This window comes from Camellia sinensis, chromosome 10, assembly GCF_055761805.1.
Source record: "Camellia sinensis isolate YWXY chromosome 10, ASM5576180v1, whole genome shotgun sequence".
In the NCBI taxonomy this organism is placed as follows: domain Eukaryota; kingdom Viridiplantae; phylum Streptophyta; class Magnoliopsida; order Ericales; family Theaceae; genus Camellia; species Camellia sinensis.
Window position 1 is genome coordinate 3,287,392 of NC_138970.1, and position 66,839 is coordinate 3,354,230.

General features: G+C 32.2%; 5 protein-coding genes across 8 annotated transcripts; 4 read left to right on the top strand and 1 right to left on the bottom strand.

Annotated features, from left to right (window-relative positions):
- Nucleotides 1–2,899: 2,899 nt before the first annotated feature.
- LOC114306402 (Mediator complex, subunit Med7) lies at nt 2,900–20,730 on the top strand. Of its 4 annotated transcripts, none has more exons than XM_082893147.1 (7): nt 2,937–3,017; nt 9,051–9,160; nt 10,292–10,460; nt 10,734–10,803; nt 12,337–12,503; nt 12,627–12,700; nt 20,404–20,730. In XM_082893147.1, exons 3-7 carry the CDS (start codon nt 10,323–10,325, stop codon nt 20,462–20,464), a joined length of 510 nt encoding a protein of 169 aa, XP_082749273.1. In that variant the 5' UTR covers nt 2,937–3,017; nt 9,051–9,160; nt 10,292–10,322; the 3' UTR covers nt 20,465–20,730. The 4 variants fall into 4 exon arrangements, with proteins under 4 accessions (XP_028107437.2, XP_028107439.2, XP_082749273.1 ...); XM_028251637.2 differs by having other exon boundaries at nt 2,938–3,017; nt 10,287–10,460; XM_028251636.2 differs by lacking the exon at nt 9,051–9,160 and having other exon boundaries at nt 2,900–3,017; nt 10,287–10,460.
- Nucleotides 14,706–16,885, top strand: LOC145801477 (uncharacterized). The gene is made up of 3 exons (XM_082893146.1): nt 14,706–15,929; nt 16,015–16,133; nt 16,234–16,885. The coding sequence occupies exons 1-3, from the start codon at nt 14,801–14,803 to the stop codon at nt 16,669–16,671; spliced, it is 1,686 nt and encodes a 561-aa protein (XP_082749272.1). The 5' UTR covers nt 14,706–14,800; the 3' UTR covers nt 16,672–16,885.
- Nucleotides 20,731–30,427: 9,697 nt separating the features above from the next.
- Nucleotides 30,428–32,861, bottom strand: LOC114306401 (F-box/kelch-repeat protein At1g15670). Its single transcript, XM_028251635.2, has one exon. It carries the CDS (start codon nt 31,725–31,727, stop codon nt 30,630–30,632), a length of 1,098 nt encoding a protein of 365 aa, XP_028107436.1. The 5' UTR covers nt 31,728–32,861; the 3' UTR covers nt 30,428–30,629.
- A 12,272-nt stretch (nt 32,862–45,133) lies between these two features.
- LOC114306400 (lipase (DUF620)) lies at nt 45,134–52,088 on the top strand. The gene is made up of 3 exons (XM_028251634.2): nt 45,134–45,894; nt 49,932–50,273; nt 51,316–52,088. The coding sequence occupies exons 1-3, from the start codon at nt 45,652–45,654 to the stop codon at nt 51,844–51,846; spliced, it is 1,116 nt and encodes a 371-aa protein (XP_028107435.1). The 5' UTR covers nt 45,134–45,651; the 3' UTR covers nt 51,847–52,088.
- An 845-nt stretch (nt 52,089–52,933) lies between these two features.
- MS2 (Jojoba acyl CoA reductase-related male sterility protein) lies at nt 52,934–57,513 on the top strand. Its single transcript, XM_028251570.2, has 9 exons — nt 52,934–53,641; nt 54,213–54,316; nt 54,411–54,610; nt 54,703–54,803; nt 55,056–55,254; nt 55,381–55,542; nt 55,651–55,732; nt 56,275–56,678; nt 57,060–57,513. Exons 1-9 carry the CDS (start codon nt 53,221–53,223, stop codon nt 57,223–57,225), a joined length of 1,839 nt encoding a protein of 612 aa, XP_028107371.2. The 5' UTR covers nt 52,934–53,220; the 3' UTR covers nt 57,226–57,513.
- The last annotated feature ends 9,326 nt before the right edge of the window (nt 57,514–66,839 follow it).

The window sequence follows — 66,839 nt, forward strand, 5'->3', positions numbered from 1 at the left end:
AAAACTTGGAAATGAGAGTGGGCCTCAAGTGGGCCCAAAGGGACCTTGGAGTAGGCCAGTGGGCTAGGTTCATGGGTTGGGTCACAAAATAGATAGCCTAGGCCCAGGCATAGGGTCTTGGGATGGATTAGGGTCGGGAGACGGTGGGCCAATTTTACACCCCTATTTGTCACGACCTGCTCTCCATATCCAAGGGTTAAGCATCGTGATGGCCAATAACTGAAGTTACTTCCGGTCAATTCTTGAACAAATTAATAAACGTGAGTGGAAATAATATTTAAGTGAAGGTACCAAAATAATCATCAGAGCTTTTATTTTTATTACAAAATTTATTGACCAAAAAGGCCGATATTTACATATAAAAATATCATAAAAGTGTTGTGTGTCTATTCCACAGTCTCGCGTTTAAGATTCTAAAAGCTATTTTTGAATTGCATTGTTTCCTGAAAATTGGTAAACAATTATAATCACATGGCAGAGTGAAAAATATTATGCCAAGAGTATAAGGGACACAAAATAACCATGGATAGTTATATTTAAGATAACTTAGTCTGAACAAATAATCATTTAAGTAGCAAAACTGAGATTATGTAAATAAATAACCATAACCATGGTACCGAACAGAGGCCACATGAGTGACAATCATAACAGAGTTCAATGGATTCATGACAATACAAAGGAACGGATTCAAGAGGTGGCTCGTAGGGATTATAGAGATGACCCCCACAATAGTGTAGGACTTATCTTCGCATAACACTTATCTTCGCACAGAATAGAGGTCAATAGATCCATGACAACAGAGGGCCACAAAGTGACCAAATAGAGGCCAATGGTTATTAAAGTCTTCCAAGACAAAAGACTCCCGTTTTGGTACTTACAAAATATAATTGTTTACAAAATCATTGTCAAATAATCATTAAAAGTTAAACAAACATATTCATGGGTCTCAGTTTAAGCAAATAGAGTTCAGAAAATAATTAACGTAATTAAAATATAAATATAAGTTATAAAACATAACTTATATAAAATAAATTATGATAACTCAAAACATACGTAAAATATATTATGGTGACTCAAGATATAATATAACCCACCTGCATATTAATTCCTACTATTTCCCTCCTTTTCACGCTGGGTTCTCAAGACTATTTTCTTCCTCCTTCATGTCTCTATTTTTTTTTTCTTTTCTTTTCCCCTCGTTCCTTTTACTCAATTCACAACCCCCCACCCTCTTATGTATATATATATATAAGCCCCTAGGTGATGAATGATGCCTCAAAGTGGTGACTCACTCCCCTAAGCGCTAGATGACACAGGTGGCATGACATCCTTTCCTTTTGGAGAGATATACAATCTACTTAATTAATTGTTACTTAATTGTTGTTGGCCTTATCCTATTTAGTATGCTTATTCTTAGTATTGCTATTTCCTATTATTATTATTATTTCATATATTTATTTTATTATTCTTGTTATTATTTATTTATTTATTTTAATAATATATTATCACATATCACCATAATTATACATAACTATAAATATTTATGTGGTATTTAATTAAAAATTCGAAATTTTTCTCATTTATAATTAAATAATATTAATATAAAATTTAAAGGACAACTTAAATTTTCGAGTTGTTACACTATTGATGAGAAAAAAAAATTAGGTGCTAAATGTCATGTGAGACTTTTTACTATTATGATTAAATTTGAGACTTTTTAATCTATATATATTTGAAAAAAAATAAAATAAAGAATATATACAATTGTGATTAGTGGTACCCATTAGCATATAAAAAAAATTTTGGTTGACAAAGGAGGGTAAAACAGATAGCACAAATGTGATTTTGCTATGGTACGATACAGTACATTTTAATCTAGGGCAAATCGTCATTTCACGAGCAACTTTGCGCTTTATAAGAGAACACATTAGGGTTTTATTGTCCTTCCCTAGTTGAAACGCAAGCCTAGCGATAAATCTCTACAGCTGCCTCTCTTCTGATCTCTCTATCCGACATAGGTCTGTTGTGCTCCTCACCTCAATCATTTGAAGATCGTTAGAAAACCTATCTTGCGCTTTTTAAGTTACCCATCTTGTCTTCAATTATTTTTCCTTGATTTTTTTTTTTTGGTTCATCTGATTATTTTATTATGCATTTTTATGATACAGCTATAGATCTATCGTTCTGTTTGGTTTATGTGGAATTTTGAGAGGAAAGGTGGTAGAACTGAACTCATTTGTTTCTTGTTTTTTTAAAGTAGCCTAGTTCTACCAAGTTTACGTAAGAAACATATTATAAGATTTGTTAGTTTGTATAGGATTACTCGTTTATAATTTGTCTTTTAATAAAAAAAAATTGCACATAATACAAATTTCTATACAAGCTAAATGACAAGATTTAGAATTTAATTATAAAGAAGGGGGGTGCAAATTGAACTTTGGTGCCTTGAAATCAAGATTAGATGGGTCGTTCATACACATACAGAAAATAGTGTTCAGTGTGTTCAGTTTCAATTTTTAAAATTTAATTTTTTGTTTTCGTAATGTTTTATTTTTAATGAATATTTTTAAAATATAAAGTAATTTTTTTACTTTTTTTAAATACATCTTACTTAGATATATTTAAATAGTAAAATATTTGTGAAATTTAAAAAAAAAATAATAAATACACAAAAATATAAAAAATATATTGAATTTTCATATTTTTAGTATTCAGTAAATTTTTTAAAGATTTATTTTTATTTTTTAAGTGTATTTATATTAGGTGTGTCTAAAATTTTTTTAAAATAACTTAAAATTTTAAAAAAATTATTAAAAATAAAACAATACGAAAAATATATATAAAAAAAAAGTAGAATTTTATGGTGTGGTGACGTTAAGATGGGCAAAAATGTTATTTCACCACTAACTTGGCCCTTTAAAAACGCATTAGGGTTTCTCGCCTCCCTATTCGAGCGCCAACTAGACTACAAGCCTGCGCCCAGTCTCTCCAGCCGCACCTCTCTCTCCCCGGCACAGGTTTCTCCTCAACTGTAATTCATGAATGTCATTTGAAGATTGTTAGAAGCTATTTTAGGGTTTTTGTAATCCATTATGTGATCAATTCTGTTTTTTTTTTTTTTGTTTTTTTTATAATGTTATCGACTTTCTAGATCTGTTGTTTGTGTTTGGTTTCTGGGATTTTTGAGAGAGAAAGGAAAGAAAATAGTTGAAGGTGGAAGAACTGAACACATTTGTGACCATGTATTCATCTTCAGGATTTAGATTGTTTTTATTGTCTTTTAAAGAAGCCTAGGTCTACTAAGTCTATGTAAATTCAAATCCCACCTTGTATGTTTATCTTAAAAATGTTTTATTTTGTGAAGTATTTTCCCACCCCCATTCTTGATTGATGCATCTATATTCTTAGAAAACCCATCTTACGGTTTTTAAGGTATCCGTCATGTCTTCAATTCTTTCCCCTCGATTTTTTTTTTTTGGTTCATCTGATTATTTCATTATCCGTTTTTATGATACAGCTATAGATCTGTTGTTTGTGTTTGGTTTCTGTGGAGAAAAAAAATTAAAGAAAATAGTTGAAGGTGGTAGAACTGAACCCATTTCTTTCTTGTCTTTTAAATTAGCTTAGTTCTACCAAGTTTATGTAAGAAACATACAAATTTTTACACATGCTAAATGACAAGATTTGGAAAATGAAGGGAGTGCAAAATCATTTGAGTGTATATATATATATGTATAGTTGTTTGGGGATGTAAATGTATATGGGAAATGATATTGTAGTCTCGATTGAATGTTAGTCCTGTTTGAAGATGATCTTACTTGTTTAGATGGGTTTGTTGAGTTCTGCTTATTATATGTTTTCTTTTGGTCATTCTTCTTGCTGAAGATCTATAACTACTTAACTTGTGTTTTTGAGGTCGGAGTTGTTTCAACTTTCAAACGTTCACATTTTTCTGTGTAGTATGCTATCTTTTGCCATGTATGATACTGAAGTTATTATTTCCTGCTCTTTGAGTGGGCCCATCCATCCTAAAACATTCACAATTATTGGATCATGTGAGAATCTCCAGACATAGTAATCTTGAGGCATAACGGTTGTGAGTGTTTTGGGACAATGTGACAAAGGAATTTGGCAATGGAGAATCCCATGCTCTTTGATTGGATTTTGCTTCTTGACATGAATCGCTGAACAACACACTTGGAAGCCTCTTGAACAATTATTCACTGTTTTTTTTAATCAAAACTAGTAGCATCCAAATGTTAACTATTTTTTAACTACAGACCCCAATGTAGTTTCAAATACTATGTTTTTCTTAATGGAAAATTATACTTTCATGATCTCCAAAAAGAGACCAGTTAAAACTTAAAATCATTTTGACAAAATCAAATAAAGTAATTAGTTTAAAAAATGCATTCACTAGTGCCAGTTCACAATAATAGAGGGTGCTAGGAGTAATGGCCCTAGTATTGACCCAACCTCTCACATTATTTGCACAAAATGGTAACCCTCTACCTTGAACTTGCTTTCTCACGCTTGCCAGTCCAAGCACTCAGTATTGCATCAAGCAACAAGCAAAACCCTAGATGGAGTCAGTACTTTTAAGCCTCCAAAATGCCGTAAGGATCAGCTTTTCTCTAAGATTAATGATCTAGAAGAACGTAATGTTTCCAAAAAAAAAAAAAGAAAAGAAAATTTAAATGTATTTAAAGAAGATTATAATTAAACATAGAATTACCAATGCTTGCATGGTACCATGTATAAAAGTACAAATCTACTACAGAATTAAGAAACATAAGCAAAAACAAAGAAACCAACTAGAAAGAAGTTAAGCAAAATGTTAAAAATTAACTTTTGACAGCATGAGACATGACAATGCAGGCAAGGTGAACAAATATTTTCATGAGGTAGCATTTATCAGAGGTGAAGAGATGGTTAATGTACCAATATTAGGTCTTTTAGGATACAACTAACGGACTCCCCGTTCTTCCAACCTCGGAAGCACATCATCTGTCTACATCCATAAAGCAAATATATTTTAGTCAACTGTAGGTGCTCAAATACAAAAGTATGTTAATCAAAAATTCCAAATTGACTGGTGTGGAGGCCATTTTAGAACTAAGTATAGCTTGACAACCAATTCAGCTCCAATAAAAGTTTCACAACATTTTACATTTCAAATAAATAAATAAATAAAAATATAGTAAAATTTTGTGAAGTTTCACAACATTTTACATTTCAAATAAATAAATAAATAAAACATATAGTAAAATTTTGCTTCAATATGAAACTTTTCATAACACTAGAGACAAATAAGGATAATTTCTTGAATAGAGGTAGAATCTCACAATGTAACTACCACCAAAGAGGACATAAGTGCCTTCAATAGGAGGAGGGTCCGGAGCCGACTTAGGGTTTTGAATGTAATCCTTGTACAGCCTGTAATATGGTGGTGGAGGTGGATACGTAGTTGTTGCCGCCATTTACAGCCTTCTTGCTAGCAATACCAACCTAACCTAAAAACAATCATATAAATCAAAACAAAGCAATTTATTCAAATGTCATCCATCTATGAATACATATATATATATATATATATATAATACAAATGCCAAATGTGTATGTATCCAATTACTTGAATAATTTGAAATTTTGGTTTTCGAATCACGGTTAAAGAGATCACCACCAAGCTCCAACCACACTCTTTGTGTTAGTTTGACCCCACCCAAACTAACTTGATACAAGTGCTAGACAAAAGGAAAGGGGAAAGAAAACCAACTTTGTTCACTCATTCATCACTCTTTGCAAACCAGCCACCATGTGTCAAAGCAGTATAGCTTTCTTCGGCCCAAAGCAAGGAAACAACAAATAGAGTAAATAAACTTGAAAGTAAATATCCTCTTCTATGTAATGAATAAAACTCCAATGAAAGCCAGAAGGCCAGAATGGAATGCATTACCCTTTCCAAACAGAAATGGCTTGAGGCTAAAAAAAATATCAAAATCATTAGCATCCCACATATTTTGGGTGTTTAAGAACCACATAAGCCAACTTCTCAAACCACAAAAATTCGGTTTGACAGTTTCCTTCCAAATGAAGAAAGATGCATCGTAATAATAGCCTTCTAGAAAAAATATATTTTGTAGTCTGTCCATTCAAATATTGACTACCGCCGTCTCCAGTGAATGAGGCAGGCAACAACCAATATGCATAAACATGTACATAAATGTGTTTGTTTTTGTGTGGCTGCACGAGAGAGGGTTTGGGGCACATGATCTTATGAAGATATCAATGTATGTACAGAATGATTCAATTTTCAGTTAAGCAAAATCAACTGACATGCTGCAACTTGTAACCAAGTCAACACCACAACTATAATAAATCATTGTAAAACTTGAAATTAAAATCACTGTCCAAAAACCTACAAATTCTTAATTTAGCTGCAGAAGCAAATAGGCATTTCCAAGACAACACCGTTTTAAAATGTTACAAAACCAAGTTAAAATTTTCATTTCCAATCATCTAAAAAACATCATCAAGACTAGCAGAAGGGTCCCTCTTAATATCCTCCATAGCTTCTTTACGGCGTTGTATCCGAAGTTCTAGCATGTGAATTAGAGTTGCTCTGGCCTGAGAAGAACAGGTGAGAAAAGGAGTTAAATGCGAGGGACAGAAAATGAATTAAAACTACATATTTAGCTGAATTCTCTAAAAAAGACCAAGAACTAGAGATAGTAATTAGGAAAATTCTACTTGGTGGGGACGCAATGAATTGAGAAGGTGGTGTAAGTTCTTGAATATATTGTGATGGCCGCTCTATAAGAACATCAGCAAGCTCCAAAATATGTAGCTGGAGTTCTCTGTTAAGCGTTCTCAGTTCGTTCTTGAAATCTGTGAAAGATTAGAACATTATTAGACATCAGATTAAAAGATATTATAGATAGTTTATTCTATGAGCACTTCATGCCATTGAATATCTAATGATCCACATCACAACTGAGGAATCTGCCTTAAACTTGAGCAAGGGGAATGGGGAGGACTTGAGGTTATACTAAGACTGTAATATTAAATTCTGTAGGCAAGGTTTGCAAATTGGTGGGTTAATGGTATTTTAAGAACAACGAGACGACAACCTCACACACTTCAAAAGATTTAGAGTGAAGTGTCTGCCAGATATCATCATACATTAAACAAATAAAATCCCAATTAACTTCTTTTTTTCCCTCAATGCTTTTCATCTTGACTTACATAAACTTCAAAATTCAGGCAGATTCATAATATCATAGTCATCACCCCATCCTAGAACATTTTATAGTGCCTTAGTGGCAGAATTAAGCCACTTTCTCTAGGGAACCCTAATTCCCACAAAGATGCATTGAATCGTTGAACAACACACTTGGAAGCCTCTTGAACAATTATTCACTGTTTTTTTAATCAAAACTAGTAGCATCCAAATGTTAACTATTTTTTAACTACAGACCCAAATGTAGTTTCAAATACTATGGCTCTGTTTGGTAGAGCTTTTAAAGTTTAATTTTGTCCCTTTGTTTGAGTGTGTTGTTTGATTACAGCTTTGGAAAATTAATTCCACACTCACTTTTCAAAACACCAACTTTTCAATATTATATGTCACATCACTCAATTCAAACTCTTTTTTAAACTCCTAACCAAACAAATTTTTTACACTCAAATCATAATTCCAAAACTCACAAACTCAAAATCCAACTCTATTCTCAAATCATAATTATAAATCTCTACCAAATGCAACCTATGTTTTTCTTAATGGAAAATTATACTTTCATGATCTCCAAAAAGAGACCTGTTAAAACTTAAAATTATTTTGACAAAATCAAAGAAAGTAATTAGTTTAAAAAACGCATTCACTAGTGCCGGTCCACAATAATAGAGGGTGCTAGGAGTAATGGCCCTAGTATAGACCTAACCTCTCACATTATTTGCACAAAATGGTAACCCTCTACCTTGAACTTGCTTTTTCACGCTTGCCAGTCCAAGCACTCAGTATTGCATCAAGCAACAAGCAACCCCTACATGGAGTTAGTACTTTTAAGCCTCCAAAATGCCGTAAGGATTAGCTTTTCCCTAAGATCAATGATCTAGAAGAACATAATGTTGCAAAATATATATATATATATATATTTAAATGTATTTAAAGAAGATTATAATTAAACATAGAATTACCAATGCTCGCATGATACCCGTGTATAAAAGTACAAATCTACTATAGAATTAAGAAACATAAACAAAAACAAAGAAACCAACTAGAAAGAAGTTAAACAAAATGTTTAAAAATAACTTTTGATAACATGAGACATGACAATGCAGGCAAGGTGAACAAATATTTTCATGAGGTAGCATTTATAACAGGTGAAGAGATGGTAAATGTACCAATATTAGGTCTTTTAGGATACAACTGACGGACTCCCTGTTCTTCCAAGCTCGGAAGCACATCATCTATCCACATTCATAAAGCAAATATATTTTAGTCAACTGTAGGTGCTCAAATACAAAAGTATATTAATCAAAAATTTCAAATTGACTGGTGTGAAAGCCATTTTAGAACTAAGTATAGCTCGACAACTAATTCAGCTCCAATAAAAGTTTCACAACCTTTTACATTTCAAATAAATAAATAAATAAAACATATAGTAAAATTTTGCTTCAATATGAAACTTTTCATAACACTCAGAGACAAACAAAGACAATTTCCTGAATAGAGGTAGAATCTCACAGTGTAACTGCCACCGAAGAGGACATAAGTGCCTTCAATAGGAGGAGGCTCTGGAGCCGACTTAGGGTTTTGAATTTAATCCTTGTACAGCCTGTAGTATGGTGGTGGAGGTGGATACGTAGCTGTTGCTGCCATTGACAACCCTTTTGCCAACAATAGCACCGGCCTAACCTAAAAACAATCATATAAATGAAAACAAAGCATATCATCCATCTATGAATACATATATATGCAAATGTCAAATGTCAAATGTGTATGTATCCAATTACCTGAATAAATTGAAATTTTGGTTTTCGAATCACAGTTAGAGAGATCACCACCAAGCTTCAGCGGAGAGTTCAACTGTCCAAGAGTTTGTTCAAGATTATAGATTGGAGAGACGACTCCTATCTCCGAGACAAAACCAAACTAAGAGTGACGAGTCCTTCTCTCTAGGGCTAATGAATTCAATTGATTTTGTGTTTTTTCAGTTTGGCCCAACATATATATAGGAAGGACAAAAAATTGGGCCTCATTATTAGAATAGGCCTTTTATTTTATACCTATATCTCTAAATTTCATATGGAATGAATGTTTTTAGGCTGATTTTTTGATTATTTTAATTTAGTTTAAAAAAGTTTTGTTTAGAATAAATTTTTAATTTTTTCTATAGTTTTATGAGAAAAAAAGTAAAATAATTATGGTTTAGATATGACATTTTATCTTATTAATTTTTTAATATATTTTGTCTTTTAATGGACTAAACTAACCTTAATTACCTTGCCAAACGGATCCTAGGCATTATTTTGATTGTAAATTATAAACTGATTTTTTTACTTATTATGAAAAGACGTACAAAAAATTAAATAAATAATATAATTTAAATAAGTTAATAAATTAATAAACTAACTTTCATTAATTCATTTCAAAATGACCTAAGCAATTTGGCACCCCTCTATTTTAAACCAAAATTGGGAGCCCTAAGAGCATCTCCAAGGGGATAGTTTAAAAAGGCTTGTTAGGCATTTTAGTCAATGTAACTCTAATTTTGAGTTTCAATGGGCTGGCTACTTTACCATCCTATTTTTTTGGTGGCTACAGTTGAAGAGCCCCAGAGGTTCTCCAAACAAATATGTATGCATATATCTTGGATTTTTGTATATTTATGTCTTGGATTTGAGATTTTATATATGTTATATATGTATATGTTTATGTAGCAATTTTATATGTTTTTTCAATTCTGTTTGATGAATTACGGAATAACTTATTTTGTATTTTGTATTTTTTTTTCCTCCTCATTCTACAGGTTTTGTATGTTTGTATGGGCAAATTTATTATTATTGCAAATTTATATTGGTAAAATATCAACAATTAGCATTTTTTGTTTTAAAAATTAATTAAGTTAGTTTGAATGATTAGCTAAAATAGAGTGTGGTTGGAGAATACAATAGCTAAAGTAATTAGGTAAAATAAAGAGTGTACTTTTTTCGTACTTTGGCTAATGAAAAGTAGAGAGTGGATGGATGATATGTTTTGTTTTGATTTACGTGATTGTTTTTAGGTTAGGCTGGTGTTATTGTTGGCAAAAAGGCTGTAAATGGCGGCAACAGCTACATATCCACCTCCACCACCATACTACAGGTTGTACAAGGATTACATTCAAAACCCTAAGTCGGCTCCGGAGCCGCCTCCTCTTATTGAAGGCACTTATGTCCTCTTCGGTGGCAGTTACACTGTGAGATTCTACCTCTATTCAGGAAATTGTCCTTGTTTGCCTCTGAATGTTATGAAAAGTTTCATATTGAAGCAAAATTTTTCTATATGTTTTATTTATTTATTTATTTGAAATGTAAAATGTTGTGAAATTTTTATTGGAGCTGAATTAGTTGTCGAGCTCTACTTAGTTCTAAAATGGCCTTCACACCAATCAATTTGGAATTTTTGATTAATATACTTTTGTATTTGAGCACCTACAGTTGACTAAAATATATTTGCTTTATGGATGTAGACAGATGATGTCCTTCCGAGCTTGGAAGAACAGGGAGTTCGTCAGTTGTATCCTAAAAGACCTAATATTGGTACATTTACCATCTCTTCACCTCTTATAAGTGCTACCTCATGAAAATATTTGTTCACCTTGCGTGCATTGTCATGTCTCATGTTGTTGAAAGTTATTTTTAAACATATTGTTTAACTTCTTTCTAGTTGGTTTCTTTGTTTTTGTTTATGTTTCTTAATTCTGTAGTAGATTTGTACTTTTATACATGGTATGTACTTTTATACATGGTACCATGCGAGCATTGGTAACTCTATGTTTAATTATAATCTTCTTTAAATACATTTAAATATATATATATATATATATATATTTTGCAACATTATTTTCTTCTAGATCATTAATCTTAGGGAAAAGCTAATCCTTACGGCATTTTGGAGGCTTAAAAGTACTAACTCCATGTAGGGGTTGCTTGTTGCTTGATGCAATACTGAGTGCTTGGACTGGCAAGCGTGAGAAAGCAAGTTCAAGGTAGAGGGTTACCATTTTGTGCAAATAATGTGAGAGGTTAGGTCTATACTAGGGCCATTACTCCTAGCACCCTCTATTATTGTGGACTAGCACTAGTGAATGCGTTTTTTAAAATAATTACTTTCTTTGATTTTGTCAGAATGATTTTAAGTTTTAACCGGTCTCTTTTTGGAGATCATGAAAGTATAATTTTCCATTAAGAAAAATATAGGTTGCATTTGGTAGAGATTTATAATTATGATTTGAGAATAGAGTTGGATTTTGAGTTTGTGAGTTTTGGAATTATGATTTGAGTGTGGAAAATTTGTTTGGTTATGAGTTTGAAAAAAAGTTTGAATTGAGTGATGTGACATAATATTGAAAAGTTGGTGTTTTGAAAAGTGAGTGGAATTAATTTTCCAAAGCTGTAATCAAACAACACACTCAAACTAAGGGACAAAATTAAACTTTAAAAGCTCTACCAAACAGAGCCATAGTATTTGAAACTACATTTGGGTCTGTAGTTAAAAAATAGTTAACATTTGGATGTTACTAGTTTTGATTAAAAAAACAGTGAATAATTGTTCAAGAGGCTTCCAAGTTTGTTGTTCAACGATTCAATGCATCTTTGTGGGAAATAGGGTTCCCTAGAGAAAGTAGCCTAATTCTGCCACTAAGGCACTATAAAATGTTCTAGGATGGGGTGATGACTATGATATTATGAATCTGCCTGAATTTTGAAGTTCATGTAAGTCAAGATGAAAAGCATTGAGGGAAAAAAAGAAGCTAATTGGGATTTTATTTGTTTAATGTATGATGATATCTGGCAGACACTTCACTCTAAATCTTTTGAAGTGTGTGAGGTTGTCGTCTCGTTGTTCTTAAAATACCATCAACCCACCAATTTGCATACCTTGCCTACAGAGTTTAATATTACAGTCTTAGTATAACCTCAAGTCCTCCCCATTCCCCTTGCTCAAGTTTAAGGTAGATTCCTTAGTTGTGATGTGGATCATTAGATATTCAATGGCATGAAGTGCTCATAAAATAAACCATCTATAATATCTTTTAATCTGATGTCTAATAATGTTCTAACCTTTCACAGATTTCAAGAACGAACTGAGAACGCTTAACAGAGAACTCCAGCTGCATATTTTGGAGCTTGCTGATGTTCTTATAGAGCGGCCATCACAATATGCAAGGAGGGTAGAAGACATATCTCTTATATTCAAGAACTTACACCACCTTCTCAATTCATTGCGTCCCCACCAGGTAGAATTTTCCTAATTACTATCCCTAGTTCCTGGTCTTTTTTAGAGAATTCAGCTAAATATGTAGTTTTAGTTCATTTTATGTCCCTCGCATTTAACTCCTTTTCTCACTTGTTCTTCTCAGGCCAGAGCAACTCTAATTCACATGCTAGAACTTCAGATACAACGCCGTAAAGAAGCTGTGGAGGATATTAAGAGGTACCCTTCTGCTAGTCTTGATGTTTTTAGATGATTGGAAATGAAAATTTTTACTTGGTTTTCGTAACATTTTAAAACGGTGTTGTCTTGGAAATGCCTATTTGCTTCTGCAGCTAAATTAAGAATTTGTAGGTTTTTGGACAGTGATTTTAATTTCAAGTCTTACAATGATTTATTTTTTGGACAGTGATTTTAATTTCAAGTCTTACAATGATTTATTATAGTTGTGGTGCTGACTTGGTTACAAGTTGCAGCATGTCAGTTGATTTTGCTTAACTGAAAATTGAATCATTCTGTACATACATTGATATCTTCATAAGATCATGTGCCCCAAACCCTCTCTCGTGCAGCCACACATAAACAGACACATTTATGTACATGTTTATGCATATTGGTTGTTGCCTGCCTCATTCACTGGAGACGGCGGTATTCAATATTTGAATGGACAGACTAGGAGATAAATTTTTTCTAGAAGGCTATTATTACGATGCACCTTTCTTCATTTGGAGGGAAACTGTCAAACAGAATTTTTGTGGTTTGAGAACTTGGCTTATGTGGTTCTTAAACACCCAGAATATGTGGGATCAGTGTTATCAAAGGCGAGCCTAAGCGCTCGCCTAAGCGCTAGGCGAGGCGAGGCGAGGCTTCGGCGCTTCATGTGTCATGAGGCGAGGCGAAATGGAGAGGCGATGTAGAAGCGCCTGAAGCGCGGCTTAGGCGATGAAGCGTGAGGCGGAAAGAAGCCACGCTTCATCGTATTTTGCCTAATTTAAGTTGGAGTCATCTGGGCCCTTGATTCGACTTCGTTCGAATCATCTAGGCCCTTGATTCGACTTCGTTAATTAGGAAATAAGAAGCCAAACCTAGATCGACTTGCCGAAGTTGAATCTCTTCTGCTGGTCTTCTTCCTTTCTTCTTCATCTGGTTCGTCGATCGTCTGCGTCTGCCGAAATCGAATCAAATCGAATCGAGGTGAGTTCCTTTCTTCCTTTCTTTGTTCGACTTCACCTGTTCGACTTCACCCTGTTCTTCTTGTTTGACCTCACCTGCTGTGCTTCTTTGTTCGACTTCAACTTGAAGAACAGTGTCGAACACTGTCGACTTCGACTTGGTTCCGCATTTAATTAATTCAATTTTTTGTGGTTAATGTTGTTTTTTATTCGAATCAATTTTTTTTTTAATTAATTTTTAATTCTCAAAAATTAATTTTTAATTTGCAAAAATTAATTTTTAAAATTAATTCAATTATTTTAAAATTAATTTTTTTTCAATTAATTCAATTATTTTTTTTCTTATGTGATCAATTAATTCAATTAATTTTCTGATTATTTTAATTTCCTAATTATTCAATTAATTATTTTAATTCAATTAATTTGTTTAATTCAATTAGTTTAATTAATTTGTTTATTTTAATTCAATTAATTTAATTCAATTAATTTCTTGATTATTTTAATTTCCTGATTATTCAATTAATTATTTTAATTCAATTAATTTGTTTATTTTAATTCAACTAATTTAATTCAATCAATTTCCTGATTATTTTAATTTCTTGGTTATTCAATTAATTATTTTAATTCAATTAATTTGTTTAATTCAATTAATTCAATTAATTTGTTTATTTTAATTCAATTAATTTAATTCAATTAATTTCCTGATTATTTTAATTTCCTAGTTATTCAATTAATTATTTTAATTCAATTAATTTGTTTAATTCAATTAATTCAATTAATTTGTTTATTTTAATTCAATTAATTTAATTTAATTTATTTATTTATATTAATTCAATTAATATGTTCTTTAATTTCTTTATGCTGAAACATTGAATTGCTTGTTGGATAGAATTAATGTCGAAGTCGAGTGAAAGTAAAAAAGATCCGGCATGGCAATATGCACGGATGGTAAATCCCCAAAACCTTTCAAAGTTCATTTGTAACTTTTGCGACAAAGAAATGAATGGCGGTGTTTACCGAGTCAAGCAACATCTTGCTGGTGGTTATAAAAATGTTGTTGCTTGTAAAAAATGTCCATCTCATGTCAAAGATGAAATTAAAGACTATATGTCTCAAAAAAGTCAATCAAAGGTGCAATTGAGGATGGAGGATGGTTCCTGATTTTGATGAGATGGATAATGATGACGATGATGATGATGAAATTCTTGAGATAAATCAACATGGTAAAAGGCTTGTTTCTACTCAAGGTTCTACCCGTCGAGAACAAGGAAGTAACTCCTCCAAATCTGTTGGTTCCAAACAACCAAAGCAAAAGGGACCCATGGATGTGTACTTCACCCCTGATCCGGAAGTTGTGGTGCAAAATCGTAAAGCCAAGGGAAAGCAAACAAGAATTGATGATAATGATCCTAGCAAGAAGGTGTTGAGAGATCGGGCTCTTGTTTGGTTTTCGAGGTGGATGTATGATACGGGTATACCTTTCAATGTTGTGAACTACAATAGTTTTGGGGCAATGGTTGAAGCTTTTGGGCAATATGGTCCTGGCATGAAACCACCAAGCTACCATGAGGTGCGGGTTCCTTATTTGCAGAAAGAGGTAGACCACACTAATAAGACCATGGAGGATTTGATGAATATGATGAGGCAATTTACCCAATGCAAGGATTTGATCAAGCCAGCAAAAACTCGATTTGCAACTGCTTTTCTAACTTTATCAAGGATTCATCAACAACAAACCAACTTGAAGAAGATGTTCACTTCAGAGGAATGGACCACAAGCAAATGGGCAAAAGAACCACAGGGTAAAAAGACCGCACAAGTCATATTAATGCCTTCTTTTTGGAACAATGTTCTTTATGCTCTCAAAATATCAAGTCCTCTTGTTCGTGTACTGCGATTGGTTGATGGTGAGAGAAAGCCTCCCATGGGATATATTTATGAGGCAATGGATAGGGCTAAAGAAGCCATTGCAAAATCATTTAATGGAAATGAAGAGAAGTACAAGGAGTTTTTTGAAATAATTGACAATAGATGGAATGTTCAATTGCATAGGCCTTTGCATGCAGCTGGGTATTATTTAAACCCAGAGTATTTTTACGCAAATCCGAATATTGAGAAAGATAAGGAAGTCATGTCAGGCCTGTATAAATGCATACAAAGGTTGGTCCCAAGCAATGAGACACAAGATAAAGTTTGCGCAGAGTTGACTACCTATAAGAAAGCTGATGGTCTCTTTGGGATGGCTTTGGCCATTAGACAAAGAACTACAAGGGCACCAGGTGATCTATATTTTATGCTTAAGTAATTTTAGTTAGTTTTTTATATTTTAAATATTCTTTCTAATTAATTAGTTATAATCAACAGCTGATTGGTGGAGTGCATATGGTTCTGAAACGCCAAATTTGCAAACATTCGCCATCAAAATTCTTAGTCTAACTTGTAGCTCATCTGGATGTGAGCGGAATTGGAGTGTGTTTGAACATGTGAGTACCTATTTTTAACTATAGTGAATATGAATACCATTAAATTTATTAATACCTAGATAAAAATTTGAATATTTTTATTTGGTTTGAATTTTTGCAGATTCACACCAAAAAGAGAAATAGGTTAGCTCAAAAACGTCTGAATGATTTGGTATTTGTTAAGTATAATAGAGCATTGAGACGTCGATACAATTCCCGTGACACTATTGATCCCATTGCTTTGACGGATATTGATGAAAGTAACGAGTGGTTGGTTGGGAGGATGGAGGAGGAACTTGTCTTTGAGGATGATACTTTGACATGGGATGATGTTGCTAGAGCTGCTGGAGTTGAGGAAAGTAGTCAAAGAACTAGATCAACAAGGGCAATAGAAAGGGGTTGTTCAACTTCAAAATCAGCAGCTAGACCTAGATTGCAACTTATTGATGAGGAAGAGTCAATTTCAGATGGGGGAGAGGAAGAAGATGCAGAGGGATATGCTGAAGCCAATGATAATGAAGAAGAAGTTCATTTGCTTGATGTTGAAGATGATTTTTAGAACTTTTGGATTGGTGGATTGTATTTGTTTTTGTTGGATATTTTCTTTTGTTTATGGATATTTAGTATTTGGAATGATAACTGCATGATGGTTCTTGAAAATATTTATATTTTTGTCTATACCATTTATTTTGAAAAAATATCATTTCTGGTCGCCTCGCTTCGATGAAGCCCTCGCCTCGCCTCGTCGCCTCGCGCTTAGGCGTTAGGTGACCTTGTCGCCTCGGTTCGCTTTTCGCCTTAAAAAACACTGTGTGGGATGCTAATGATTTTGATATTTTTTTTAGCCTCAAGCCATTTCTGTTTGGAAAGGGTAATGCATTCCATTCTAGCCTTCTGGCTTTCACTAGAGTTTTATTCATTACATAGAAGAGGATATTTACTTTCAAGTTTATTTTCTCTATTTGTTGTTTCCTTGCTTTGGGCTGAAGAAAGCTATACTGCTTTGACTCATGGTGGCTGGTTTGTAAAGAGTGATGAATGAGTGAACAAAGTTGGCTTTCTTTCCCCTTTCCTTTTGTCAGGCACTTGTATCATGTTAGTTTGGGTGCGGCCAAGGGTAGGGGCGGAACCACATGTAAGTGTGGGGTGCCATGGCACCGTTCAGCTTTCGAATAACTCCCATAGATACTAGTATGTCTCACATAATAATCTCCCATTCTCTTTATTCTGGCGCCCACCAATTTCAGCTGGTTGTGATTAATATGATTGACTAATGATTGTAGAAGAATAAGAAGCGACCCATTTAAACATTTTCTGGTTATTGATTTTCTTGAGATAGAATCAGAGATGATTATGCAGTGAGTTTGATCTCGGTTCTTTTGCCCCATAACGGATTACGTGACCAAATTGAGCTGAAATTACTAATTTTCTTTTAAAAATATGGTTTAAAATTGTGTTGTGATTTATTATGTGATGAAATTGATATGAAACCACCCATATCTGATCTGATGAGAAGGATAGAGTGGAGGGGACACAGGATGGGACACCAATTTGGTACACCCTCTCAGATGGAATTTTGGTTTCGCCTTGGTCAAGGGACTGGCCAGGCCCAACCTGAGGTCTACTAGGCCTTGCACAAGGCCACTGAAACCCAAACCTAAACCTGAAATACTCTAGTCTAATCCCAGCCTAATCTCTACAGAATATGTTTGGTTTGACTCGAGTGTACTCAAAAACGTGAAGATTGTAAAGAAATTGTTAGATAGAGAAATGGAAAGACCGAGAAGCATAGTTGTCAAATCGGGATTCGTATCGTGAATCGAAATGATCTCGTACCGAATCGCGAATCGAATCGAATCGTGAATCGTAAAGATTCAGTCACTTTTTCTAAATCACTTAAAAACATATATCTACACATTTAGATGTTAAATGTATCTTATGAATATAAAATATTTAGACTTAAATCAACAAAAATGTTATTTTGAATAATAATCACGTAATTTAATACGTAAGAAGTTAACAAAGGTTCCTATGTAAAATCACCATCTTACCTTTTTTTTTTTTTTTTTTAGATTTTTTTATCAACCATTCTTAATAAAGGTAATAACCAAATAGAAACTATTAATTTCTAAAGTAACAATAGTTAACAACGATATTGATATTTGGACAATAAGCATATATATTTTTCTAAGTTAGAGTGAGCAAATAATAAGTAAGAATTATTTAGGATATTTTATTTTAAAGCCTAAAACATTTTAACAGGTATAACTGACCTCAAACATGTAGTATTCAATTTAATAAAATAGTAATAGATAATTCATAGTGTAACTCTAATCTTAAACATCTTTAGAAGATACATTACAATTTTTTGAAGGGGACAAAAATGAGAAGAAAGGTTAAAAATATGTTAGGTCTGACTGAATCTGATTGGATCCTATAAAAAACTCCATGATCACTAAAATAATAACAAATCATATATATATGTTGGTTATTTTGGTATTAAATATTATTAGAAGTTGTATTATGTCATTTTCACTAAAAATATGAAAAAAATGAGTCAAAAATATGTCGAACACAATAATTTCAAAAATTGCATGAATCGTAAAAAGTGAATCGAATCGTGAATCGATTGTGAATCGTGCGATTCACGAGAGATTCACTTCCAAAATAGATTCACTCATAGATTCGTATCGATTTTGCAAAAATTGCGTATCGAATCGTGAATCGAATCGTGAATCGTAAGATTCTGATAACAGAGCCGAGAAGTTAGGAAACAACCACCAAGAACAAGTAGAGAAGAAGATGAACACCATGTTGAGACGAAATCTCATGGCCGTGTGATTAGGGGTGCAACTCGGGCGGGTTCGGGATGGTTGGGGGTCTGCCCAAGCCCGACCCGAATTGTATTTGGCACTGCCCAAGCCCGCCCAAGCCCGACCATGAACCCGAACATTGTTGCCCAAGCCCCGCCCAAGCTTTGTATTTTGAACTCGGGTTGCCCGAATTGCCCGAATTGCCCGAGTTCAGAAACTTGTAGGTAGATCTAAGGGTAGACATAAAAGATGCTAATCTAATGGTAGAAAACTAACCAAAAAAAAATAAAAAATAAAAATTAAGACTAACTCTTTTACTTAATTTATATATATTACATAATTTGTTAAATTATATATATATATTATATATTATATATTATATAATATATTAAATTGAATTCGGGTTCGGGTTGCTCGGGTTGGCCATTGGTTCTGCCCAAGCCCGGCCCGAATTGCAATTCGGGCATCAAAAATCTGCCCAAGCCCGTCCAGATTACAAGATATAGTTGCCCAAGCCCTAAAAAAACTCGGGCTGGGCTCGGGTTGCTCGGGTTGAGCCCCCCCGAGTTGCACCCCTACGTGTGATAGATCAATTGAGTACCTAGTGATAAATCATTAGGTCAATGCCTGTAGAACTTTAGTTATAGTGCCTGTTGATGGATTGGAGCTAGGGGTGGGCATTGGCTGGGATGGACTTGGGCTGGACTTGCACTACTTATTAAGGGAATATGTGTTTGGCCAAGACTGGTCTGCCTAACATTGGGCCTATGTGGTCATCCCAAACTCAAGTCCTATGAAAATACAATTCCGAAGCCCGTACACTTAGCCAAAAAATGCAAGGAAAAATGCGCACAACGATTCATGCATTACTCAAACTACAGGGTACTAATAAATGTGTGTTTGAATCAATCATGCATTTTCTTTATTCATATTTGTATGAAGTGCAAACTATTTGGTTTGCTTCTAGTTGAGATGGTGAACTTTTTGATTGATGTGGTGTTTGAACTAATCACAGAGAGACAAAAAGTCGGTGAAAGCTGTATGTATCAGATTGGTTTATCTTCCACATGTTTATCTCCTAGAACCTTGCACTTCTACATGCTTCGTTCGTTTGATCTTTAGCATACTAGATGGAGGCCTCATCCTACACAGATGGAGCCATAGTCATTTAGTTTACTAATAAAACTTAAATTGGCATCATGTTGTAAAGCTCTAATTATACGAGGTTACAAGCCTACAAGGAGGAACTAATACTATGTGTGCGCACTGCATTAGTTCATTAGTGGTTAAACTCTTAACCTTAATTCTCCAAATGGACGAGCAGTAAGCAACAAATATAACTGTTGCCCTATGTGGTTTTCCAACCAATGAAGTCAACTTGCTAGTGATTGAGCATGAAGACAGTGTGCTTTGAACATGAATTCTATGGTAAGGATTCAATCTTTTTGAATTGATGTTGTTTCCTTTGCTTTGTCTAGGAGGAGAGAAGAAGCACAAAGACTTCTCAAGGAGGCTCTTGGAACATTAGATGGACATTAGCATCTGTGAATAATATATGCATATGTTGATGACTGCAACCCCCAAACTCACAAAAATGTTACAACTCATGCAGTAAGTTTATTATTGGTTGAAAGCCCTGGATTTAGGATACATTGGAGTTGTAGTTTGGCAAATGACACGCAAAATTAGTGGTGACAGTTTCATTTGTAATTCTCAATATTTGCAGTGCTTGTTATGAGCAACTTTAGCCAGATCCTCTACATGGTAAGTGGGATATATATACCTGTGGGATTGATTTTGCATTATTATCTGTGCTTAATTTATCTTCATTAGTTCTATTGTTTATGTTATCTGTTATATACCAAAATCTACGTTATGCCATTAGGTTAGGAAAAAAATACACCAAAAGCATGAGAGGTTGCTGTATAGAGCTTTGATAACCATAGTTACATTTAGGAGACAAACCTCTAAACATCTTAAAAGTATCTTAATGCTGTGGCCAAACACCTCCTAAGCAGATCAAGGGCCACAAAAACACTTCCAAAGCAACCAAATGCACACCCCACTACCGGACGAGGAACCTTAGCCTTCGTTTGGTATAGTTTTGACAAATTTAAATTTAATAATTTAAATACAATAACTAAATGCTTCTCATTCCCAATCAAATTGTTAATAATCAAATCAATTTATACAAGTCTTTTTTGTTACACTAAATATTAAGATCAAAAATTGTTGAGACCCCCATTTTTAGGGATCCTCATGACTTACAAAATGATTTGAACCATTTATGTATTTGTTTTTTGTTTTCTTCTTATCTCTCTTAGATAAGTAATCCAGATCATTTTAAGGGTCATGTGATTATCAAAACAACAAAAATTGGGGGTGTCAATTATTGTTGATATTAAGACATGTTCTTAAAATATAAAAAAGTGATAAATACTTCAAAGGCTGTGCCAAGTGGGAGCACAAGGCCCGTTTGGTAGAATTTGTTGCAAGTTGAAAGTTAATAATTAGAGATAGAGGCATCTCTCTTTCAACATTTTATTAATTATTTTTCTTAATAAAAAAATTACTTAAGCTATTTTGGCCTTGTAGCAAGCTAAAAATTAGCTGGAGTCATCTCTCCTTCAAAATTTTATTAATTATTTTTTTAATAAAAAATTCTTTAAGCTATTTTGGCCTTGTAACAAGCAAAAAATCACAGTTAAAAAATAAAATTTGAAAAAAAAAGTTATAAATAGTTCTAATAAATTGCGAAACATAATCTTATTAAATAGTGAAATAAAATGATCATCCTATCAAAATATTTATTCTTATGTTTGGTTTATTAAGAAAATAATAAAAAATATATTGTAAATAAAATTATCATTTGCCATTACAAGGGAGGGATTGATCATTCCACAAAAAAGTCTGAGAAATGACTATTGTATTCTATTTGATCTCATTTCGTATTTCATTCTGCCTTATTCTAGTAAATCAAATCAAATAGTGCGTTAGTTTGATATTGAGGGGGCCTAGTAGAGCGGTTGTATTCAGAGGGGTGACATTTTCCCCTTGGAGTGGTCCACTAAAGAAAATGAAATATTTAGCATCTAGCTAGGGAATATACCTTGTCTCTTTCTCTCATAGCCTAGTCGAACACGAAAGCAACTTAAGATTAATCATCAACTTCAAATTGTTTGGTAGATACACACAAAACACAAGTGAATTGAAATTGAAAATCAGGCAAATTTCAAAGAGTATCCAAACTCAAATGGGTCAATTTTGAATTAGAAATTAGCCCCATCAACATACATGTATAATAATCCCTATGTAGCAGCAGAGCATGACAATCAAAATTGCATGGTCACGACTAATGATACGATTCATATCACTAAGCTCCGTGTACATTCACATATGAACAAGGAGCATGACTGATGGACAAGCGATATTTTACGAAAGAGATTAAAAAAAAAAAAAAATTTGAAAAAGAAAAAGGGTATGGATTCTTTATACAAGAAGAGAAACAGGAGAGAAAGAGGGTATGCATTTTTTTTACAGGAAGAAGAAATAATATTTTACAAAGCACATAATATATGGCTTTTCTATAGAGAGAGAGAGAGAGAGAGGGTTGAGTGATTAGTCGCGAAGAGCGTGGGCGTGCCAGCAGAGAAGCATGGAGATACAGCGGCGGAGGATATAGCAGCGCGCCCTCTGCTGCTGCAACACCGCTACACACCTTCTCCGAAATTCCAATATGGTGGTTGTTATTGCAGATGATGATAATCCTCCTCCTCTGCCCTTGCTCCTATGATTGTTAGTGGTATTCATGTTGGCCTTCATCATGAATCAGGATTTTCTAGACTGATTTTTTTTAGAATGATAGTAGAGTGATAAAGTTAGATAGTCGGACGGCGGAGTTAAATAGATCCACCACACCACACGACAGAGCTGCACGACGACGCCGTTCCTTGCACAAAAGGATTATTGTCTCTGTCTTTGTGTTCGTTCTCTAGGAAGACTAGTGCAACAATTGGCCTCTTTATAATATATATATATATATTAAGTTTTTTGTTTTTTAAAGTATACGTTAATAAATTTGATGCAGTTTCGAGCCTTGTTTGGTGTCCTAATAATCAAATAGCACAAGTCAAAACATCCTTCTTCATATTCTTAATAATTAATTTTTTTTCACTATAAATAAAAATTACATCAAACACTTTAAATTATGAAAAAAAAAATTAAATAAATTATAAACAACTCTTATATATTGCACCACCAAACTAAGGTCTCTATTTCTATTTATAGTTAGAGCATCTCCAATGGCAAGTCATTGGAGTTGTTATTGCCAAATTATAGTAGCAATTCATAGAAATGAGGCTCCAACAGCAAGTTATGACAACTGTTAAATTTAGCAAATGTCAAAACTTGTGTCAAATACAACCTTTAGCAACTGTCATAACTGTCAATTCTTATAAAAAACTTTCTTCTCTCCCTCTCTCTGCGCAAAATATCACTTTCCCTAATGTTCGCCATTTTTGCAGAACGAAAGTTGGAAACTCCGGATGACCAACCAAACGTCCCGCACACACTAGTTTCTGTGTCAAAATGGCAAAAATGGCAGCCTTCCATTGGAGCATTATTGCTATAATTTGAGTCAAATGCTATTATTCATTACCACAATTTGGCAATGGCAATGCTATTATAGCATTTGCCATTGGAGTTGCTCTTAGTGAGACAAAAATAATTTAATAAGTTAAAAAACTAAAAAAACTAATTTCTAACTTGTAAGAAGTTGCACCCAACAACTCAATGCATTCCTTTGTATTACTTCTAATTACAATCTAATTCCAATCTCGATCTTCATGGTTATGACTTAGAATCCAATTAATCATTCAGCAACCTAATCTAGGTAACTTGAGTTGGTTGGGATTGAAACCTTAATACTCATTATAATACAAAGTTTTAGAAATATATACTATATATATTTTTATTTCACATGATTAAGTATAGAAAAATTAATCTTAATAAATGAAAACAACCATATATGAAACATGGGTACCATATACAAAATAAAAATCCAATCAACCTAATCTTAGACCCACAATCGAACTAAGAACCAATTCCAACTCAAACTCAGTCATATTGTTTGTCTATTTTTAATTGATTGTGTCGTCTTTCTTCTGTAATTTTATGGATAAAACCATTTATTTTACCTATCATTGTCTTCTAGACCCAAAAAAACATAAAGAAAGTGTTACAAAACCGACTTAGAAGCAATTACTATCAAACTAGGAGTTTTGTACAATGAGGAGTTTTGTTTTCATTTTTTTTCTTCTTAAAAACACTATGCTGTGAAAGCAATGAGATATATATATAAAAGTGGATTATAATAATATAATAATTTCACTGTAGTTGCTTGCATGCATGCTGCTATCATCTCTATTTTTATAATTTGATGATGTCCCTTTCTCTTTTGGTTTGTTGTGAATTTATTTTCTTTGTATATTCTAGCTGAGTTATGCAATAATGATCATTCTTATCTTATTATTCGATATCTCAGTCTAATTATCAATATTACATTGAAGATATCTTGGTGGTGAGACTTGTCACAGCAATATTATATTTCATAAGTAAAATGATAAATATTATATGATATAGATATGCGATAAGTGTGACATTATTATTTAATTTATAAATTCTGAAATAGAAAATTTAAAAACAAAATATATGTATAGGATTGCTATCTTCAAGATATGCTAGATATATATTATGGGCTCTTGAAGTTCTTTCTTTAGGATATAATATTATACTAACATTAAAGACTTATTCTAAGATTGCAATTTGCAATCCTTATTATAATATATATATCTTCAGTCATATCTTCAGTCGACTATGGCCATGTTTGTTGGGTGGACTGGATTAGTATTTTCATGACTAATAGTCCTAGGATTACAAATCCGTTTGGATTATGTATCCTATCTTAACTAATAGTCAAGTTTAAAATAATTAGTCCGTACTTCAATTGTTTAACCAAATATCGGATTAATAATTTTATTGGACTATTAGTCCAATCCCAAGCTCATGTCCACCCAAACAAACATGGCCTATGTGTAATGGAGAGCTGTTAAAGCCTGCGGATCATCAAAGGTCTTACTTTGACATTTTGTAGATTATTGGTAAAAAAAATAAATTGATTCGGTATTTATAATTATATAATTTTGTAAGTGGGATATTTATTTTTTTTATAAATGAATTACATACATTGGACAATAAAAAATAAATGATTTAAATTATAATGAGATACGTGGTGAGCCTCATAGACTAGAATGAATCTATCCTAATATCTCATCCTATCACATCTAAGCATGCTCTTCTTGTTTTGTTGAAAGCTGTGTGAGGTCCTATCATTTTCTTTTCTAGTTTTACTTTTTGAATAAGTAAAATCTCGATTCAAATTTATTCGAGATGATTAGTTCTAAGGGATTGATATTAAGAATTACAGGATAATTTCATAATATAAAATAACTTGGACAATGAAAGTTTCTTTTTGATCTTTTGACAGTGAAGTGTTTCCCTTCTTTTGTTGTGCATTTTGACAAAGGAGTTTTTTTTTTTTTTTTTAAAGAAAAAAGAAGAAGATTTTGGATAAGGAATCTTACTATTATTCAGTGTGTTTGGTTTTTGTTTTCTGAAAATAGATTTTTTCATTTTTTGTATTTTTTTTGTTTTTAGTGAATATCTTTTACATTTTAAGTAATTTTCTTACTTTTTTAGATACACCTTACTTAGATGTATATAAATAATAAATTATTTGTGAAAAAATATTTTAAAAAATTAATAAATACACAAAAATATGAAAAATGTATTGAATTTTCGTAATTTTTCATATTTTTTAAATATTTTTTTCACAAATATTATACTTTTTAAGTGTATTTATGTTAAGTGTGTCTAATTTTTTTTAAAAAATTACTTAAAATATTAAAAAAAATTCATTGAAAACATTAAAATACGAAAAATAAACAAGTAAAATTTTTCGAAAACCATTTTCTAAAAATTAGAACTAAACAATTTTTCTTCAGCATTTAGAGAAATAACTCGAATATTCAAAGCCTTTCACAAAGGGAAACTGATGTCTTAGACGTAAGGGTGTAATTTTGTCCTGGCCCGGCCCATTCGGGCTCGGGCCGGGCCCATATCGGGCCTTGCGGGCTCCCGCCAAAAAATTGGGCCGGGCCGACCCACGAGCCAGAAAACTAGGCCTAGGGGTATTCAGGTTTTGGGCGGACCAGTGGGCCGGGCCCATACCGGGCCTTGCCGGCTCCCGCCAAAAAATCGGGCCGGGTCAACCCACGGGCCAGAAAACTAGGCCTAGGGATATTCAGGCTTTGGGCGGACCAGTGGGCCGGGCCCATGGGCATGGGCCTAGGCTCGGGCTTGGGCGGACCTAAACAATTTTTTTTAATTTTTTACACCTAAATTTTATTATTTTTCATTAAAAAAAATGGACATCGGGCGGGTCGGGCTTTTGGGAGGGCCTTGAGCGGGCCAAGCAGACTGGGTCCATGGGTTAGGCTTCAAAACGATGGCCCAAGCCCTAATCCAAGGCATCGGGCTGGGCTCGGGCCTTAACGGGCTGGGCCCACCTTGGGCGGCGGGTGAGCTTCGGGCGGCCCGAGGGCCACGGGCCAAAATTACACCCCTAGATGATAACCATAATCACCCAATCGTACGACCAGGTCTACACAATATCAAAATGAAAAATGGAAAAATAAAAAATAAAAAAATTATAGAAACTTATTTAAGCTACAATAAATAGCATCTTCGCATATGTCGTGTATTCTTAAATAGAAGGTAGTTTGAAAAATAAATAAGGCATTCCGATTCTTAAAAGGCAACGGGTGTGTTTGATTGGACGGATTGAATAAGGGGAAATTAGAATCTATCGAACTTTAATCCTGAGACTGTGAATCTCCCTAACTATTTAGTTGGATTGTATGTGTATCTCGTGTTTACTTTCTCATGATATTAGATGTTTAGAACTGATTATTTTTAATGAATCTATTGTTTGGTTGGACGGACTAGATATGATAAATGAATAAAAGACTATTTTACCATTTTTCAATTGTTTACTAAGTAATAATAGTATTAAACATATCTTTAATATTTTAATTATTTTTAACTAGATTAAATAAAATTTTATTTTATTTTATTTTATTTTTTACACAATTAAATAATTTTATTTTTTAAAAATAAAACAAAATAAATAATTTTTTTAATTAAAATTTTAAATAAATTTATTTTTTAAAATAATAAAAATTAAATAAAACATCTATTAAAATTTAAATAATGAAATTATATAAAATATAAACAAAATTTTAAAATAAAACATCAATAAAAAATTATTTTAAAAAATTAAATAAATAAAACATCAATAAAAAGTTAAATAAAATTATTTTATTTTTAAATTGGGACATTTAAATTTTATTGAATTTTACTAAATATAATACATAATTAAGTAGTAGAGGATCAAAATGGTCATTTCACCACCTAAACCTAACAGTAAATAATCCCATGGAAATAATCTCACCCCTAGGATACAATAGTCCCTCATACGAGGGATATGGAGTCCGGCCGGACTCTATGTTTGGCGAACTAAAAAAAAAAAACAAACGATAGACACTTTCCTCCTTCGGATAAACAATCCGAACAGTGAATAACCCCTCAATTAAACACACCCAAAGTGGTTGCCTCACAGACAAATTTAAATTCTTTTAAGTTTCAAGTAACCTTCAAACAAAAAATCTATAATTTTTTAGTGAGAAGTTTTATAAAAATTTTAATTTTTTGATTTTTTTAATTTTAAACAATTAAAAAAATTCTTATTGACTAACTTTCATTTAACCATATAAAAATAAAAATTTAATTAGTCCATGATTTATGATTTTTAAAAGGAAAATAAATATTTCCTTAATATAGATCTATATAATAAAATAGGATGGATTTTGAAAATATTGTAGAGATACAAATGGTTAGAATGGTATCGTTTCAATTAAAGATTGAACAACTGAGATTGCTTGATTAGAAATAAATTTTTCACTCAAACAATTGTTAACTTTTGTTTTACAATCTTACATTAGGAAGAAAAAGAAAAAATAAATTGTTTCACTTATTATATAAAGTGAATCTTATACTTCCATTTAATATTGAAAGATTGTGCATGTTTTAGTTCAAAGCATTTTAAATTTTAATAAAATAATTTTTTAAAATTTTAATCAATTAATTTTTATGTAAGTTGGTTGGTCTTTTGACCTAGCTAATTAAGTTGAACCGTTTTCGGTTTGACTGATTCGGTGGTTTAATCACGATTTTAGCAGTTTTATCAAAATATATTGGTTAGATTTGTTTGATTTGAAATAAAGTAAAGATAAACCTAATTAAATATTGAATGTTGAGATTGATTGAATAAAAATAAATTTTCCGTTCAAACAATTGTTAATTTTTATTTTACAATCTCACATCGGGAAAATAAAAAAAAAGTGAGTTGTTTAACTTATATAAAGTGAATTTTATAGTATTGTGCATGTTTCAGTTGAATACAGTTTAAATTTTAAAATAAAATAAAATATAAAAAAGTAATATTAATTAATTTTTGTGTAAATTGATTGATTTTTTGTTCGATTTTAACTATTTTATCTCATATATATATATATATATATATATATATATATATATATATATATTATTTCTAAAATGTAGTTTAAGTTGTACTTTTAACATAGAATAAACTAAGCAAAAAAATTTATAAAACGAGATATGTATTTTCTATTTTATAATAAATATAATTTTTTTAATTTATTATTTTTTTTATTTTTATTTTTACCAATTAAATTATGACATTTATTTTTTTATTGTGAATTTAGAATATACAATTAATGACATAACAATTGCAATATATATATATATATATATATGAGATTTTTTGTTTAATACGGATCCCTCCTTTACGTTTGAAAAATTATACTTACTCCCCTGTTAGATTAAAATAACATATTTACCCTTTAACCTTTATACATATAAAATAATAAAATAATATTGATATTTTGTTCATGTCATTTCAAGAGAAATAACAATAATCTTTTTTGGTTTAATTCACACAAAACATTGAATTTTTAAAAAAAATTCGTGTATATTTATTTTTATTGAATTTTTAAAAATATTTTAAGCAAATTTTTTTTTAATTTTTTAGATACATCTAATCTAGATATATTTAAGAAGTATAATATTTTGTGATTTTTCTAAAATTCACCAAATACAAAAATATAACAATTCAGTAATATTGTAATAAATGTGAATGACAATGTTTGATAATACTGTAATAAATGTAGGTGAATAGATGAAAAAGAAAAATGATGGTGGAAATAAAAATGAAAAATTCTATTCATATATAAAAATTTATACAAAAAATATCATAAAAATGTTGTGATAATAATGTTGTAAATATAAATTATGTTTATGGGTATATTGTTTTAAAGTGAAAAGTCACTATTAAGTTATATCATTTTGTTTGAAAATTTTATATAAAATTTATGTTTGTATATCATCACTCAATAAGAATATGTTTAGGTAGAATTTAATGATAGAAAGTTATAGCGTGTAGTCATGGTGATAAGAAGAAGAAATGATAAAGAAAATGGCAAAATTGTCATTTAAAAAATTTAAGAGTATGACATCAGCAATTCATGAGGTAATTTGTATTGAGATTATAAATCTTAGAAAAGAGTATAATTTTACAAACATAAGAAGAGAATCTGTATTAAATAAAAATCTTAGAGAATATCAGTGTAATTTATTCTATATATATTCTAATAAAATAATTAAAATTTAATTCATTTTAAATTATTTTTCTATATTTTTTAAATAAATTTTATATTATTATTTAATTTTAAAATTATTTATTTTAACCGTACATTATAAGGGTTGATAATGCTAATGGATATAAATAAAAAAACCAAATCATTTTTTGTCACACAAATGAACAAAACTATACAAACACTGCGCTTTTGCGTGTCTTTGCTTATCTTTTGATGTTATAGTCACTCACTCTCAATCTAGAACAAGGTACGGGCATTGCCTCAGGCAGGACCCCCAAAAACACAAGAATTTTTTTTTTAAAAAAAATCCTTTGTGAAATTCATATATTAACCATAGCTCTATTTCACTTCACAATTGTACATTATATATTAGACAACAACATTGATAGAGGCACCCTCCAATTGCCACTCCCACTACTCCACACACACGTGACCGGTGATAATTGGAAGAGAAGAAAAAAAAAGAAAAAAAACTAGTCAATAAGAGAGAAAGGAGGTCAAAGGGGTGAGAGGAAAAGGGAGTTTGAAACATTTTTCATTAGACAAACATGCAATAATTTAAATACCTAAAAAAAATTTACGTAACTTAAAAAATTAATCTCTCTAAATGGGGCAATAGTATAGATATCTGCAATATTAGAAGGAGAAGAGACTAATAACACATATATATATTACAATAAATACATTACAAATTTACAAAATTTCATCATCTACTCTCTCTCCTTCTCACTCTCATAGAAAAAAAGAAAAGGCAAGTATACATCGTCTAGATGTGATGTAATACGCGTGTATATACACACTCTCAAAGGTACTCATACCCAAATACCGTGTTATCTCGTAAAATCAACCAATCAGATTTCAACACAACAACCTGATTGCACAAATCCCGAGAACTGATCGGGTACTTCTTCTTCTTCTATCTTCGCCAATTTACCACTTTGCCACAGATAGAACCCGTGTGGCGCACCCTGGTAGGCCGACCCGGTTACCAAGGTCCGATCACCCAAGTCAACCACACACGCCCCGACTCGTACAGCCGGATCTGACTCAGCCCAGCAAATCAAATTCCCAACTTTCCCTAGACCAACGCACGACCTCGGACACTGACTCACCCCCCACGCGTCCTCGACTCGTTTCCACGTACCCGTCTCGGTATCGAATGACTCAGCACTGCTTTTGAACCTGCCTTGACTCTCCGTATCGTACCCGCTCACGACCCAGAACTCCGATCCGATTACAATGCCTTCGCACTCGTCTCGCTCCTCTTCCATCGGAGTCAACTCAGTCCACTCGTCGTTTCTGATATCGTAGACCAACGCCGAGTTCAACGCGTTCTTGCTCTCATCGTGCCCGCCGGCGACGACGACTCTGCCGTCGACGGCTCCGGCGGCGAAGAACGACCTGTTCGAAGGCATGTCCTTGCGCTGAGTCCACCTCCGAGTCGTGAACTCGTACACGAACATGTCCTTTACCGGGTCCCAACTCACCGGGTCCCACCCACCCATCACTACGAGCTTCCCCTCCGAGCTCGCCACCTGACAGAACAGAGGAAGCCCATCTGGGTACTTCGGAACCGGTTCGATTCGGTCCCAAGTCCCATTCACCGGATCAAACACAGACAAAGCATAACTCGGTGAGCCAGCCGATTTTCGCCCGTCTGACTCGGACTGAGTTGGGATTGACTGGACCAAGCAGGCGGCTTTGCGGGTAAACCCGGTTCGTTTCCGGTGGTAGTAGAAGTCTCTGCTGTGAAGAAGCTCACGCCAGCGGCGGCAGACTCCGGAGGCGACGCGGTGGGCCGTGTAGTGAAGGCGGGTCAAGCACTCGAGAGCGAGTTCTTCAGGTAGACCCGGAATCAACTCAGTGAAATTGGATATCATTTCTAGAAGCTTATATGAAGAGAATGAATTGAATTTGCATGACACTTGGGGAGTAATGGCTTTACACATTTATAGTACGCAAAATTGTTAAGAGAGAAGGGACGAGGTGGGGATTGATATTGTAAGAGGTTGAATCTGTCCAATCAGAGGCTGCCACGTTACCTCTGGCATGTGCGCTTGCGCCGACTGCTCTTGGGTATAGATAATAATAATGAAAGTGAAATGGATTGGGGGAAGTTCTTCTAGAAACGTTAGAGATAATAGGGATTTTGGGGAGGGAGTTACAATTTACTTTTGAGAATAGAGCTCACTTTTATTTTTTATAAAAAATTAATTATAATTAATTTTTAATTAAAAAATTAATTATAATCATCTTTTTAAAATAGTCTCTAATTAGATAAAACTGTCTTTTTATCATAGAATTGGACAAAATTATATTAATGAGATGAATTCATTTTATGTGACAAAATTATATTTGGTTTTATGGTTAATTTTTATATTTTACAATTGTTTTTCAAAATTATTAGATACTTGGAGATTCGTGAAACTATTTTTATGATATTATAAATGAAAAAGAAATTATAACATATTTAAAGTGGGTCATCTTTGTTTTTTTAATCATGTAACAAAGAAAACATCGGATTGATTGGAAATAATAAAAAGTTAGAATTTTATTTATCAAAAAAAAAATAATAATGAAAGTTAAAATTTTGATCAAGAAAATTGTCTACAGAAAATATAAATGGTGTAGATGTAAACTTGATGTGATCTGAAACTACACTTTTGACACCTTGTTCACACGTACTAGATTTGAGTAAATTTTTGAATTTTTTTTTTTTGGATGTATAGTCTTTACTGAATAATTACCCAAGAATGAGGGGGGATTGACTGGCAGTTTGGGTTAGGATAAGGGTTGTCTAAAGGTGGGGTCAAGTATGTTTTTTTTGACAGAGATAAGAGAGAGAGAGAGAGAGAGAGAGAGAGAGAGAGAGAGAGGTGTGTGTAAAGCCCAATCTAATCTAACGTCGGATAAAACGATAAACTTTATAGAGGTGGTGATGACTCGGATTGATTTTTTGCACACAGAAATGGCAAGTGGGAGTACAGTGGGAGTACACTGAAAATGTATATGACAAATATGTTTATTGTTTGGTGTTTATGATTGATTGAATGGTTAAATGTTTTTTTTTATAATACTGTGAGTTTTTTCTATTAGTTTTTGAGGTTGACTAAGAAATGTGTATGCTCTCTCTCTCTCTCTCTCCACTCCATGTGGTGATGGAGAGAAGGCATGTGCAATTTGTTCTTCCATAAGATAAACTCAACTCTATAGTTTAATACATTCTCAACTCTTCATCATAGTACCCATGAGGGTGGGGTTCATTTGTAGGATAAACACCAATTACTAGTTAACCTTTTCATTGTATACCTATCAATTCTACTTGTAGATAAAGATAACTTGACTTAAGAGGAGACCACTAGAATTTGATTGAGTGGCTTTTGAAGAGTAATGCTATGAGACGTACAAATTTAAACATATTAAAAAAGAATTATATTTTTAAGTAATTCAATTCAAACATGTTCACTTAGTAAATAGATTTAAACGAGTTGAGTTAAAAAGAGTTGAACAAATCAATCAAATTAACCTATTATTTTAAAGAACTCTGTTGCTGCTGATGGTGGTGGTAGAGTAGGTGGTGGCGGTGGGGGTGGTAATAATATGTTCTTTACTTTATTGCTTGTTTTTATTCAAATTTAATGGGTATCTTATTTAATCCATTTAAGTTCATTTTTAAATGAGTTTCAAAGATATAACCTAGCTATTTATAACTTGTTTATAAATTTGAATAGATTCTAAACAGGTGAAATTGAAGATTCACACTTCGGAATTAAATTTAGAGCGGTGAATATCACTTGCATCATTTAAGCTTAACCTTGGTGAACCTTGTGGTATTTGTACATTGAAATTCAAATTATTTTGTTAAAATCTTACTTTGTGTTAGTAAAATTCTATTTAAACAATTAGATCAGGATTTAATCTTCGAAAGGATAGTTCCAAAGTAGTTCTTAAAGAACAAGTTCATTGCAAATAAAAAGTCATGTTGGACCTGTTTTCTTCAAAATAATGACAAGCTGGGCTGTGCTGTCATGACACAAACTTGCAGCGTTGCCAGGACACTAGCCTTTTAATTTCACATCCATACCTGCATATAATCAAGATAAATATCTCAAGAGCATATATATTCTATAATTCTGTGGAAAATAAATATCTATAGATCAATTATATGCCAATTTATAATTAGGTAAAATTATATACCGTAGGCCCTGTAATTTTTTATTTTTATTTTTGCAATTTAGTCACCTGTTGTTCAATTGCATCAATTTCACTTTTAATTTTTTATATTTGTTAATTTAGTCAAACTAATAACATCCATTTCCCTTGAAAAGGAGATTGACCATTTCAAATTGAGAATCAATCCCTCCATTACTTTGAGAAGCGTGCTGGACAACTTTCTCATTAAAGTTAAGGCTAAGTTTGGCATCTTTAAAAAAATTCAAAAAGTCAAAAAGTCACTATCCTATTTAAGTCACATCATCTTATTTAAGTCATATCACTTCTCTATCACATCACTTCAAATCCAACCCATACCCAACCCACATTTCATAAAAAGTCAAAAAGTGCATTTATTTGGAACACCCCAAACAACCCCTAAGTTTGGCAAGTTGAAAAAAAGTTAAAAAGTCAAAAATTACTTAAAAAATTAAAAAATTATCACTATTTATCAAAAGTAAAAAATTACGCATGCACAACTTTCGATCCTAATTTTCTCCTATACACTAATTTATATAATTTTTTAATACAAATTTTTTCATAAAAAGTCAAAAAATTAACTCAAACATCCATATTTTTTTTCTCAATTTTTTAGTCCAAAAAGATAAAAAATACACTTATTTAGGACGCTCCAAACAACTTTTAAAAAGCATTATTAGTTGGATTGAATTGACATAATGTAAAAAATTTAAAGATAAAATTGATGTAATCATAATTATAAGAACTAAATTGATACAAAAGACAAACTATAGAGATTGCAAGTGCAATTTATCCTTGTAATTATGTAGAAAGTAAGCTAAATTTTGCAGCAAAAATGAACTTATTTTTGTCTTATTTGATTTTTTTTCCTTCAAATTTCATCAATTTTTTTTTTTAAAATCTAAAGAAGACAAAAATAAACCTTTTTTTTTTTTTTTTGCTTTCTTTCAAAACTAGATCTAAAGTCGCCATTGGCAACCAATGGATACTGATTAGAATCTCAATGCACAACACAACACAACAGGACCACCTCATTTAATTATTGTGAATGATGAAAGAGACTAATCTATCATCAACTTCACTTGATTCTCACAACCATGATCATCAAACCCTATCTGTCATTTTTTTTATTTTCTACTTCTTTATAGTCTAAAATCTAAGAGAATATTGGAAATTGGATGATTTAATTGCTAAACATAATCAGCCAACCCATCTGTCATTTTGTGTGTGTGTGTGTGTGTTTGTTGTTTTGACTATTTATTGTACATTTTAGACTTTAATTTTGTACATTGATGAACTTTTAAGTGCACCCTATGTGGCCCAATACCGTCTCTATTCTCCTTTTGCTATAGCTTCTTTTTTCTTATAATTTTTTGTTGAGATTTCGGCAAATTCTTTGGTACAATTTATAAGATGAAAATAAATTAATTAAAAAAAATTTATTATCTAGGAGCTAAGGAATGGATAAGTTTACTTCCTATTTTATAATTATCAACTTTCATATTCAGAAAAGCTGCATCAATTAATTCCAAGTACATATAACAACGTTTGCAAACGTGTTAAAAGTAATTAGTTTCTACATGACAATTTATTTATTTTTAGTGTACACCTTCGTAGGAAAAGAAATTTTAACAATTGTAAGACTATAGTGAGATTTACAATCATATATATATAATTTTATTATTAAATAATGAAACCATATATTATTTTGACATGATATATGCGGATGAAACTTAGTAAGGATAAGACAAGGATGGAGACTACTGGTTTGGCTGGAATGTTGCAGTATGTGTCACTGCATCATATGTTGCCAAAGTCAATCGACTAGGCTAGTAGTTGATAGATATGGAAGGGTTGGGTTTCCTGAATTTAAGAGAATTTGTGGGGTTACGTCGCCTATCACGAGTTTTATTTTGATAATTTGAACTGTTTATTTTATAAGATTCTTAGTATATATTATTCATGAAAACAATTCGATTGATATGATAATCATAATATGTTTCATTTTATAGCATGTTTTTGAAAAATGGATGACAATTATATTTTTGAAAATAAATTATTCAATTTTTTTGTACACAAACACGATAAACTTAAAAAGTTAAAATTATCATATTGATTTTTTTTTAATATAAATAATATACAAGCAGAATTTTGCAAAATGATCGGTTTGATTCATTAAAATGAGATTCATAATAGGCCCTTCAGGCTTCTCCATTTCTCACAAATTTAAATTTAAACTTGAGAGAAACTCCACCCATTAATAGAAGTATGTCTTGGACATCGAATTGGATTTGGAGACGCTGCTGCGCGGGGTGCATAGCAGCATCTGCTGTGCGGCGGAAATGGGCCCATTTTGGGGTCCATTTTGATAATTCGAACCGTTCATATTTTAGAATACATCAAGTAGAACATACCTGTAAAAAATCAAGTTAATCGAATATCGTTTACCTATTCATCCACTCATATTTCTATCTATAAAAATAAATAATAATTGTGATTTAAAGTATTAAATAAATACAAATGTGAGTGGATGAATAGGTAAACGATATCCAATTAATTTTATTTTTTGCAGATATATTCTACTTAATGTATTCTAAAATGTGAAAGGTTTGAATTATCAAATGCTTCTTTCTCTCGCCAAAGGGTCATGGTTGGATAATAATATCTCCTAGTTCATTATGTCGTAGAATAGGGGTGGACATGGGACGACTTTGGCCCATTTTGGCAACCCGAATTTTTTTTTTATTTTTCCTAAAAATTATGTCAATTTTTTATTTAATGTTTTTAGTCCGTCTTGTCGAAACGAATCTAAAAAGTATATTTCCTTTGAAAGTTTTCAAAAAATTTTTTTTTTTTTACTAAAGACAAAAATAAACATAAAACAAATTGTTTATTTTGACTTATTTTTTGTCTTCTCCAAATTTTTTTTAAAAAAATTATAATTTTGAAGTTTGTTTTATCGAGCTGAATCTAAAAACCTAAATTTTTTTTGTAAACTTTTAAATTTTTTTTACTAAAGACGAAAACAAATAAAAAAATGTTATTCCCAAAGCACCCTTTTTAGTCTTGGCTTATCCTCTTAATAATATATGAAGTAATTTTGTAAGTTGCTTATCATATTTGATGTTATTTATTGGAGTTAGCTTATATTTTGTGTAATTTTTGCTTATATTATATTATAAGATAAAAATAGTTTAAATAAATTAAAAATAAAAATTAATTATTCTAAAGCTTTAAGAGGAATATTTTTAGTTTTTACTTTTTGATTATCAACTTTTAATTTGGAAAAAGTCCATCAAATAAGTCTCTATGGCCACGTTTGATTGTTAGATTATTTTTGATGGGATTAGATGTGATTGTAGGAGATAAGTTATAGTATAGGATTAGATGGAATAAAGAATTGGACTATCTGGTGGAATTTACATCGTTATTCCACAATTAAATACCAAATTAACAATTTGATGGATTCTACATCTTTCTCGCTATCAGTCTCACCATTAGTAAGATAATCGAACGTGTCCTATGTGCTCATGTCTTTAACAATATTGTCTTGGGTTATGTCACTTGTATTTTTGAATTATCAACAATTAAAAAAAATTATTAGATAAATCTGAACTCAATGTATTATATGACATTGTCTATGTTGATATTTTTGACAAGTAAAAAAACTCAAAATATATTGAGTTATTTCTTATTTTTTAATTACTTAACAAAAATGAATTTTTATTTTTAATTACATAATTGATTGAAAACATCACATATCGTATGATGTTTAGAGACAATTGAATAGTTGACTTGTATACATACACCCCAATAAAGTGGGAATAGGAAATGCACCAGAAAAAGCAGAGCTTGATAAACAAATAAAAGCCCAAAGCACAAAATGGAGCCTAATGGTCTCTTTCCATCACTTCTTTTTTTTCTCTGTTTTTTTAACTGCTCTCTTTCCATCCCTTCAAACCCAACTTTTTCCGGGCCCAAAATGCCTTCCCATTTGTTGGAATCGCCGCTTTTATTTATATTTTTTTTGTATAAAAAAAAAAAAAAAAAAAACCGTTTGGCACTATGACTCCCTTCTCACAAGAGAAGGATTCAGTTTGTTTTGTTTGAATTTTTTAAATTAAATTTTTTGAAAATTCAATTATTTAGTTTTTGTATTTTTTTGTTTTTAGTAAATATTTTTTAAATTTTAAATATTTTTTTTACTTTTTTAGATGCACCTTACTTAGATGTATCCAAAAAGTAAAAAATTTGTAAAAAAATATTTTAAAAATTTAATAAATACATAAAAATATAAAAAATGTATTGAATTCTCATTTTTTTTTTTGTATTTTTGGTATTTAGTGAATTTTTAAAAGGTTTTTTCACAAATTTTTTACTTTTTAGGTATATTTATGTTAGGTATGTTTAAAAAGTAAAAAAAATTGCTTAAAATATTAAAAAAATTCAATAAAAACAAAAAAACACGAAAAACAAGAAAGTAGAATTTTTTGAAAAGTATTTTTGAAAAAACACAACCAAGCAAGCTGACCGTTTCACTCTTAGGAGTATGGGCACTTTGGGAAGAGGCTAAAAAAATTAATTTTTTGCTTTTTTAGTTAAAAAAAGTTAGCTTTTTTACCCAAAAGAACCTAGCTTTTGTCAAAAAAAGTCAAAAAGTCAACTTTTTACCAACTCTCAAAATAACACTGTGAATCAATCTGTTGAGTCTCTGTTTATTTTTGACACTTCAAAGGTTAGAAATATAATTAAAATATGTCAATAAAAAATCTAAAAAGTTTTATAGATAATTAATGTCAATTTTTATCAAACGATTGTATTAAGGTTTTTTGAATCTCAATGAAGAAGATTTTACTATGTTATGTTGAAAAGATGAATCAAAACTTTAACTTAAATTTGTAACAGAATAGAAGGGAGAGACTAGGTAGAAATTACAATTAAATAACTGAATAAACAATTACAAAATGTTACCTTCAATAAGGGTAATTTCAAAACTTTCAAATCGACCGAGTTCTGGAATTACAAGGCTAATTTACTCTTACGAAATGTACGTGCAGTGCGTAAAAGTAAAGTGCAGAAATTTAAAGATAAATGAAATTGACAAAGACACGGAGTCTGGATTTAGTGGATGGCGCCTTCGGAGCAGTTAAGCCGTTTACTTTCACAATGATCTCCTTCTTTCTTGCTATTTTTAAGAGCCATAATCTTTTTTTTGTGTGTTTAACTATTAGCAATTGCTCTTTATTAACTCATTTTCCGAGTGCCTCTTGCATTCTGTTTATCAGACTTGTCGGTTGAAGATTTGCATTCTTAGCTTATGTGAACACTTTTGAAGGTGAGACTTTTCGATATCTAAATACTTTTTACTCGTCACGTGTCATTTTCATTCTGGATGATTTAAATGTGACACCAACCGTCTGCCTAAATTCTTACCTTCAATTCCTACCTAGTTGCCAAGGATTTTTGAAATGAATTATAAACTTAGATACTTTAAACAATTCTTTCTGGTGGTGATGTGCTGAGATTTATTTCATACACATGGTTGGAAGGTGAATGCGTATAGAGTTTATTTTGTCAGAGTGAGACTAATGTGACTCTATTAGTTTCGTTACTAACCAAACTAGATATCGGAATCTAAAGTTACGGAGTCTCTTAAAAATACAAAGAATTATGAATAAGACCTCCCCCTCATAGTTAATAGCGGTTCAGTAAGTCTAATGCCATTAATTAGAAGACTGAGTTGTTGGTGTCTACATCATTATTCAGTAATGATAGAGACTCTCACAAAACATAACCTTTACAATTCTTAAAATGATCTGAACCATTCATGTCACTGTCAGACACAACTCCTAAAAAAAATTCAAACACATTAATGATCAATATATCATTGGGGGTCATGGCGGTCCTTTTTTGTGAGGGTTCCAAACATTTTCCATTATTATTATATGCTCACATTTTTACAAGATTGTTTTAATTAATGCACTAAAGTTATGCATGATGTACAAATAATATATTTAGAAAAATAACGTGTGATTCAAATTTTAATAATAGTATTATAAAATTCACATTTTCAATAAATCTGGACTATAAATTAAATTTTTAAAATTTTCTTAACATATGCTCTATGAATTATGTGTCCCTTAACATTAATCTAATTAATTAATTTGATAGGGGGTTTTTGTGGGCTATGCTTCTGGGTCTCATATATCCTATGTTTCTAAATGAATCAATAAATGGGTTCAACGGCTTGTCTGAAAAACTCAAATGGGGTACAGACATTTAAGGTTCCCACAGCAACCATCCATTAGATTCCAGCTACTTTCCCATCGTCGTCGTCGTCGTCGTCGATCAATTGTTGAAATGCTCAGCTTAATGATCCCTGTACCATCTCAACCGTTGGCTTAATTGAAAATCCCCCCCCCCCCCTCTTTGACTCTCCCCAATTCAATGGCTGGCTAATCCACAATTGAGACGTGGACTAATTTGATGAGATTGTTAATGTCATTGTGCTTTACATATTTACACCTACGCCCATCAAAGATGATGTTGAAAAGAATTCCAATAATTTATCCAAAATTATAAGTTTATTTCCTTGTTAATTTTAAAAAAATATATTTATTACTTACGCTATTGTATATAAAGGTTGGCATCAGATTATGTTAGGCGAGGTTGTGTCCACGAATTTGTTTTGAGGGCTTTGCCTCTTGCAAGGATTAAAATTTTAGACTCAAGTTTTATTCAATAATTTTAGCTTAGATGAGTTAACGGGTTAAGATTCAAGTCTATTTTTAGATTTTTTAAAATTTTTTATTTTTGACTAGGGTCACAGATTGATGAGTAGCTTTTCATGGGCTGATGGGGTGGATTTTAACACACAGGCCTATTCATGCCTTATTCAGACGGTCTCACTCCACCCCGCCCCATTGAGGATACAAGCTTGAGTCAAATAATAGCTTGATGGGTCAAGTGGATTTAGATTGAAATGAGTCAAAAAATAATAATAAATTTTAAATATGACATAATCTTAGTATGTATAAATGAATTTCTATTTCAAATAGTGAATCTCTTGTCTCAGTTAAGAGAGGTCATGAAAAGAGCAGGTTTAAAATCACAATCAATTCCTTTTAAGGTGAGCTACGAGTCTTTGGCCAATGACTACATAGATTATTTTGAAGCATTTGTGCATCTCAGGCCTCGTTTGGCAGGTGACTTTTTTAACCAAAAAGTTAAAAAGTCACTAAAAAAATTAAAAAGTCAATAATCTATACTAAAAAATCAAAGATTTCATTTTCTCTCTACTTTTTGCACATCTTTTTGTAAAAAATTAAAAAATCATTCTAAATATACTAATTTTTTTTACATTACATTTTAGCCAAAAAATGAAAAAATTATTAAAAAAATCTGTTCCCAAACGAGGCTTAAATTTCAATTACAAAATGGAACATATGTGGTTGTTTTTGCATTGAAGGCTTGTGCCTAAAACATTGGTGACCAAATCAAATGTAGTGGATAGGTTGCGTACCAAACTTACCAGAAAGGCCATAATTACAAATAGGAAAGACGTAGACACATTGCCTACATTGCCTCCCTTTAAAGCCCCCTCCAGTTCTATCTATTAAAAAATAAAAAAAAAAGGAAAAAAAACCCTTAAAAGTTTGGCCTTTTCTTTTTCTTTTTTTTCTTTTTTTTCCAAGAATATATTTTCATAAAATTTGGCCCTCCCTTTTTAACTGTTTTTTTATTTTTTTTATTTTTGGTTTTTATTGAAGTCATCTAATAAATTATGTGCCAAAGAAGATACCAATATTCATATTTATAATTAAAGGTCCTTTATTATTTAATAATTTCTTCCCTTTTTTTTTCATTCTATGCATGATGATTAGAGTTTGAGGAAAATATGTTAGACATTGTTTTGTATTAATTTCTCTCACAAAAGGCCCACCCCGTTGAGGACCTTTGTGGATTCCTATACCTTTCACAATTCTTTTATTTGAAAAAAAAAAAAAGTAATTAGAAAGTAAGTTTAGAACCTTGACTCATAATTACAAATGCTTGCAACTTTAAAGCACCCACTAACGTCTTTGGGGATTTTTAGGATTCAACAATGCCAAAACATACATAAAATAAATAAATAAATAAATACTTAGTCGAATTGTACTGATACTTCTTATAGTTTGGAACTTATATTATTTTAATTCTTAATTTTTTAATTATGACACATTTAATTTTAAATTTTGAATCTTGTTTCAAATAAGGACAATTGAAAATACTATTACTCAATTTTAAGGACAAAGTCGTCAATTCGATAAAATATAAACTAATTTGACAAAAATAAATGTCAAAAAACTATTTTTAAATTTTTAAAAATATTTTTTTCCCACCAAAGATAAAATTGTATAAAATTGATAAATTTTATATAAATTTATTTATTTATTTATCAAATTAATTTGTATTATGTGTTTGGATGATGATCATGTAATGAGTGGTTGTTGGCTTTTAATGTGTAATCGACATATTTAATATATGAAATGTTTTTAATTTTAAATTTTTTTGATTTAATGGATTGATTTAATAAAGATATTAAAGTTATCACCATTTGACTTTTGGAAAAATAAATGAAAATAAAACAACCACCCATTACACATAATTAAAATTAATTTAGTAAATAAAAAAAATAAATATCTAAAAGATTTATCAATTTTATATAATTTTATCTTTAGTGGGTAGAAATAATTTTTAAAAATTCAAAAATATTTTTTTGACATTTATTTTTATCAAATTAGTTTATATTTTATCAAATTGACGATTCTACCCTTGAAATTGAATAATGATATCTTCAATTGTCCTTATTTGGAACAAGATTTAAAATTTAAGATTAAATGTGTCACAATTAAAAATTTAGAGATCAAAATAACACAAGACTCAAACTATAAGGACCGTTAATAAAATTTGTCTATAAATAAATAAAGCACAATATGTAGTGATGACATGTTGGTTGATTGTGAATGTCATCAAGAATGAATATAGTGTTATTAATACTAAATATTGTAACTTTTTTTTTTAATTATATAAAAGAAAAGAAGTTATGTATTTGTTTAATCTTTGTGAATTCTTAAACCTTTTACAAGGAATGTAGAACTTTAATTTGAATCATAACCAAATACATTTTCAATTAACTTTTGGATTTTGGGTCTTTTAACAAGTTAAAAAAGTTTAAATTTTTTTAGTAAAAAAAACTAGCTTTTTTGTCAAAAAAAAAAAAAAACTATCAAAAAAGTTAAAAACTCAAAAAACTTACTTTTTACTTATTTCTCAAAACACTCCAATTTGTAACCTGAAAGAGGAAAGGGTGTGAGTAGGGGTGTGCGCGGTGCGGGTCGGTGCGGTTTGAGAGAAAAATAGAAACCGTATGGCGGGTGGCGGATTGATAAAAGTGTCACTAGAATTTGTCATTTTTCTTATCAAAAACCGGCGGTTCGGTTGGCAAATAATGGCGGATTTGCCTTGGCGGTTCGGGCGGATTGGCGGTTTATAAAAAATATAATTCAAATTACAAAACTTAAATCAAAGAGTAAAAAAAACGAGAGACATCGTGATGTTAAGCATCTTGCGAAGCTTTCTTCTGATGCAGCAAGTGTAGCAACAACATGATAATATCAACGACTATGCTATCAGTTCATTACAAGTATCTGTGGAAGCTGCAATGATCAAATACAATACATAAAATTCCCTTCGAGCATTAATGTAATACTATATTCTAAGGTATAGAACAATAAGCAAACTTAAGTAAAAAAGAATTTTTAGAATCCTATAAAACATGATTTAATAGCGGTGCGGGTCGGTGCGGTTTGGAAGAAAAATAGAAACCGGCGGATTGATAAAAATGTCACTAGAATTTGCCATTTTTCTTACCAAAAACCGGCGGTTCGATTGACAAATAATAATGAATTTACCTTGGCGGTGCGGTTCGGTGCGGTTTTGACAATTTCGGCGGTATTATGCACACCCCTAGGTGTGAGTGAGTGACCTGTAAAATAAATGGATGAAAAACGTAGAAATAGAGCAAGCGACCGAGTCATCAAACTTGGCATTGATTATATAGGCAAGGATTGAAACCACAGCTATCATTACACCTCCTCTGAAGTTTTTCATTTTATATCTTCTTTAGATAAAAAGTTAGCATAACAATTTCTTTATGTCTCTTTTTCCACTTTCCAATCTGTAGTTCTTTTTTTGTAGCTTATAAATATATTGGTTAAAAAATCTAAAGAATACTTGAAATATTTCACCAATATGATGGAAAAAAAAAATCTAAAGAATACTTGAAATATTTCACCAATATTTCACTAATTCCTCACCCCAATAAAAAGAAAAAAAAACCACTTTTCAAATTGGAATTGGAAGTTGTTGATGGATGGCATGGGCAAAGGGGGTCCATTGCTTGTTTAAATTTAGTGAAGCTAATCATTTTCTTTACAGGGTAAGTGTGGGACTTACTGAAGGAATAACATTATGAGTAAGCTCATTTATTACCAATTTTTTTTTTAAAAAAATAAAAATAAATATAGAGTGTAATAATAACATTATCTTTTGGATAAATTGCAAACACACCCTCTTAGATTTACTTAAAATATAAATTACCTCTATGGTTTTAGAAATTACATCTCGCCCCTTAAGATTTCTAATTTTATAATAAATGGTCCATTTTATTAATAAATCATCAACGAATTAACAATTTTTAATAATGTTAAAATTTTATTTTAATTAATAATTCAAGTAATTTTATTATTAATTAAAAATTTTATTTTTTCAGTTGATTTTGTTAAATAAAAAATTCTAACAAGAAAATATCTTTTTAAACCACGGGAGGTAATCTGTATTTTAAATAAATTTCAAAAATGTCTCGTTTATCAACATCACTTTTTAGCCTAAAAGCTAAAAGCCAAAAAGTCAGTAAAAAAATCAAAAAATCAACAACCTATACCAAAAAGTCAAAAATTTTATTTTCTCTCTACTTTTTGCATATTTTTTCGTAAAAAATTAAAAAAATCATCCTAAACATATTATTTTTTTTACATCATATTTTAATCAAAAAATTAATAAAAAAACATGATTCCAAACGAGGCTTTAGTCTATTTTTGCAATGTGAGTTTTTTCATTGATTGAGGCCCCGTTTGAAAAGTAATTATTTTACCCAAAAAATCACTATAAATTTTCAAATCACTCTTTTTATTTTTTTACATAATTTTTATAAAAAATTAAAAATTTATTAAAATAATCTATTCTCAAACCAGCTCGATTCTTGTTTTACTCATTTTCTCACTGTATAAGTCATATCATAGTTTGAATTAGATCGTTCAAAATAGCTAATAAGTTATGTGTAGTGTAGTTTCCTTTTTTCCATTGAAGAGGGTTAAAAATATTTTTTTGTTAAAATATTGGTAAAATTAAAATTTTAAAACAAAAAAAAAAAGAGTAAAAGTGGGGCCAACCCAACCATATTGAGTGGCAAACACGCGGCTGATCTGCACGTGCACAAAAGTAAGCAATTCCTCTCTCTGCTCTGTTCTTTTGAAGCAGTCTTCGTCTACTTTCTCTTCTGCTGCATCCACAAGTCTCTCTCTCTCTTTCTCTCTCTATACCCGGAAGAAGAGAAGGAAAGAGAAGAGAGGATTAGATGAAATGATGATGAGTCGACTAGCTCCATTGTCAGAAGAACCCATCAACGATGAGGACGACATTAATAGCAGCAGCAACACCACCACTACAAACTGCTCAAAGAAAGCCCAAACATGGAGAGGATGGCTCAAGAACCACCTCTCTCTCTCTCTCTTCCACAAAAAATCTCATCTCAAGATCCTCTTAAGCGTTCTTGCTTGCCCTCTCTTCCCTGTCTCTCTCCATCCCAAACAACCCATCTCCCAAGTAAGTCATAACTAACTCACTACTCTTCTCTCTCATTTCATTTATCATCATCAATCAATTCATCAAGAGGTTTTGTGGGTTTTTCGATCATTTTCAATTTGTATATGTATATAATGTGTTATGATATTTATAAAATATATATTAAGATTACCTCCTAATTTTTTGAAAATCATTTGATTTAGAACTGGGTTTCTAAAAATCTTTGCTTTCTTGTTATTTTTGAGGTTACATATTAATATTCTTGAGTGTAAAGTTTACAACTTTAAAATTATAATTAGGAAAAGATAAAGAAATTACAGTACAAAATACTGGTTTCTAGCTTTTATGTTCTGTTTCTCTTTTTGCGCTTGCTCTCCTGCCTTTTCTTTTCTTTCCACTTTGCTCCCCCCTATTATTCGTAGAATGTTTGGATATGTTTTAATTTTTTGATTATTTAAATTTTTCATAAAAAATATATTTTTAAAAAATAGAGGTGATGTAATAAAAATAAATTAATAAATAAGTTTGTTGCCAAGTTGAGTGTTCCAGACGTTTCATTTTTTTGTATTCTGATACTTCAAAACTTGTCAAAGCCAAAAACATGATTTTATAAAATAATTGCGTCATTGAAATAGTTCTGTTTGGTAATAACTCCATGGATCACGCTTCTCTTCAGTTTGATGACTGAATGGTTTGGTTGGGGGTTGGGGATTGGGAGCCTATTCTGGGTTTTTTTAGTAATTTAGATTATTATTTTTTCAGCGATGCTACAGACCTGCAGTGAACCCTCCTCCGCCACGTGTTGGCCTGCCATTGTTTAAAAAAAAAGAAAACATTTTTTTTTTGGACCAATGGAAAGGGGACCAGCACCCCCAACTGGGATCCGAAGCTTTATTCTTATTTTTTAGGATACATTGAGAAGATTTTCTATGTAAAAAATAAATTAATTAAATATCAATAGTGATAGGATCAAATTATAATTTGTCTTTAACAAATAAATGACAAGTATAATTTAGAGTATACAATATTTATTTTTTATAATATAAATATGATCTAATAATGTGGCTGATATTCGATGGATTTAAATTTTTGAGTGAATGAATTTACCTTTCAAAATGGATAATTTGGATCAAGTCCAACGTATACCACACTCCTTGAGAGAAACCACCCTTTTATCATATATATTCTATTATAAATTAATATAATTTTATCATGAAATTTTATAGTATTAATTACAAAATACATAACATCATTATAAATTGGCGTAAAAAAAAAATATCGTAATAAAATCATAAATTTTTGTAACATGAATTGTAAAATTTTAATTATTTTTTTACGTTAATTTGTAACGAGATTATACATTTAATAATTGATATTATAAAATTTATAGTAAAATTACGTCAATTTATAGTAGATGCATATTGCCGGAGGCTCTTCCCTAACTCCATAATGTAAATATATACTAATCCATTGCCACACAAAATGTGAAATTTAGAAGAAAGTTTCATGAACCAACAAATAAGGGTTGTTTTGGGAAGATGGTAAAAAGTGACTTTTTGACTTTTAACCAAACTTTTGGCTTTTTTAGACAAATGATTTGAGAAGTTGGTAAAAAGTGACTTTTGACTTTTTTGATTAATATTTGTTTATGATGTCAAATCATAATAAAATGACTAAACTACCCCCATTTATTTAAAATATTTACAACTAAACCTATGTAACACATTGTGACCCATGAGGGGTAAAATTGTAATTTCACCGTTGGCTAAAAACCAACTTGCCAAATGAAAAAAAAGTAAAAAAAATCAACTTTTGGCTTTTGCTACTAACCAAAAAAAGTGATTTTTAGCCAAGTTCCCAAAATAGCCCTAAATATTGATGTCACAAGTTGTAATTGATTGAAGAAGTGATCACATTTGGGGACTTTTTGTAGCTTTGATGCATACATGTTACCAGTAGCCGACAATAACAACCAAAAAAAAAAGTATTTTTGCATTTTTTGTATTTTTCTTGGTAAAAAAGTAAGAGGGTGATAAATAGTAGCATATTACTTTTTTGGACATGACGGTTTTTTCTAGGGGTGCAACTCGGGCGGGCTCAACCCGAGCAATCCGAGTCTAGCCCGAGTTTTTTTAGGGTTTGGGCAACTATATCTTGTAATCTGGACGGGCTTGGGCAGATTTTTGATGCCCGAATTGCAATTCGGGCCAGACTTGGGCAGAACCAATGGCCAACCCGAGCAACCCGAACCCGAATTCAATTTAATATATTATATAATATATAATATATAATATATATATAATTTAATAAATTATGTAATATATATAAATTAAGTAAAAAAGTTAGTCTTAATTTTTATTTTTTATTTTTTTTTTGTTAGTTTTCTACCATTAGATTAGCATCTTTTATGTCTACCCTTAGATCTACCTACAGGTTTCTGAACTCGGGCAATTCGGGCAACCCGAGTTCAAAATACAAAGCTTGGGCCGGGCTTGGGCAGTGCCAAATACAATTCGGATCGGGCTTAGGCAGACCCCCAACCCAACCGAACCCGTCCGAGTTGCACCCCTAGTTTTTTCGCCGTGATGAAAGGAGTCCCTCAATAATTTGGCCTTAATTTTTTTTTTTTCCCGAGAATTTTTATATATCGTCAGTTTTATTATTATTTTATCAGTGGTTAAATAACGAGATATTATTGTATCACTAATTATTTTCAAATAAAGAAACCAATGATAAATGTGGACGAGTGATACAAAATAGTAACTTAGAGCATCCACACAATGGAATAGTTAAAATTATTTATTAAAGTGTGTTATATGATAAAAAAATGATAAAAATAAAATTCAAAAGTATATGTTAAAGTGTTTTAAGAATTTGTTAATTTTAAAAAATAAATGGTGATATTTATTAAGGAATATGTTAAATAATATATAAATAAAAGGATGATAATAAAAAAAGGACAAACATTGATGGGTATGTTTGGTTTGCATTTGGGAGATGAGTTTTAGAAAAAAAATTCTAAAAAATTGTTTGGTTTGAATTTTTTTCAAAAAATTTCCAAAATCACTCTCTCTTTTACACATCAATCAATCATTTTTTCTCTCTCCTCTCTCATTCTCAATCACTTTTTCTCTCACACACATCTACTCAAATTCTCCCAAAATATCAAATCATCCCAAGCTCTCAAAAAAACAACTCTCCCAAAATATACAACCAAACAAACCAAAAAAATTTCTAAACTCTCTCCCCAAATTTTTTTTCAAAACAACTCTCCCAAAAACAAAGCCCGATAACTTTTTCTTATTACTCTCACTTTCTCTATCCTCTCCTCTCCTTTCCCCTCTCTCTCTTATCATCCGTCCAGTCACTGCACTGGGTGGGTCCACCGCCACTTTACTCTCTCACTCTTTCTCTTTTCTCTCTCCCTCCATTGATAGCTAGAACCATTGTTAATTGCGACGATCAAAATAAATCGGACACTATTTTTTGAGGTGAGCCAACTCCTTAACAGCTTCATTACAGTATTCGTATTAGCTTTTTCAAATTTTTAATCAAATTTTAGTTAAAAATTTATTTTATTATTTTAGTTAGTCATTTCTTTAATATCTACTCTATCAAACTCTCTATTCTAACTTAATTTTATTAAAATATTTTTTTTATTGTGTTGTTCTTTTTTTTATTAAATTAATGAGTTATCAATCAAATAATTCTTAAAAAATATAAAAAAATAAAATAAAATTGACTGTTGACGGTGGACCGGACGGACTTCCGGACAAACATCTGATAACACTATTCTCCATGTTGTAACAATAGCAAGATAGCGTAGGATGCTCTTAAAGCTGAAAATAACACCTTTCACTAGTTAAAATTTATAGACTGACACTAATATGTACACAAACAGCTCCAATGTTCCAATGTGAATGCCCTTATAACATTTCTCTTTATTTTCTTTACCTTTTTCACATTGAATGTCATTTTGATGCCATTGAGACACCAACATTAACTCCAGAGTCTAGACCTTTAAAGAGAGACATAAATTGAAAGTGACTGTTTGCCAGGTCTCATCGTCAGCACAATACATAATCCAACATTTCACGGCGGCGACGGGTTGCCGGAAACTAGAGGGAACGGTGAAGAACATGTATGCAACCGGAAAAGTGACGATGGGCATGGTCGATGAGCTTGGCTCGAATGGCTCAGCTGGTGGAGCCAATGGGGTTCCACAAAAAGGGTGTTTCGTGATGTGGCAGATGGTTCCTAATAAGTGGTTAATTGAGCTGGTTGTGGGTGGGCACAAGGTTGTAGCCGGCAGTGATGGCAACTTGGCTTGGCGCCACACCCCTTGGCTCGGCCCTCACGCCGCCAAAGGCGGTGTTCGCCCTCTTCGGCGTGCCCTACAGGTAACTAGTACCACCACCACCATTAGAGATGCATTTTGGAAAGGCTTTTTTTTTGGGGGTTTGGACAACATATTTGAATTTATGTGGTTGGATAGGAATTAGCCAGGGACGTTGGGCAACACGAGTAATGCAAAACCCAAATTGTATTTGTAAATATATACAAAATATAAAATATAAGTATAAATTATTAGCAGTATTAAAATAATTCAGACCGTTTGATTATATTCACTGTATTATTATGTACAAAAATAATACAGATCATTGTAGAGGCGCATCAAGTACTTGATTCTTATTTTTCTTCTCTATGTTTCTTTCTCTCATCATGTAAATCATATATATATATATATATATTATCTGCTTTGATGTTATACTGATGATTTTATAAATAAAAAAAAAAAAATCAAATTTGTGTCCACTTCGGGTTGAAAGTTGGGCTTTGGTAACTTCTAATTCGATTCGAGTTGAGTTTGAACAATTTTTCATCTTTCTCAAGTTGCACTAGTTACCACCACTAATATTCAAACTCAGAGGTGAAATATTCCTTTTTGTAAAGTCACTTTTTACTAATTTTTTTAATCTTTTATCTTTTTTTCTTTTCTTTTTTTGGGAGTGCTGGCTGGTAACTTTCCCAATATGATCGTCAAGTGCTCTTCAAGTGTGCTGGAGGTTCATGTTGGCACTCTTTTTGACTGTGGTAATGTTATCTACTAAAAATAAGTAAATTAAATTCAAAATGTGTGGATTAAAATTATTAAAACTTTATTTAGATAAGTTTGGAAAACTATTTGACATTATTTATATAGTGCTTCCAATAAAAAAAAAGAAGGTTGATCCCTTTCATAAAAATCTATAAAAATGAGACATTTTCTAGAATTGAATGTATAGTTCGCCATATTGTTATGTTAAAGACTGTTGTTATATTTTACCCAATGGATTTAATATTTTTTTCACCACACTTTCTTAGAAGGTTAAAAAATGGAGTAGAATTCATGTGACAGATATTATTTTCCTCTATGTAAAAAACATATTGTTATTTATGCAGGGACTAGATCCTGTGGCTGTATCGGCTGTGTTTTCCCTAGCACAATACGTGGGCGAAAAACGAATCTTGAGCGTCGATTGCTTCGTGTTGAAATTGTCCGCGGATCAGACGGACCTAGCCGATCGGAGTGACAACAGTGCAGAGATGATCAAGCATGTCATGTTTGGTTACTTCAGCCAAAGAAGTGGTCTGCTAGTGTATTTAGAGGACTCTTACCTCACCAGAATCCAGTCCCCCGGAACCTACCCTACCTATTGGGAGACCACCATGGGCACGAAAATCGAGGACTATCGGATGGTGGAGGGCACGATGATCGCGCATTCTGGCCAATCAAGTGTGATCATCTCAAGATTTGGGGACAATTTGAGAGCGGGCACGGCAATCACACGGATGGAGGAGACTTGGAAGATCGACGACCTAGCATTCAATGTTCCTGGACTCTCGGTTGATTGCTTCATTCCACCTGAACAAGTACAAAAAGATTATCCTGATGAAGACACATTCGATTGGATAACACCTTCACATGAATGATAATGTTTGCGGTCGATTTGGTGTTAAAAAAGGGTTTTATTTTATTAATGAAAATGATTGATAGGTCAACATTTAAGCTGAAAGTGAACCATGTAGCAAATTCGCATTGACTAGTGGTTTAGTGGGTCTCATCGCCTCCTAATGGAGAGCAATCATGTAGTCTGTTTCGGACTGATTTTTTTTTTTCCAAACAATTACTTACTACTCTTCATTAATATTACAATTTTTTTTTTCTTTCCTAATATTTTTCTTGGGTTGTATCAATGAGGGTACAATACATACAAGTGTAACATTTTCTTGTATGATAAATGTAAGAAATTATTTAGTGATCTTGCCCCCCAACTTAATAGTGATGAAAAATAGTAAACAAACTTCTTTTATAATTTTTATTTTTTTTACAAATTAATGTGCAGGGTATTAATAGAACCTTCATATTTTACTCACCCAAAAAAGAACCTTCATTTTTGAAATCAAACCTGTTAAAATTAAATAAAAGAAACAACATAACTGATATTTAAACATGTTCATAACTGACTTGTTTTCAATGTACTTGAGATTGGCAACACACACACAAACATATATATATATAGTATTTTAGCCATTCACCTCAATTAGGAGTTTAATCACTTTTTGAAAAGAAATAATCCCAATAGATTACACAAATGAGGATTCAAGGACAATGATAATCAAATTTTTACAACAACTCTTGATGCACCGAATTTAATCACATAACTGTATTCAACCCTCTTATATAAGGTGGACCCATCACAATATGAAAAAATTATGTTCAGTTTTGTAATTTAAGTAGGTGTACTCATAATTTTTCTTTCTCAAATAGTCATCAATATGTATGTCTCCAAAATTATAGCATGTGAAAGAGCGTGATTTTTTTTTTTTTTTTTTTTTGACACGTACATGAACCCTTGTTATATTAATCAAAGGGCTCTCTTTCTATCCAAAATCCCACACCCTTTCTTCTTATATATTTTCTTAGGCAATTAAAGATGGTTGATTTGATTTAAATAATCAAATGAGCAAGAATATATTCAAAGCCCGCCAACTTAGTCATTGGTGAGAAGTGTGAAAGGGGAGGCAAAAAGAGAGCCACTTCTCTCCTAACTCTCATCTCCTCTACCCTTATAACCTCAACCCACCTGTCTTTCTCTTCTCACTCCTCTCTCTTTCCGTTTCTCTAAAACTAAACCAAAACTATATCTTATTATAGACCTTTGTTTGGTAAACTTGCTTTTGCTCTCTTTTTGTGTAGGAAGTGATTAGATAAGGTTTCAACCCAACCATTTTCACCTTTCAAGTTTTTCACTTTTCTTTGATTCTCTCTCTTCTAATCTTTTCATCAACTTTCTTGGGAAAGTGATGGAGGCTTTCTCTCTAAAATCTTTCTCAGGAACACCCCAGAAACTTGTACATTTCTCCAATAAGCCTGATCACCGCTGCTTGTTGGAGGCTAAGAAGAAGAAGAAGATTTTGGTGTGTTGCCAAAGCGTTGGCAAAGCAATAAAATCAAGCAAATTATCTTCTGTTTTGACAGAGAGATCAGCGTTGGTGAGCAATGTCGAGCATGGCACGGCTTTAATGAATGCTGGGAACTTGGTATTGTCAACAAACAATGGGAAAAGCCCACAGACAGAGATTGAAGTGAAGGATTTGGTGCCTTATTGTGAACCAGCAGCCACATCTCTAGTGGAGATGGAGATGAGTGATGGAATTGGAATTGTTAAGTTTCTTAGAGGAAAGAGCTTTTTCATTACTGGTGCTACTGGGTTTTTGGCGAAAGGTATACATTTTCTCATAATCTTTAGCCTTTTGTTGCATTAGGATTTGGGTATGTAATGTGTTTTTAATGTTTGGGCTTGGTTAAAAAGGATTTTTTTTCCAACATTGTTTTTTTAGTGAAAATTTTTATAAATTTATGTTAAATATTTTTAATTTAAAAAATGCAAATCTTTTTTTGGTTATATACTTTTAAAAATTTTAGATTTATCAACTTAAGTTTGGCTTCTCACCGATCATTAGGTTGTATGATCTCTGACAATCTCACATGTGAGAGAAACTTACGCTTGTGAGGGCCATTAGTGATTGAACTATCCTAGAGAGAAGCGTGACTCCTAACCAAATGTTTAAATGTCCGTAGCTACGTATCATATCAGCTAATATGTATCAAGCTATTGAACATTCAGTGCATATATTCCACCAATACCAATATGTATTTTGATACTTATTTCAAACACATGCTCCAAAATACTTATTTAAACACAAGCTCCTATCTTTATTTGATGTTTTCTCCATCTAAAACTTTGTATCCTTTGTTTCCCCCTTAAATTTTTGGGTTGTTTATAAATACTCAGTTCTTATTGAGAAGATACTAAGGACAGAGCCTGATGTGGGTAAGATCTTTGTCTTGATCAAAGCAAAAAGCAAGGAAGCTGCAATGCAAAGATTAAAAAATGAAGTAAGTTCCATTTATGGTTAATTTCGGTTTCTAAAATTCTGCATATTTATAAGTAAACAATTTTGATTTTATGCTATAATTGTGTCATATATAGATCATAGATGCTGAACTCTTCAAGTGTCTGCAACAAAGCTATGGAAAATCCTATCAAGCTTTCATGTTGAGCAAGTTGGTTCCAGTATTAGGAAATGTTTGTGAATCTAATCTTGGCTTGGAAGAATATACAGTTGATGCCATTTCAAAAGAAGTTGATATAATTGTCAATTCTGCAGCTAATACCACTTTTGATGAAAGGTGAATTTTCTCACTGTCATGTTATTAGTATGTATAGGATGAATTAGCTATAAAACTCTGTTTTTCTTTTTTTTTTTTTTGGGAAATTGCAGATATGATGTTGCTCTTGACATAAACACGAGAGGGCCTAGTCGCCTTATGAGCTTTGCGAAGAAGTGCAAGAAACTTAAGCTCTTTCTGCAAGTGTCTACAGGTAATTAAGTAGATAAAGTTGAGTTTAGATTAGTCTACTTCAAGAGAAAATACATTATAATGACACTTAGATGCTAATGCAGTACATATTGCTTTGAGAATGACTAGCCATTTTAACGAAGATAAATGCTAGGAACTCAAAAACCAGTCACAGAATCAAACATAGGACAATCACAGGGGGTTTGTGACCGATTTCTGTGTGCTTAGTTCAACACTTTAATGAGCGGTTTCTGTGTTTGTCCATACCTTGCAGCTTATGTTAATGGACAAAGACAAGGAAGAATCATGGAGAAGCCATTCTGCGTAGGAGATAGCATAGCAAGAGAGAGTCTCATCTTTGAAACCCCTACTCTGAGGGTTGAAGATGAACTGAAGTTGGTTTTGGATTCAAAGGAAACTTTTGATCTTGACAATGCAGTGGCTCAAAAAATGAAGGATTTGGGTTTGGAGAGGTGATGGTTTCTCTTTTTTGCCCTCATTTCAGTATTTTGTGTGTGTGTGTGTGGTTATTTCTCTCTGTTTTCTCAAGTACCAAACGGTCGGTGTTACTTTAGTTAGTTTAATTTTACTTCAATTAGGGCCAAGAAATATGGGTGGCAAGATACTTATGTGTTCACAAAGGCAATGGGAGAAATGGTGATTGATAGTATGAGAGGAGAAATACCCGTAGTCATAATTCGACCAAGTGTCATTGAGAGCACTTACAGAGAACCTTTCCCTGGATGGATGGAAGGAAATAGGTATGTTAATTAATTATGTCCTATTAAATCACCTCATTAATCAAATTCTGCTATCACTTCTCTTCTATATCTATAAACTTATTCATTCCTCCCTCCCTCTCTCTCCAGGATGATGGATCCAATTGTTCTGTACTATGGGAAAGGGCAGCTCACTGGCTTTCTGGTAGACCCAAATGGGGTCCTTGATGTAGTAAGTAATATTCTTGTTGAACATATTTTTCAAAGCAAAAAAGCTTTACTTGGTATAATACACCATGGAATTTATATTTTGTCAATGACAACAAGGGTAAAAGACACTACAAGTTATGTTTCAAACAAGGTTTAAATACCTGTATCTGAAGATGAAAAACAAGGTCTAAAATATTCTGTATCAAGAGATGAATCGGCTTCAGCCATGATGTAGCAGTATTGAGAGTATCAAGCAATACTACAAGCTATGTTTCAAATAACTTCTAGAAATTTAGTTAAGATTAGTCCTTGTTTATCTGATATTAAGAATGCAAAATCATGGCTTACAAAATTATAACCGTGACATCATCTGGGATCTTGCTAATAAGTGCCCTTGAGGCACAAAAATAGACCAAAAGGAAAGAAACACGAAACACTTTTCATCGATTTTAGTACATTTTCTAACATTTACACCTATTTCTAAGAAACTTTTCACTCAAATTTCAATACAATTGGTTAGCATTCCATGAAGAGTTGATCCTCTCTAAACAAGATTAGTTACAGGTCCCAGCAGACATGGTTGTGAATGCAACTTTGGCAGCAATAGCAAAACATGGTGCAACTGGAGAATCAGAAAGCAATGTCTACCAAATTGCTTCATCAGTCGTGAACCCATTAGTTTTTCAAGACTTGGCCAATTTGCTCCATCAACACTTCAAATCTGAGCCATGCATTGACTCAATGGGAAGGCCAATTCATGTTCCAACAATGAAGCTCTTCGACTCCATGGAAGATTTCTCATCTCACCTCTGGAGAGACACGATTCAGCGAAGCGGCCTAGCTGCCATGGCCACTGCTACTCCAAATGGGAAGCTGTCCCAAAAGCTTGAAAATATTTGCAGGAAATCAGTGGAGCAAGCAAAGTATTTGGCTAATATTTATCAGCCATACACCTTTTATGGTGGAAGGTGAGATGATAATCTTGCTTTTCTTAATTTAATTCTTCCATTGTTCATATGTATTTCTGTGTATGGTTTCTGTGTTTGTAATGAAACAGTTTCCCCAAAAAAATTATGGGATTATAGAAAAAAAGTCTACCACACAACATTGCATACTTCTAAGCATGACTAAAGTTATAGCCATCTTGTCTTAAGGAATTTATACCTTCACCTTCTCATTTCTGATCTTACTCACTTGAAATTTGGGTACTTGAACTATGGTTTTAAACATCAAGATATGTATCGGTATCAGCTGATATTGGATTCAGAAGTCCAAAATTTTTATATATGTCGGCTGATATTTGAAACCCTACCTGAAACACACTCTATATCATGCTTGTTTCTGTGCAGGTTTGATAACAGCAATACCAAGAGATTGATGGAATGCATGTCTGAAGAAGAGAGGAAAAAGTTTGGATTTGATGTAGGGAACATAGATTGGAAAGATTACATCTCAAACATCCACATTCCTGGTCTAAGAAGGCATGTTATGAAGGGGAGAGGGATGTGTAGCTAAAATGCGACAAAACTTTGAAGATAACTTGTGAATTAAAGGGCAGCCTAGTGCACGAAGCTCTGCCACTGTGAATCACTGCAAGAAAATGTAATAAAGTAGTGTTTCTTTTACTTTTTTTTTTTTTCTTCCCTTTTTTCCATAAAAGTTGGGAGGGCAAAAAAGTTTTGCCTAAACTAGTGTAAACATGTATGGAATTATCAATGTTTTGTTGCCAAAGGTACTACTCATGGATCTATATATACAAACTGTCAACACAACTCTATCCATGGATCAAAATGTATGATTCATCAATTTGTGTTTAGATTTTAGATTTTAGATTTGTAGTCCAAAAAAAAAAAAAAAAAAAAGACAGCTCATGGTCTTTTTCACAGCTGATGCATTTATTTTACTTATGGTAAGACATCCACAAGGTCCTAGGCATGTTTGGCGCAGATGCACTTAATTACCACCTTCCTAGGGCAAAATTATAGTCCTTTTTTTTTTTTTTTGGTGAATAAAAAATTATAGTCACAACCTGAAGGATAGGAATGGAATCTGAGTGTTTGGTCAAGGCCACAAAGGTTGACAACCCCCCCCCCCCTCCAAAAAAAAAAAATATTTGTGGTAGCTGTTTAATTTGCTACCCTTTCAACAAATGGAGGAGAAAGAGAGAGAAGACAGCAGGCAAAGAAAGAGAACAGAGGAAAGGGAAGAAATTGTTGCCTAATTATCTTATTTGCCCTCATCAATCATTAATTGATGGGATAATTACATTTTATCCCCTGTGATTTCACACGTTTTCACATTATCCCCTTGACGTTAGCAAATGTACTCATAAACACCTTGTGGTTTTGACTAAAGTGTAAAAGTGACAAGGCGTGACAGAATTATGGAAAAGACTAGAACACCCCTAGATATTTATATTGTTTACATGCTACAATCTCTTCAGTTGTTTGGTTACAATTTCCAGAGATAGAGGGAGGGAGAGAGAGATACACATGGTTTAGGGTTTCAAAGGATTTGCAAATCGAATCAGTAACAATTGATTGAGACTACAAAGAATTAGCTTTTCGAAATTTTACTCCAGGTAACAATAGACGAACCCTACAAAAAATCAGTTTTGTGTGGCTATTTGCTGGTTTGATTGCGATTTTGTAAATAGATTGTATAATATGTTTGGAAAATGAGTTGTTTGATGGTTGATGTTTTTGAAAATTAAAAAAAAAATGGCTTTATTAGTAGGGTTTTTGCTTTCCGATATATATTTGTTAGCTTGTTGTTACCTTTTTGTTAAGGTTGTTGTCTGATTGTTAGCTTTTTTGCTAGAATTTGTATTTTGATGCATGACTGTGATTTTTGTGCATGAAGGTGGGGTTGATAATGGTCCCCTACCTGTTTGTTGTGTATATTTGGAATAATAAATTGGGATTTTTATTTTTTATTTTTTATGCAAAAATGGCCATAGATTTTGGGTTTTGTTGATTTTGATGCATGACTATGATTTTTGTGCATAGAGGTGGGGTTGATAGTGGTCCCCTAACTATTCATTGTGTATTGGGAGATAATATGTCTGTTTAGTGTTAGGTTTTTTATTTGTTTATGTATTCTTTTTTCCTTTTTTTCTTTTGTGTGTTGTAATGTTGAGGCATTAATTTGTTTATGTATTATTTTTGTCTTTTGTGTCTTGTATGATTAATTAGGGTGAGGTGATGGTAACAGAGTTTAGAGTTGAGTTACATCACAGAAGTTGCTCTACTAAGCCTCCAAATGTAGTGCATAAGGGAGGGAAAGTTAATTACTTTCAGTACTTTGATCCATATAGGGTTGGGTTTTTTGATTTTCAGAAATTGTATTTGAGCCTAGGTTATCTCTCTACTAGCCAATTGTATTACAGAGTTCTTGGGGAAAAACTAGTGTGACAACCACCTCTTTAATTAAGCAAATTAATTATATTAATTATATGTTTATTGTTAATTATGTGATTATTTGTTAATTGTGCCGTATGATATATGCTTACATTGATTGGTATTGTGTTGTTATTGTGAACATATGTATTGTGTTGTTATTGTGAACATATGCAGATATGTATGAATTAGACCTATTTGCTTTGTTAATTTTAACAAGTTAAAATTTAGAAATTGGATATGAATTAGGGCCTAATTTACCTTAGTATAATTTAATCTAGCGTAATTAAGATTATTTGAGATTATTCGATGATGAGATTAATTTAATTGAGTCAAGTTGATTTTAATTAATTTAGTTAGTCTAATTAATTTGAGTCTCATGCATTTTACTCATCAAAAGAATATAGAAGATAGAGCTAGTGGATCTTGTTGGGTAGTCTTACACTATACACGTAGAGAGAGAGGGAGAAAAGACTTGGTGAGAGAGCTTAGCAAGAGAAAGAAGTTAGGAAGAAGAGAAAGTGAAAGGAAACTTGAAATCTTTACCAATTAACCAATTAAGGTAAGAAATTTCCATCAAATTTCATGAAATTGAAATGCTTCCCTCATAATCCTTTAGACTTTGAGTTGTTTTAAGTAAAGATCATGTTTAATTAGGAGACTAGGGGTGTAAATCGATGTTAGGAATTCATATGATCACATAAAGAAAGAATTGTGGAGATTAACTTGAATTAACAACATGCATGGCATGAATTTAAGACACTCTTGTTTCAATGCATATTTCTTACATAATTTGCATAAGTCTAAAAGTTTTGAAAGGATTTTCTCATCAATTTTGAAATTTGAAGCTTTGAAATACATAGTTTATGTGTCTATGTTTTATTTGGAGTCTTGATCTTTCAAATTGGCAATTTGGATATTGTTTACAAGTTTTGATTGTATTTTATGATCAAGGCTCAAAGTCAAGCATGTTTATATGTTCTTTTCTATTTGTTTGTTGGGAGGAAGACTCCATGCATTTTAAAGAATTAGAGCTCAATTTGTATTAGTTATGAACTTGTGTTTACACTTCAAGAATTTGAACTCCTTGCATGGTTTTGAAGCTTTAATTAAAGTTATGAATTTGGCTCCAAGCTAAATATGTTTAATTCAAGGTGTTATGTCAAGTTTTTGGAAGTGAAATGCATGAAAATGGGGCTAATTTTGTAAAGGAATGCATTGCCAAAAAGAAAAGCATTTTCGGATAGTTTTTCACCCAGTGCCGCACGTGCGGCTTGGAGCCCCGCACGTGCGGAAAACAGGGCAGATTTGAGGAACATTCTGCTTAAATTGCAGGTGCGGGAGGCACGTGCGGAAATGGTCCCACACGTGCGGCAGAGACCCCAGTACGTGCAGCAGTTAGGGTGGTCACAGTTTTGTTCTTGCTCATCTTTTCTACCTTTTGGGCCTCCGTTTGTATGGTTTTAAAGTACTTTTATGTGTATCTGCATCTCATGAACACAAATGAATATAGAATGAAAGTTAGACCTGAAGGATTGAACAACGAACAGAAATCAATCAAATAAACAACAAATTGAATAGAAATAGAAATGATTGAATAATGGAATGACATGATTGTAATTGAGTTGTGCTCTAATCTGTTTGTTAGGTTAGAAGACGCAATTTTAGTGCATTTAAGCACGTATATCGAGGAGCCCATTGCTAGTAACAATGTTGTAAAACTATGTTCAATTATAATTATTTTCTGAATGATTAATTGTATTGCTTTCTGAAATGGTATTGTTTACTGAATGAATGTTTGTCCTAATTTTTGAATTGCACTCGTGGCATCCATAGTAACTAACTGTTACTATTACTGCTACTATTACTATTATTGTTACAGAGATCTCTGTCAGTTCTAATCTTTGGAACTACTGTTACTATATTGATGGCCATTAACTGACTGTTTAGTCCTTAAGACCTACTAAACTGTTCTGCTATAGGATGTACCACGTATGACTGTAATAATTTCATATGATATTGAAATGTATGAATACTGCTTATTGAATTGATTTATTTACGCATTTGTTAGTCACTGGGTTTTAGCTCATAGTTGATTATATATATGTAGGTGGCTAGGCACCAGAGCAAAGTTAGCGGCATCAACCTGATCCCGTTTTGTCAAGCCAACCTATTGTGCCTCACTGCGAGATTCCGACTCGTTATTGTCAAGGCTTTTGTGGTGACTTAATTCCACCCTTTTTGAATGATTATTTGACGTCAAGTGAATGTTTTCTAACTTGTTTTTGGCTTGGGATTTAATTCCCTAACATGTTTTTTTATTTTGTACTTAGATGTGTTTTGGACTTAAGTGTTGATTATATGTTTGGACTTGGACTTATGTGTGTATCGGTATATATATAGAAGTTGTCTATTCATTTAAGTCTTCACAGCTCTTTGGACATTATGTTTTAATGTTTACAGGCTTCTGTCGGGCCCGCTTATTGTATAATTGTTATTATTATTAGGTAGGCCTTTGGTAATTACGGATTACTGGCCGGTGACGATGCTAAACCCTTAGGGGTGGGTTTGGGTCGTGACAATTGGACATTGGTCTTAGGGAGATGAATTTAGATAGGGATGTAATTGATATGTTATTCCATTATATGGGTCTGAATGTGGTTGCCTTATATGTGGAGAAAGGTCATGAGGCACTTCAGGTCTTAGGTCCAAATGGGGAAGTCATAAAAGGGCCACAAATTCAACAAATAAAAGCACAAATTGAATTGGATGAAGAATGGATAAATGGGCTTGAAATGGAAGAAAATGAATGGGGAAATGAGACTGAAATAGAAGAAGAAGAGGAGGTGATAAGGAAATGAATGATTGTGATGGTGGTGATAGCACAAATCCAAAGTGAATGAATGATGGTTTAAAGGGGAGTGAAGATGAAGATATATTTGCTTATGTTGACAAAAATATGAGGGAAGAATCAAATGTGGGTGTTGAGACAAACTTGGGGGTTGAATCAAATGTAGAAAATGAACCAAATGCTTCAAGTTCTAATGAATGATATTCAGATCAAGATTTTGAGATGCATACTTTGTATGGATCATCAGATGAGAAGGAAATTGATGATAGGTTTTTAGAATTTAATGAGGATGCAAATATGGTGAAACCTGAACTAAAAGTGGGGATGAGATTTAAGAATGCATAAGTTTATAGGAATGCATTGAAGGAATGACAAGTGCAACAGGGATATGATTTGAAGTGGGTTAGAAATGAAAATAAAAGGATTACTGCAATGTGTAAACAAGAGTGTGTGTTTAGAATTCATGCATCCCCAATGCAAAATGAAAGCACATTTCAGATCAAAAGCTTAAAACCACTTCATTCATGTGGTAGAACTTATGATAACCATCTAGCTACCTCAAGGTACTTATCACAAAAATACCTTGAAAGATTGAGGAATTCTCCTAACATAGATATCTCAGCCATGCAAAAGAACATTCATAGAGAACTAATGGTTGATATAAGTAAGAGTCAAGTGTATAGAGCAAAAAGAAAAGCAAAGGAAACAATTGAAGGGGATTTGAGGAAGCAATATGCTAGACTTTGGGATTACTATGAGACAGTCAAATAGCATAATCCAAACAGTTTAGTGATTAAATTGGACAAACCTATAGTTGAAGAAGATGATGAAGTAGAAAGGCCTAACAGACAACTTACACCTATTTTTAAGAGGATGTATATTACACTAGATGCACAGAAGCAAGGTTTTGTACAAGGTTGCAGGCCTGTTGTTGGGTTAGATGTTTGTTTTTTGAAGGGCATATATGGGGGCCAGCTTTTAGCAGCCATTGGTCTTGATAGGAATGACAACATGTTTCCCATTGCCATTATTGTAGTGGAGGCTGAATGCAAAGATTCATAGGTATGGTTTCTGACCCAATTAGTAGAGGACATAGGAGCTGGCAGTGACATTGGTTGGACATTCATTTCAGACAGACAAAAAGGATTGGTACACGTATTTACACAAATTTTTCCTAATGTTGAGCATAGGTATTGCTTGAGGCACTTTTACACCAACTTCAAACAGAAGTTTAGGGGGAGATAGTTGAAGGAATTGATATGGAAAGCTGCAAAGGCTGGGACAAAAAGGGAGTTTGATTATCACATGAAGAAGTTGGAGGAATTGGACAAAGAAAACAAACCAAATGAGTGGTTGATACAAGAGAATCCTGAAACATGGGCCAGTTCTTACTTCAACACAAGATCTAAGTATGATATTCAAGTGAATAATCTGAGTGAGTCTTTCAACAAATACATTTTGCCAGCAAGGGATAAACCAATCATCACAATAGTGGAGTGGATTAGGAAGAAACTGATGAACAAAATACGAGTCAAGAAAAATGGAATGGAAAAATATGGTGGCTCTATTTGTCCAATTGTGCAACAAAAACTAGAGTCAAACAAAGAGGATGCTAGGAATTGCTTTGCTAGCGTTGTAGGTGATTTAAAGTTTGAGGTGGATTGTTATGATACAACTAATGTAGTGGACTTGAGGGAAAGAACATGTGGGTGTAGGGATTGGGATCTAACAGGTATACCTTATAAACATGCCATAAGTTGTATATACCTTACTAGGGAGAAACCTGAAGCTTATGTGCATAATTACTTCAGCAAGGAGACATACTTTAGGACATATTCTTTCATGATAAATCTTGTGCCAAGGGAACATGACTAGATTGAGACTGGATATGATGCCATAGCCTTTCTTACTATAGAAAACCAGTAGGGAAGCCCAGAAAAGAGAGGAAAAAAGCTGCTGGTGAGCCCAAGAATGTACATAGGGTGTCAAGGTAATACAAAATAGTGCAATGTGCAAAGTGTATAGGTTTTGGACACAATAGAAGATCATGCAAAGGTCCAGTACACAAGAAATTCACAATGTTCAAGAGGAGGGGTGGATCAACCACCAGTTCCAGAAAATCTACAAGACAACCAAGCAAGGTAAATTCATTTCAATTTCAGTAATTTCATTTGTATAAAAACTAAATTCATTTCAATTTCAGTAATTTCATTTTATGCATTTCAATTTGAATTAAATTCTTATAGCAGTTCTCAAATGCTTCATCTCAACATGCTGCAACATACACATCTTCATCCCAACTAGTTGCCACTCATTCTGTTTTATCCCAACAAGCTGCCAACACTCACCCATCTTTATCCCAACCAGCTGCCAGTACTCAATCACAACTAACAATGCCTTGTGGAGCAAGTGTAAGTGCAAGTGGATTTACATCACCTGAATGAATGCAAAGGACAGAGCAAAGGGTTTGAGGGATTAGGTTTAAGTGGCCTATCTTATGATTCAAACAGAAGAAGTTTTTTGTAATGTTGGAATGTTATCTTATGTTGAAATGTTGGAAGTTTTTTGTTGACATGTTGGAATGTTATCTTATATGTTGGAATGTTGGAATGTTGGAATGTTGGAATTGAACAAGTTTTGTAATGCTTAATGAACATGTTGGAATGTTATCTTGTTGACAAGTTTTTTTAGTACAATGTTGATATATTGATGCTTAATGAACATGCTTTAGGTGTTGGAATTGAACAGGTTTTGTAAATATATTTCATTCATAGCAAAAATAGTCTTCAATATTACATATCTTCCTTCCTCATATTAGGTTACATAATACTTTTTTCTTTTTCTTTTTTTTGCTTTCATTTGAGAGTACATGCAATATAGCATAAAAATAGTATCCATCTTTTCAGCAACATTCTTCGATACAACTTTTCTTTTCTTTTTTTGAGCTTTTTCTACTTCTAACTCCATATGATTTAATCGTTGCGCGAGTCTTAGTAGTAGATCACGCGAGCGGCGGTACAATGGTGGGTCAATCCACTCAAAATATTCACAAATGGCATGAATTTGAAAATTTTAATAAATCAATTTACATTTTTATTTCAATATTATATAACATAACAAATAAATTAATTAATTACTTAATTATTAAATATTGAAAGTGATTACCCCATAATTTGCACATTCTATAAATCTTCTTCTCATATTTGCATTTGTCCAAGCTGTTCTCACCAGAGATCTATGCCCACAGTAACATGTCCGAGTTAAACTTTGTCCACTATAATGGAACCTTGGAAGGATGACATCTTCAAAAATGGAAGTGGTCCTAGAAATTTTTTGGCTGGAAAAAGTGGGTTTGGAATTTTTTTTTTACTGGAAAAGTGGGTTTGGAAATTTTTTGGTTGCAAAAATTGGGTTTGGTTGCTTCATGTTTATAGAGGCAAGTGGATGGCCAAGTTGGGGGCAAATTGGTCATTTAACCTTTCCATTTTGGCGCCAAAACACTTAAAACCAACGCAGATACGCTTCTCTGGTGCGTGTTCCACACGCGCTGTTAAGTTTATCAGATCCCATCACTTTTTCACTTTAGTCAAAACCACAGGGTGTTTATGCCAAAATGCTTAAAACCAGCGCAGATACGCTTCTCTGGTGCGTGTTCCACACGCGTTGTTAAGTTTATCAAATCCCATCACTTTTGCACTTTAGTCAAAACCACAGGGTGTTTATGAGTATACTTACCAACGTTAGGGTGGTAATGTGAAAACGCATGAAATCACATGGGGGTAAAATGTAATTATCCTTTAATTGATCTACCTTAATCTGTCGATTCACTACAACAAAAAGCACATTTAGCGACCAAAAAATTGGTGGCCAAAAGTACAAATTTCGTTGCCAAAAAAATCAGCAACAAGTACTCAATTGGTCGCCAAAGGCCTGTCACTAAAAGTATTGGTGACCAAACATAAATTGTCACTGTATGTAGACATTTAGCGACAAGCAAAATTGGTCGCCAAAAAACATATATTTCGTCGCTGTAAAATTATAATTTGTCGTTAAAAGATTAAGATTTGGATAAGCTATGTAATTTTAGCGACAAATAAATTCGTCGCCAAAAGTACTATATAGCAACAAAATTAATTTGGTCGCTAAAAATCAACTTTTTAGCGACGACTAAGCTTTGGTTGCTAAAATTTCTTGGAATAGCCACTAACTTTTAGCAATAAAAACAATATCTTATCGCCAAATATATTAACAGCGACCAAAATATCACCTGTCATTAAAAATTCACTGCACAAATTTTGATTTTAATTATTTTCCTATTCAAATAATCCAAAATACCTGTTTTTTTCTACACAATATATACACAAATGCAATGTAAATAGTAATACACCTATGCAAGACATTCATAATAATTCAAAATTAATAACTATTAAACATCCCAATAAACATAATTACAATTCTCTAACAATTTGAAACATTTATACCAAAGTACTCACAAACTATTAATGTCAAACCCACAAATCCATTGCCAAATCCTATGACAAAATAATTTCAAAAACACAAAACCAAATATTTTGATGCTAAACATCTAACCAACAAGTCATTTACCAAAATCCCATGTCAAAATGTTTGCAAAAACAAAAAATCAAGTATTTTGATGCTAAACATCTAACCTATAAGTCATTTACCAAAATCCTATGTCAAAATATTTCCAAAACACAAAATCAAATCTTCAGATGCAGCCCGAACTATTTTCCACCATTGCCAATATGTCACATGAAAAAGAAAAAACAATATTAGATTGACAAAAATAAAAAATAAAAAACCAAAAAAAAAACTCGGTATGAATTTCACAATTTTGATTTTAATTTTGTAACGGGAAG

Excerpts from the sequence above, each read along its gene's own strand:
- LOC114306402 (XM_028251636.2), top strand. The coding sequence starts at position 10,323 with ATGGCGGCAACAGCTACATATCCACCTCCACCACCATACTACAGGTTG. Across the intron at positions 10,804-12,336 it reads TCCTAAAAGACCTAATATTG|ATTTCAAGAACGAACTGAGA; the intron begins GTACATTTACCA and ends AACCTTTCACAG. Across the intron at positions 12,504-12,626 it reads ATTCATTGCGTCCCCACCAG|GCCAGAGCAACTCTAATTCA; the intron begins GTAGAATTTTCC and ends TGTTCTTCTCAG.
- LOC114306401 (XM_028251635.2), bottom strand. The coding sequence starts at position 31,727 with ATGTGTAAAGCCATTACTCCCCAAGTGTCATGCAAATTCAATTCATTC.
- MS2 (XM_028251570.2), top strand. The coding sequence starts at position 53,221 with ATGGAGGCTTTCTCTCTAAAATCTTTCTCAGGAACACCCCAGAAACTT. Across the intron at positions 53,642-54,212 it reads TACTGGGTTTTTGGCGAAAG|TTCTTATTGAGAAGATACTA; the intron begins GTATACATTTTC and ends ATAAATACTCAG. Across the intron at positions 54,611-54,702 it reads AATACCACTTTTGATGAAAG|ATATGATGTTGCTCTTGACA; the intron begins GTGAATTTTCTC and ends GGGAAATTGCAG.
- LOC145801477 (XM_082893146.1), top strand. The coding sequence starts at position 14,801 with ATGGTTCCTGATTTTGATGAGATGGATAATGATGACGATGATGATGAT. Across the intron at positions 15,930-16,014 it reads AAGAACTACAAGGGCACCAG|CTGATTGGTGGAGTGCATAT; the intron begins GTGATCTATATT and ends TATAATCAACAG. Across the intron at positions 16,134-16,233 it reads ATTGGAGTGTGTTTGAACAT|ATTCACACCAAAAAGAGAAA; the intron begins GTGAGTACCTAT and ends GAATTTTTGCAG.
- LOC114306400 (XM_028251634.2), top strand. The coding sequence starts at position 45,652 with ATGATGATGAGTCGACTAGCTCCATTGTCAGAAGAACCCATCAACGAT. Across the intron at positions 45,895-49,931 it reads CCAAACAACCCATCTCCCAA|GTCTCATCGTCAGCACAATA; the intron begins GTAAGTCATAAC and ends ACTGTTTGCCAG. Across the intron at positions 50,274-51,315 it reads CTCTTCGGCGTGCCCTACAG|GGACTAGATCCTGTGGCTGT; the intron begins GTAACTAGTACC and ends TTATTTATGCAG.